The 72,089-nt window shown below is 39.3% G+C and overlaps 1 protein-coding gene across 1 annotated transcript; it reads left to right on the top strand.

Annotated features, from left to right (window-relative positions):
* Positions 1-22,977: 22,977 nt before the first annotated feature.
* On the top strand, positions 22,978-40,643 carry fgfr4 (fibroblast growth factor receptor 4). The gene is made up of 21 exons (XM_072374252.1): positions 22,978-23,640; positions 25,838-26,055; positions 28,264-28,451; positions 28,535-28,685; positions 28,846-28,896; positions 29,580-29,849; positions 30,012-30,101; positions 30,208-30,374; positions 30,492-30,615; positions 31,340-31,530; positions 31,742-31,880; positions 32,042-32,235; positions 32,384-32,529; positions 32,873-32,994; positions 33,102-33,212; positions 33,371-33,561; positions 35,939-36,061; positions 36,648-36,718; positions 36,883-37,020; positions 37,347-37,452; positions 37,924-40,643. The coding sequence occupies exons 2-21, from the start codon at positions 25,968-25,970 to the stop codon at positions 38,098-38,100; spliced, it is 2,838 nt and encodes a 945-aa protein (XP_072230353.1). The 5' UTR covers positions 22,978-23,640; positions 25,838-25,967; the 3' UTR covers positions 38,101-40,643.
* Positions 40,644-72,089: the final 31,446 nt, after the last annotated feature.

Below are 72,089 nucleotides of genomic sequence, written 5' to 3'. Positions count from 1 at the left end.
TATTTATGATGGCGGTGTGAAGTGAGGAGACGGGAGGAGACTTCTTTTGTCTGGAATGGCAGAGAAATGACGATCTTAAAACTCAGATTCTTGGCTTGCTGTGGAAGCATCGGGGTTCTGGACCTCCCTTCCCTAATAGCTACCAATACAATTGTCCTCTGAGCGCGGCTTTTTTTCCCGCTGCTGTGGAGCTGCTGTGCTTTCCAGCTGGGTGTTGCTTGAAATGTCAGCACTGTTTTCCCCTTTATATCACTGGATAACTAAACTATCACTTGTGTGAAACTTTTACAGAATCACTTTACTGGAAAAACAGGTCAAAAGAAGAGATACATTCACCAAATTTACATAACATGAGAGTCTACAGCCATGCCAGCTGCCTCATTCACTCTGTGTTGTGTGCTGGGACAAGAGCATCATTTCGTAAGGAATACTGTCCAGAGAGTTCCAGTCCATATTTACTAGGTTAGATTTAATTTTGTTTAGCTAAAAGTGGTCGTATCTAGTGGAAAAGAGAAGAGTTGGAGGAAAAAAAAGGAAAAAGAAGATGGATTTTATTGGGAATAACTGAATCCCACTGCTGAATGCAAGTTCTGTTATTTAACATGTCAGTAGGCTATAATGCTAAAATCAGACCCGCAGTTCATCTCTGGTTTGTCTGTTGATGGAAGCAGGAATACCAGTAGTTTTGGATAATTTGTTTACTTCTTTGTGAGTTTAGCTGCCTGAAATGTCACACCAGATGCTCATAGAAGACATGATGATGATGATTTAAATTATTGCAGATTGTTAAGAAGTGTTTTCTTGTGTTGATGATCTATAGAGTCCTGTTTTTGACGGTGCTATCACATTCAATGCTACATCAAAACATTTTGAAATGCTGTTTAAAAAAGAACATACAACACCTAACCATTTCAGCTTTTTCTTCTTTTTTGTCTTCATTATTTAATCAGAGTTTATTTCCTTCTCCTTTTTCTTACCTTTCTCCTTTTCCTCCCTTGTCTTTGTTACTTTCTTGAACAACAGTAACATGCTGTAATTCTGCTGCTATATCTTTTGACACTGATATGACAGTGATTATTGATGCACAGTCCTCTGATTTAGTAATCCAGGAGTACCTCTGGGAGTATTTATATTTGGTGTAACTGAGGGTCAGAATGGAGAGAATTTTTTCTGGATCATTTTTACCACACTTACTGCAGACTAGATATTTGCAGAAAAAGTCATGGGACTGCTTTAAGTGTTTTCTGAGATATTTCAGACTGAGCCACAGCAGTAAACTGGTAAACAAATCTGAAATCTTTCAACAATAAGCCAATTACAAATCTATCCCAAGTTACCTGTGTTTAGAGAATATACGTGCAGTTGTGGCATTGCAAAAGCTATTGTGCGACTTCTTTAATGCAGCAAGGCTGCTGATTTCCAGTCATCACCACAACTGACCAGCTTTATGTCCTCAGGTTCTGCTTATACAAAAAGAGAATGAGGTGAATCTGAGCGTGGTTCCTGGTGACCTAATGGGGGCTGATACTCTCCCAGGTGTTTCTTCTCTGTGCGTTGTTGTACGCTTGACTGATCAGCAGAATCTAAACATCCACACAAACGCAGCTCCAGGTTTATCACCACTAGTGTTTGTCTCCTAGATTAGGTAGAGGAGGGTATGTTTCCGCCTCTGTCACCAACTCTGTCTGTCTTGCTGTCACCAAGCAGGAATCCACCTTTGTGGTTCTTTGAAAGTATCTCACACACACACACTCACACACTTTTATCTTTGTTATTCACAGACATGACTTTCGTGCTCCTTATCCTAACCTCGACCAGCACAACCACATGCCTCATTTCAAGTCCTTGTCTAACTGGTACCTATTTTCAACTATTTTGTTGTATAGTCTTCAACCTCAAAAAGGCCTTTGAAGTAATGATGACCAGCCAAAATGCACAAATGTCCTTATTACAATGGTTTTGATGGAAAATGTGTCCACACAAACACAGAGAGACATAAACAATGCCCCTTATCATTATACCACACACCAACAGTCTCTTAGTGTGTGGCATGACAGCAGAAAGACAACACAAACTGAAGAAAACACACAGACACACACAGAGTTCAAACATATATACCCACTGAGATGTTGTTGAGGACGAGTATTATTTATGTCTGTGTCTGCAGCTTTTCAACAGTCCCTATGAATCTCAACTTTCTGTGTTTATTCAACTCTTGCAGCAATACACAAGAAGACAAGAAGATCTAAAAGTTAAACAGAAGTCTCCATGAGGTGGCTTTGCTGTTAATTTGGACCATGCAGCAGGACAACAATCCTAAACAACCAGACACAGCAAGTAGCTAATCTGAGGCTAAAACTTCACCTAACTTCAGACCAAAGCTGCATGATTTTAATAGGTTAAAGCTTTGGCTCATAACAACAGAATATATCTTTTTCCATCTATCTTTTCTCACAAAATAGATATGTTAATGTTTAATTTTGAGGGTCTCTATTGTTCACAACCATCTTTTCATAACCCAACATGCTTTCAGTTGGATTCAAATCTGGCCAGAAACCAGAAATCTTGAAAATCTCATGCTCGCACTTAAGTAACTACACTGTTCACATAAATATATATTCTATTAAATTAAATTGAATGTGATGTCAACAGTGTTATCTCGAGGGACTTCAAAAACACACTCCAATTGAAGCCAATTAGAATCCAATTCATTCAAATACAATTATAATCCAGGCAAATAATTAAATTCTACATTTAATTAATTCATACAGAGCCAATTAAAAAATTGCCTAGCTAAGGAAACCAACAGGTTAGACCGAAATCTCTCTTTGATGCAATCCCTCATTCTGAATTTGCGTAGGGCAACTATGGAAAGAAAAAACTCCTTTCTAACAGGAAGAAACCTCCGGCAGACCCAGACTCAGGAAGGGCGGTCATCTGCCTCGACTGGCTGGGGTTTGAGAGGACAGAAAAGAGGGGACAACAAGCAACATAACACCAGACCTGGAATACCTGCTGAGAAAGAGAAACAGAAGTTAATGACAACACTAATGTTATATGTACATGGAGAGTAAAGAGAGCAGAGTGAGGAGAGGTGCATCATGGGAGGTCCACCAGCAGTCTAGGCACATAGCAGCATAACTACATAAGATTAAGTTAAAAAAGACACATGCTACTAAAGTGAAACAGCAAATATGTTTAGTGAGAATTTAACAGCATGGTGATGCTGCTCTGATCAGCATTATGAGGAAACATTTTAATGAACATGTTTGGCATGTTAAATTTGTTTTCTGTTATAATTGCTAATAACTAAAACATAATGACTCTTTCAGTCCAGGATATACACTTCATTTAACAATACCATGTCAGTGTCATATTTTATTTTCCATTGGTGTAAAAACTAAATGTTAATGAATGAGCAAAATGTTGCTAAATCAATTTAAGTTTATTAATATAGCCAAAAAGTTATTCTTTATCATTTTTTCTTTGCTCCACACCAGGAACTTTTTCTAAACCTAAGCAAAATATTTCAGTATCTAAACCTGTATGTAAAGCAAGACAGGACGTTTTCAATTGAAAAAAATCAACCAAGACCTCACATTTATTCAGGAACAGAAATTCATTTTTCAGATGAAATACATAAGTGTACCTTCTAGTTTATAATACAACTACCAGAGAGAGAATGTGATACTTATTTGTGTTGAAAGTAGATCAAATAAAGACAACTGTAAATTAAAGTGTTTTAGCTTATGTTCATCTATTATCTACATTCATTAATCATTTTGCAGACTGACATCAAGCTGGAGCCTGTTCTAGCTTGCTGGAGGTGAGGTACACCTGGACAGCTAATCAGACACAATCACATTCAAAGCAATTTAGATTCCGCAGTTAACCCAAGAGAATGTTTTTTAGATGATGGAGCAGGATGAATATTCACTTTCAAAAAATCTAAATCCAAAACTGTCCATTCAACTATTCCTGGAAATCTAGCTGATTGGCAGATACACTTATAGCATAATCTTTTTGTAAATACTTATCAATTTACCAGCTCTTTGTTCAACAGCCACAGGCTCTTTTCATTTGCAGACTGAAGCAAACCCCATGATCCCATTTAGATCTAAACCCATATTCTAATCAGACTTGAACACAGAGAAAGACGTTAGTTTAAAGGGACAGTGATGCAGCATTCCTGAGGGATTGTGGGGCCATGTGGGAAAAGCAAACTGAGGTGTTAAGCTCAGCAGTGACTCCTCTTATTCCACGTCCTATCATCCTCCAGGGGGTTAATCTTAATCCAGCAGTTTCTTCATTCTTTCCCTGATAAGAAACAGCCATCTTCACAATGAACAGATAAACAAAGTGTTCATTAAAGCTGGACTGAAAGTGGATGGTTGGTGATGATTGGATAAGAATGAGGAAATCTGTGTGGACATACACTTGTGTTTCAACAGGAAACTGATATATGGTTATGAGCATCTGCTGTAAAGCAGCCTGTGGCTGATCGGGACTGAATATTTAAAAAATCTAAATCTTCTAATTCAACAACAGAGTTTCACCAATAGATATCACAGCAATATTTCTTGAGTAGCAGATAGTAGTCTGTACAGCTGGAACATCTACTCGAGCTCTGGACTTAAAATTGTCTTTTTCTTTGTTTCTTACAGGGTTATAAATAACCTCTATTGCCATGACATTTAGGTCATTTATATTTTATAGCTACACAATGTAGCTTACCAGCAAACTGTATGGCGAACTCATAAAATGTGATGTATTTTGAGATATTACATTTTCTAGAAGTTGACAAATTGAAAGTATGGTACACCATCACTTCTACATGAACAGGATATTCCCTGAAACTGATGACAAACAAGGAGAAAGTTAGGGACTTGCTGAGAGGTAGATGGCAACAACTAAGAACTTTCTTTGACAACAATACTGTTTTATTCCTATGATATAGCTGTTGGGTAGGGTAACAAGTGCAAGCCTTAGCTCAACCCAGCAAAACTTTGCAAAAACATTCAGCCTCTAAAAACTATGTAGAAAAAAAATCTGCATTATGTTTTGAAAAGCAAAACAGCTTTGTGGGCATATTTCCAAAAAGTGTGTTTGGTACTAAAACAAGAAAGCATTGCACCAAAAGAACACCATAGCCACAGTGGGGTAACATTTTTTCCCAGGATCTAAAGTTATATTCTATATAACTTTATAATGTCTTTGGTCGCCGTCGTCGGAAAGAAACAAACAACGCAATGGAGAATGCGCCGTTGTGTCTCGGGTTTGTGCCATAACCATGCTCATCATAAACGAAATGTAGAGGGACATAGTTTCATCTTGCTCTTCGTTCACCATCTTTCTCAAATGCCTTAGTTTTGTTGTTGTTGGTGGTGGTGGTGAAGATGTCAACTGGAAGTGGCTCTATTTGCAATAGTTAAGATGGGTTCAGTGCCACCTATCGTACTGGGGTATGACATGCTTTGTGCCAGTAATTCGATTCATTCACCGCCATATATCCAAGGATAATTACCCTTACTCAGATAAGGAGCATAACCCAACTATAGCTATAATCGAGTTAATCTTGTCATGTAGACCCACTGAAGTGTGGGGGTGGCAGAATCAAAGTTTTGGTGTGTTTAGTAACTTTTGTTGGAGATCGCAATTAGCTCCAAATACAAATCGATTTGTATGGTTATGGTTTCTTATCATGTTTCTGTGTCAGTTACTGTTCCAGTATACTATACATAAAAAAGTATTTAATTTATTAGTTGTACCCAATTTTTAAATTTTACAACATTTTTGGTAAAAATGCAAAGAATATCGAAAACAAGCTGGAATAACACAAGTATCAACAGAACACTGCTGTGATTATTCTGTTTATTTTAAGATGTTCCTTGAATTTCTGCCAAAGCAGCTCATTTCACTTCTAATGATGAACTGCTTCATCTCCAAGTTGTGGACAAGTGTGAGGCCACAGGGCCTGAAAGTATGAGCTTAAGTTTTAAATCCCTCATCGTCTAACATCTCCTTGTTCTTCAAATCCAGCCTATCTTTAAAAGAAACCTTCTCTGAGCCTGGCAACAATGTGGCTCATAAGACCCCCCTCAAGACAAAGAGAAAGAAAGATCTTCTCTCTTTCTTACTCCCAACTCCTTCTACTTCACTCAGTGTAAAGGCCTGATCCTCCAGTGTGAGAAGCTCTTAATCAGGGGCCAAACAATGAGGCCCTAGATCCCTGCTTTTTGACAGCGGGCCTGATCTAATAAGCAAAAGAAGGCTAAAATGTGGGGGTGGACTGATCCAGGGAATTACTGGAAGGGATCTGTATTGCCTAACGGTGGAGGAGGAAGGGAGGGAGTGGACAGAGAAAGGCAGAAAAGATGGATGGAGTAGTAACGGAGCTGCATAGATGCTGCATAGATGCTGCAAGGATGAATCATATTAAGCGATACAAAGAAAACATTTGATAAAGCAACAATAGTTTAATGTGCATAAAACTGAGAATTTTTGCTTGTTTGGAGCCTCACAATGAATATGCATCAGTCTGCAATTAGAAAAAATAACTATCTTCAAACTGGAGAAGAAACAATTAAGAAACTATTTGTTTCAACAAGCCTTGAGTTAATTCATTTCTTTTCCTACTGAACTGCTTCACAGTAAAATAGATAGAGATGTCCTGATCATATGCCGAAAAGGTTAATTTGGAGCAATGTGTCAGGTTCAACCTTTCACTTACAGAACATGCATATGGAGTTGATCGGTAGAGGCAGTTTAGGGGCAAATGTGATCGGATATCCACTCTACAATGCTTCAGTAACTTAATGTCAACCATATACTGACTTTGTTGTTACTCTTGTCATTATTTACATCCTGCAAATACTGAGCAGCTTGTTTCTGCAACCTGTCAGAAATTGGACTTGGACCACTGAAGTCTACCCACGTTAAAGTTTTTTGTCTTGCTACTTTAGAAGCCATGCCCACTTTCCCCCTAACCCTAACCATTTGAAATGGATGTGGGTGGAATTGGATGAAATAATCAAAGGTTGCAGCCAGGTCTGAGTTTGCCGATGTACCGTATAGTGGAATCCATTGGTAACAGGCATAGTATACATATGTGTACATACTAAACAATTAAGAGCAATTCACTGTTCCTACATGCATTTTGTCACCCTCACCAGTTCATGAGGATCCACTAGATCCCCATATTGTCTACCACATGCAGCCCAATTACTTGTGGACTAATAACGATAACATATCAGACGAAAGAAGACCAGAAGCAGAACAGAGCTGCGTGGACACTTTGCAGGAGAATCGCTATCATCCACCCCTCTAGAATGTACTGTAAAATATTTACATGCCCATGCATGGTAGGCATTGGTGAAGCTGACCCAAAAGGTATGAGTAGGACCAAGTGCGAACTATGCAGAGTTGCGTTTATGGATGCAGAAAACATGTACCCAGCCATACCGCAACAATGGAGCCAGATGGCTACGTAAGCTTGAGGTTAAAAAGTAAGTATGTTCTCTTCTTTAATCAGCAGTCTTTATCGGTGGCTTTGATCTATCATGATAATGTTATGGAACTGCATAAAGAGTGGCCCAAATTGCTCTACTTCGGCTACTTAAAACCAGCTGCACCATGACCATCTGGTAAAATTCCATTTACCCAATTACAAGAGAGCAATAACATATCACCACAGATCTCATAAAAGGCTCCTCAGGCTCGATTCTTGCAGATGTCTTGGATGAAAGACAGACAGTGACAGCGATACAGTAGATTGTCAGCCTGAGGCTTTTTCCATCTAATTGCACTTCAGTGAAAAGATAAAAGTAAGAATCCAGAGCTGTTGTCTCAATGACACATCAGCTTGAGCAATATAACTGAAATGATTGTTTTGGTGTATCATTTGCATCTGATCATTTAAAAAGATGTTCCACCACTTTTCTTTGACAGCACTTATCAGGTCTAAAAATAAACTACAGCAGATACTGAATAATGATCTGTATTGTCTGCACATGTTTGTATTGAGCCAAATTGTCTTTATTATGTGACACACCTTGCTTAAGTATAGCAGAAAGCAAAAGAAGGGGTTTTATGTAGATCATATAATGATATAAAGTGTGTTTATTTAGAATAACAAGAACGCACACAAAAAAACTGCACTACGTGAAAGATTAAAGCTCTCCCTGTATGTCCCTGTATGTATGATTAGCTACAGTCAAAATGATATCTCTTTGATAATTAACACAAACCCTGTTGATTATTTCTGTAGATAATTTTTTTTCATTGTTTAAATCAAAGAGACGTTAAAGGCAGTGATTTGATCTCGCTGTTTGCATTTAGCCTTATACTGCTCCAGCTTTAACGTTAATCTAGCAACTCTCATGCAGACCTGTGCCACATAGGACATGTTCCAATTCCCCAAAATATCAAAGTTCAACATACACTCATTTATGTTAACAAAAATCAGTTCCTGGTAGTTTGTAGGATTTATTTCTATCTCATCTGTGGCTGCCAAACCTGATGGTGAGCAGATTTGTTTTCACTCAGAAGACCCCTGTGGGAGGTACAGGGGAGAGGGGTAAGGAGGTATAAAAGAGTCAAAAAGGGGCATATGAACACCTGTCTGGCAGGAGGTCATTAAATTGTGTGTGAGGGTTGGAGAACCGGGGGGTAAAACGAGAAAGGTAAGGAGTGATATGAAGCCAATGAGGACACAAACAGAGGTTTTGTTGCTACCAAGGTCATATATGCAGCAATTCTAAAATGATAATTACAGCAATTATTTTTCTTTTTGAGACATAACATAAGATCACTGCATTCAAAGAACACTATTCCTGACAGGTTCCACACCTTTTTACTCACCCACTGATGTATAATATGCATGATACCAAAGAACCAACGCTGGGGTTTCATCAACAGGCCTCCAGTGCTCTTTTTGCTTCCCCACAGCCTTCTCCATCCTAACACTTTTCTTATACTAAATAATTAGGCACGTTTTGGCCCTGCTGTCAGCCTGAAGCCCCTCCTCCTTTATTCTTCCCCAACATTCCCCCTTTGCTTCAAGAAATATCTCTGCCTCAGTCACACGTTTTTATCATTTAATATGATGACAAGCCACAAAAACTTTTAGAGAGTGTGCACCAAAAAGGCTACAAAAATATACCCATGAAGTGGTATGATAATGATGATAAACTGGTTATTTCCAAGTATATTTTCTGCCTCGATGATTATCTTGTTCTGTATGACTGGAGTGAAATTTACGTCAGTAAACTAAGTGTGCCTATTATGTTGGTCTATTTTCATGTAATGTTGAAACGTGGAAAAATACAGATGAAATCCTTGAATAATGAGCCCGAGGCAGCAAATGAGGCTCTAAGTAAATGGAGGCCAACAAGGGACTACATGGTGTGTGAGGGTCATTCATTGGAGGGCTTGAGTGCGTGGCTGTTAATGTGAGGCAGGGGGTGTCCCGCTTCCTTCCCCAATGGAGAGGGCGGACCCATTAGCAAAAGCTACTGTGACACCTTTGATGTCTTCATAGCAGCAGGCCGCAGAGGCAGAGAAGCGAAGACCTGAGGGCTTTCAAAGAGGAGACCTGGTGGTGTGTCCAGAAGGGGTCTCCTTCCATTCATTACTTTAACTTTTGAAAAAGAGAAAATTTGGCAAACAAAGCTTCTTGCTCAAATGTTCTCTAAAAGTGGAGCGAATAGATTAGTTCTTAATCTAATGACCAGTCACTCAACTTTATTGGTTTAGATATTTTTGTAAAGCACCCCAGAGAAACAAAACAATTAATTTATTTCAACAGGAAACAGACAATAAAATACACAATCTATCCTTGTTAACTAGCAGATAATCTTCTTCCTTTCTGTGTATACCACAAGCACAGAAAAAGGGGAAGAGAAGAGGATGTATGATTCCTGGATAAGTGAGGTTAGGAGGAAGAGTATGACCACAGATCCATTTCCACACTCTCCTTGTGTTTATTGAACTGTAATCATGAATAATACCCCCCATATGTAACACGTTACCGGATTTCCTCCAGAATACAACAGCTGAGAGTCTGTGTTCACTCAAACTGTAGTGTTGAAGTTAACCAAACACGTGTCCGCACGTACATCCTGGGTATATCACACAGCATGTCTGAATGACAGTATCCCTTCTGTTGCCAGCCACATGTGTGGAACAACACACACGTGTATGTTAACTAGATAGAAATTACTTCTATCTCTTTGTAAAAACTCATCAGTGATAGAAAGTAAGCTGCTTACAGTGTTAACAAGTGTATAGTAGCAGTAGTTCAGTGTTCAGTGAACAGTTTAGTCTGCCATGTATTTGATTTGTGAAGACTGGAGGAGAAGGGAAACTGAGTGACTCAACTAATGTTTGAAATCATTCTGTCTCGTAATCAGTAAATTCTATAATTAGTATTGTGACACATTTGTTTCTTCTCTGCTCCAACCCCCCCGCACACACACACACACACACGCACATGTTTCAGTTTAAGCTGCATAAACAGTTTAATAGGAGAAGGGTGGTTGTTTTGGTATTTTGAAAAAGTAACCTTGTCCTGTCTCCTCTAAATTCCTAAATATACAACTATGACAAGACCATTATTGCCTAAACCTGAACTGTATAAACATTAAATGTTATTATGCTTAAGTTGCTTTGAGCGAGACTGTTCTCCTCCCAAAAGTGTTGCAACAGATAATTTGTTCATGCAGCCAGAAATGGTGGATTATTATCTTTAAAGAACATGCAACCTGTGGTGGTCATAAGAGCAACTTCCTTTGAAATGCAAAAATGGTAAGGCAAATTGATTAAACAGCACAATTCAACAAGTAGGTGGTTTAAAGGAAAACAGGGAGAGAGGAACAGTGCAGTGAAATTTACTAACTAAAATCCTTTAATTAATTCATAAAATGTGAGCAGGAAATTCCTAGGGTTTGACTGAAAAGAAACAAGCGTTGATGTAGACTTACAGTTTGTTCCTCAAATATGGTGCATAAAAACTGAAAGCAGCATCTCCATGTTTAGTTCTGACTCTAGGGACAGAAAGCAAGCCAGTTCCGGACTTCCTGAGACGTCTTGATGGTTCATAACATACCTTGAGCAGCAGCATTCTGAATCAGCTGCAGCTGTCTTATCGATCTTTTAGGGCAGACCATTAAATATACTATTGCAGTTGTGTGTGCAAGTTTACTGAAGATAAATGTATTGACCAGATTTTCTAAGTTCCTCTAACACAAAAGCGTCAGTTAAGGAAACTATAGTATGAAAAAAGTCTTTTAGCTGTAATAGTGATGTTTTTTTTAACCCTGACCAAGGAAATTTGACTGCAAACCTTAACCAAGTCAGGTAATTGTCTAAATCTAACTAGAAAGATACACAAGTGTTTCAGTAAAGTGTCCTCACAAGTGAAAATACAGTTGCCATATGTTGGTTTTGAACAATCATCCCAAGTTGAAGTTGCATGGTTTGTAGTACTCTGCATAACTGCCACATTCCTTCCTCCTTTAGGGAACATTGTGGAAAGGTGAAGGAAACACTTGAGAATGAATTTTGCTCCAATGAGGAAACACACATGAGTTATATTTCCCTCCTGCTGCCTGTAGGGATGGTAATTAAGAGGATACCCCTGTGGCTCATACGGAAAGGTCTGAACAAGCAGCCTATTTTTGATTGAAAGTCTTCTCGTTGGACCAGATATTGTGGAAGTAAAAAAGTCAAAACACCAAAATGTTATAACTTTGTAGATACACTTATAAATGGTTTCTGATTCTGTTGACAAAAGATGGACCAGTCTTAAAAATCAGCTGTACAAAATATTTGCTTTCTTGTATCCTTCCTCGATGCTGGTATGACTAGAAGAATTTGCTGCAAACAGAGTGCTTTCTGGGATCTGCATTAAGTAAATGTTGTCGGAGAATGATTGACTTAAATTTAAATAAAAATTTTGCCTGAATCTTTACAATGTCATTTATGTCTTTACAATTTGGCATTTAGATAAATATGAAGACCATCACATGCTGAATAACTCGCTGTTGGGAAGGTGGCCTGACAAAGGTGTCACCAGACACGTTTTACTATTAATCTGAGTAAATTGTCATTTAGGATTTAACAAGCTTTCAGGGTAGGATAATCAGAAGAAAAAAAATCAAAGAGACAGTTATCTTTTACTAATCCACAAGGTCAAACGATGACGTTTACTTCAAAATACAAGCTAATGTGAAGCTATCCAGGACTAAGGTGCTTTGTACATCTTGCACAGCAGTGTGCACATCCTCGTGTGTTACTGCAATGTGTTCAATTCCAGCAGCAGCTGTATGACAGTAACACTTATAGCGGGCTAATCAAGGTTATGTTACATGTTGCATTGTGCATTTCATAGATACTCAGGCTTTAACAATAAAGACAACAAGAAAGATGCGATTTGAGTAATGGAGTCTGTTACCCCTGGAGTGATTTATATCTAGCACCACAAGCATGTCTTCACATGTACAGAACACATTGCACAAATGCACTACTTTAAATCATTTAGTGAACTTAAGTCATTACTTGTCATCCATGAAATTTCTATAACCAGCAGTTTTCTATTTCCTTAACAGCTGTTACATAATGGGATGTTTTTTAATATAAAATATCTATTTGTCCTTTTTTTATCTTATATATCTGTATGCAAATATTTAAATGTGTCCACTATAAGCATGAAGATATCAAGATATGTTACGAAAAAATTCATACATATCTATGATGTTCGAAGATTTACCAGTCCCACAATGTGTATCCATAAGGGAGTAATCCGGCCTGAGACAGAAACCGTTAAGTAAGGCTGTTGATTGTGAAACCAAAACACACTTCAGGACAGTGTGTCTCAATCCCGGCCCTGGAGATCCCTACCCTATGTGTTTTAGATGCTTTCCTGCTGCAGCACACCTGATTCAAATAAATTGGTCGTTATCGGGCCTCTGCAGAGATTGACGACAAGCTCATCGGTTCATTTGAACCAGATGTGTCAGCGCAGGCAAACATCTAAAACATGCAGGACAGAGAATCTCAGGACCAGGATAGAAAATTATTCCAAATATAGGGAATAACAGAGTCTCTCATAATCTTCTATGAGTTTGTCGCTAGAATGACATTGTTAATATTAATAATGTATTAATGTGGCTTTTCATCGTTGATAGAGAAACCTGGCATTCATAACCAAAAAAACAAGCAAAAAGAAAGGAAATGCCCATTTCACGCAATCGTCATGTTATACAAGTTTGAAGTTGCCATGGCTTTCCTTTGCTAGTTCATACCGCGACACGCAACAAAGTCCCATCTTGAAAGGACTAATGTTTGGAGGAGGATCAGAGCAGCATCATTTTTGTCCAAAGAAAGGCACATCAGATGAAAAATAAAATGCTCTGGAGGGAAAGTGACTAAATTAAGCACATCCCTACACCAGGCAGGTAACATCATGAAGCTGCTTACCCTTCTACATATTCATTTGGTAAATCTCTGCCACCTCCACCCCAGCTAGTGTGTTTTTGCCACTTGGGGACATTCTCAGAAATATGAGGAATAGCCTGATATTCAGGCTGCTCTTACTTGTGTTGGTGCTTGTGGCTAGTCCTTTAACTTAGCCCTGCATAGAAAAATCCTACTGGACACTATAGAGTTCTGCTTTATGCAGTATGGAAAATAATTTACCTTTGTAGGAAAAAAAACAAAAACAAATCATCACTTCTCCGCCAACGTGCTTGAAAGTTGATATGACATGTTTGTGCTGATATGCTGTGTTTGGTTACCTGTTGACTCTTTCAAACAAGCCATAGTTGTTCAGTCTTTTTTCCAGTCAGTTGTACTGTCATGAACTTTAATATTTAATGTGCTAACTGAAGCCTGTAGAATCTGAGATGCAGCTTTTGGGATTTTTTTCAGTCTCTCTGAGTTTTGCTTAGTCTGACCTTGGGGTGAACCTGCTGGGATGTCCACTCCTGGGAAGACTGACAGCTGTAGTTAATGTTTTCTATTTGCAATCTTTCTCGCTTTAGAATGATGGACTCCAGATTGTTTGAAAATTATGTTATAACCCTTCCCAGATTTCTGGGAAGCAACAATTGCTTTTCTAAGATGATTTCTGATGTCTTTCCTCCTTGGCATTGTGTTAACTCACACCTGAATGCTCCAGACCAGCAAACTAACAAAATGTATGCTTTTAGGTGATTAAACTTACTGATGATTAGGTAATCAAGTGCATTTGATTAGCAGAAACTGGCTGTGTCAGTATGGGTGAACTAAGTTTTTCACATAGTGCTCCTACTTTTTGGATTAGTTGTTGTGAAAATAATAATGACATTGTGGAATATATCATGTTGTTGTTTTTCATCTGAGGTCGTCTTTACCTAATCTTAAGACCTGTTGGGAACTAGATGATTTTGCCGGGATTTGCAAAACCTTAAAAACGCAGGCTGTACTTCCTTTTGCTTGACTGAACATTAAAATGTTCCAGGTTTACTTGTTTCTATCAGTAACACTGCAACACATTATTCTGAAACAAAATAAAGTCATGTATGTGAAACATAGAGGACAGAGTAACAAGCTTAATCACTCTTTCACTGATTGGAAACTTTTTTCTATAAAAGAGAAGCACCTTTTGCAGTGTCCAAAAAATATGACAGCAAATCAGATCTATAGTACGTCCAACATTCTGACACTGCTTGGATTACACCAAGCATTTATCTATCTGACACATACCCGTTCTCCCACAAACACTTAGCCCACACATACTTTGGAGAGTAGTTCTCATCCATTTCCATACATGCTGCCGATCACTGCTTCTCCTCTTTCTTTTTACTGTATGTGAAGGGTCAGAGCAGCTGGAGATTTTTTCTAATAACAAACCACAAGATGTGAGACATGTCTGTGGAGAAAAACAGGGAAGAAACAGAGGGAAACCACCGCATCTGCTCGAGGTTATCAGTGCCGAGCCGGTTATTTCAGCCGTGGCATACATCCCACATACTTCAAAGGGAGACGTGTTCACACATACACACACACGGGCTCTCAGTCAGCCAAACAAATAATTAACAAAGTCAGTGAGATTAATTAAAGCAGCAGGGGTCAGGCAGGGTTCAGCCTTCTGTGTGTGAGGGGGTTGAACAGGAGTCCCCTGCTGGATGTGATTAAGAAACCAAAGAAGAAAGGGAGAGGAGGCGAGGGAAAACAGTCGCTGTCATTGATATCTATCTTCATGTAAACAGCTGGGTGTGTGTAGGTGTGTGATGGGGGGGGTGAGAAAACACCATGTTAATCAAGGTCTATTGAACTTCACAATAGGAGTTATGTGAAAAAGTTAATGATAATGTTACTGGACCATGAGAACTAAATGTGACTGGAAAACCAATTGAATTGATAAAAAATAACGCTTTTATTCACAAGCAAAAATCAAGATTTCTAAAACAAGAGGATTCAGACAAGATTAAAGTACTAGATTTGTACTGTGCTACTGTAAGTTATTTAAAACCCTATAGCCAGGTACAATTTCTGCCTCTACCCTTATTCTAGTCAAACAAAAGATCATTGTCCATCCCCATGTATCACACTAATCAGTGATTATTGCACAAATGATTGCTATTTTTCATTTGTGGCTTTATGGGTGTGCATTTAATGTTTGCAACTCCAAATAAGGGTATCCATTCTATAAAAAATAATAATAATCTTTTATTAGCCTCATTCATATCAACGTTCTATCTGCAGATACTGAGGAAAGGGATCATGTGAACTATTGAGGTTATAACTGAACAAAGCTCAAGGTTTATCAAGATAATATCAGGCTGATTGGTTTATATCATGTTATTGTTTGTAATATCAAAACTGGCCATGAGTCCCAAAGAAAATGTAAAAGGAAAACAGAATTATGTAACCCTATGTTTAATTGTTTACACATTTTGTATTCAGATATTTTTTTTATATTTTCAAAGCTGTTGTCGCTCCTCCTTTTGGCTGATATGTGGAAGCACATGTTAAAACCTCACCATGATGCCTCTACGTGAGAAGCCTTCTCTGCCTTCTCTGTGAGAAGAAGGCTTTCAACTGATTAATCCTTCCCCATTTCTGTCTTCTGAAACCTTTTTTCACACAAAATACATACCATTAATGGCGTCATCACTCTGTCAAAGTGAAGGCATTCAGATTGTTTTTACTTCTGAAGGTTTAATTGCACAGAAGTAACAGCTGTTAGCAGCTTAAGAAAAATCATTTTTCATCAGGAAAAAAGCTGTAGCACTACACAAAACTCTCACAGTTTGCTTAGTTTTGCAATTCATATCAACACAACATTGTGCTAACCAGATGTTGGTGAATGGGAGCAATTGAAAATATTGATATATGGTCACACAGATGGATTAGGAGTCAGCTCCAGTTCAAACAGTTTACTTCTTGTTCCTCTGGCTCATGAACTGATAAAAAAACAACTGTGTTGCAGGTAACATGTTACAAGGTCGAACCTGCTCAGATTGCAATTACACGGTGTTTCATAAAATCATCAGGGGTTTCATTCATATATGACACCAATATGTCCAGTTGTTACCACATTAATGAACAGCAGTGTATGTGTGAACGTGACCTGGAATGCAGCCTCTCTGGGACGCTTGTTTTAAACAAATACATATCACTGACCAGTCAACAGTTATGTTTGAACTTTTCTGTTGTTTTGTTGACTTTGTCACATTTCTTTTAACGTCTTGCTATGATCAAAATCAATAAAAAACAAACAAATAATGAAATATCCTAGTTTCAACATTCAGCATCTAGTCTCTGTGGTGTTTTCTGTTAACACGGTACCAGTACCACTCACACTAAGATGTCAGTTGTTTACCTGTCCCTCTTCTCGTCTTCTGTCCTCTTGAATAGATATTTTACTCAATTTTGACAACAGGGTTTCTCATTGTGGTGAAGCTTCCTCACTTTTAATCAGATTTGGATGAAAGCATTTAATGTTGTTTAAGTCTAAATGTTGGGTTATGATTATTATTTTTTTAACACTTTACACAATTTGACCACTTTCTTGAAAATGGGATTATTCTATATTTTAAAAAATGTGGAATCTCCACCAAAATCCAACAGAAAGTCCTGTTGATTTGAACAAAATTTGGTTGTACAGCATGTGTTTGAACTGTCAGGATCACTATGTCAGATATCGTATTTAAAAAGCAGCTCTCTTGCTGTGGGACGCTCCTCCCTGTTCTCTCTGTTCCTTTCTCTCTTATTCCCCTCTGCATCTCTGCTCTGTCTCTCTTTCAGCTCTGTGTTTTGGCAGCAGCGCTCCCTGCATCACAAAGCCCGTACTCTCAGCTTGTCCCATTGTGTTGCGAACATCGCAGGTAATGATTAACGCAAACATACAACAATGGGAGCTCCAGCACTCCACCAGTGTGGGAGCTGATGGCCTTAAGGTTGGGATGCGTAGACTCTGACCTGAACTGAAGCCTCCAGCCAAGAATTCTTTATGATTTTAGTCTGTTTTAAGTTAAAGAATATAAAAAATACCTCACAATGTTGCTTGCAAGTTGTGTTTTTTGGTAAATTGTTCTATTTCTAATCCGATTACAAAGCTTTTTTGAGAGTATTAGTTTTCAATATCAAAGTGAAAAATGACAACTTTTTATGCATCCATATGGGGCACAACAAGTCACTGAATCACTTCTACAGTCATCAGATCAAGTTAATACACTCTGAGAGCAACAGCAGTCTTATTAGTGTCATTGAGACAACAGAAACATTTCCACAAGTCCAGGAACCAGAATCTAGGGAAAATCTGAAGTTTCTCTGTGCTCTTGATATGGAACCTGGGTATGTCAAACCTCTCTGACACATTTGCAATTTAAACAACTGACACACTTCCAACAATCAGGAAAGTGGTGGAAATTTTGTAAATATAAATAAAACAAAGCATCTACACCATTTTTTTCTTCATTGCAAACACCCACTTTGTTTGGCCAAGCTTTCGGTCAGACAGGCCTTATAAGTGCCTTTAGGAGCCTAAAGTATGTCTCAGGCTTCAGTTTAGATTAAGAACCAAATCAAAAGGATGATGCACTCTTGATGACGTGATTGTTTTGGAGATGAGCCTCATTTAAACATTCAGAAATCTGAATGTAAAAGGGACTTGATGTTTCTGTGATGAGTCCCTGCTGGGAGCCAGACTAATGAGTGAACGACCACACCTCACACATTCCTTCTGACCTTTATTCCATCTCACTTTCCCTCTACACAAACACACTCACAGAGAGCCTCACCTCACCCAAATGATTATCATTCACCCCAACGTGGCCCCTCCTCCTCCCCAATCTGTTATCAGCTGTCAGGCACCAAGCAGCCCTGGTATTCTCCATTAACATCAGTATGCAGCAGACTATCAGTGCTATCTGGACCTGGGGGCACCGGGAGGGATCCGCTGTATCACTGATGTCATCAGATAAGGAGGTGAGGGGAGCCTCTGGTCCTGGTTGAGGAGGCATGGGGCTCTAAAGTTGAGATATGTCTCTTTCAATTCATGTTTATGACATAAGAGGAAAAATGAAAAGGTGAGAGAGCTTTGATGTTGTATTTTTAAGAACAATGCTATTCTTTTTTTCTGGGCGGAAAATAAAGCTGGATGCCTGGCAGTTAGCTTTTCCTGTGAGTAAGACTGTTTACATCGGCCCTGAGATGAAAAAAACTCTCACATCCATATCTCCTGTCATGTGTTTTGTTTTAATATCCCATTTGTTGTTTCTGTTGTTGATTTTACAAATGTGTTTTTTTTTCTATTTTGATGTGTTTCCAGGTCTGTTGCTGACTTTCTGGTTTGTCAGTGTTTTTGCTGTTTTTGTGTGTTTTCTAAAATGTTGAACTTTTTTTTCTGCCTCGTTCAGTTTCATACCATATTTTTCAGTTTCAGTGTTGCATACTGAATTTTTGATCACATTCAACAAAAAACCCACTTGCACCTTCATCATCTTGCTTTTGTCTTCAACAAGAATGGGAACAGTTGGAATTTTAGACTGTGTACACACATGTTGAGAACTGCTGACTTTCTATGTGTTTGCACCTATGGCTAAGATGCAAACACAATTTTGGGCACTGAAACTGAACTTTTTGGAAAATGCTTTACAGTATAAAAAAACTTTCATCAACTGACCTAGAAAACCAGTATTTTTAGGCTTGTCAGAGTTTGAACCATTATCTTCTTGGTCTGAAGTCAGAATGTGCACCGATCTCCCCTTTGTTTACATGGCAAAGGCAGACGTAGCCAAGATGGCTCTGGTACTAACCTTGCTAACAGGACTTTTTACAGGTTTGTTCCTAAATGTACAGTTACTTGCCGACTGTAATGAGGAATGGGAACTTTAGAACACGTTATGGAGTAAACTGCTACAGGAAACAACAGTTGGTCAACAGAGGATGACTGTTCCAAAGTCTGTGGCACAAGACAGCAAGCAAACACACAGTACTTTCTTGGTCTCAGTCGAATGACAGGAACAACTCATCCACCTGGACCAGAGCACATTACCAGTTTAGTACAAGGAGTTGAAATTTTGGAGTCCCAATTGTTTCACGCTTTAGCCAAAATAGAGACAAGTGAACTAGGGTGATGTGCAAGCGATATGGGGCTTCAGTAAGCAGTCTGGCTGCAGAGTTGCGAACCAACTGTATACGGTTTACAAAAACATGCTTACACGTGAATATGGAAAATGGATGTAGTCTAAGCGTGGCAACACAAAAATATGAATCTCTGTGAATTTGTAATTGCCACCATGATAGCAGGTGGCAGCCATGTTTGTTTTTGCAAATGAATACAGATGGAATAAATGGCATATGTAACATGTTTATCATGTTTCAGTTGGCAGTTAATAAGCTAATAAGCCAAAAGACTGGAGGATATCATGAGGAATGAGTTAATGTCTTTGTTTTAGTGGGAGTAGCTGCATTTAGAAATGCCAAAATACTTCAACTTAAGTGTCAATGAGAAAGTCTACTAAATTTAGTAGAATACAAGTAGCTTTGCACAATGGTAAAAATGAGCATAGTCTCCTCCATGTAAGATATCAATAACTGTGAGCTAGCTATGCTAAATTGTAGCAGCCCAGCCAAATGAATATACTATTGGTATTTGGCTCATCTTTTGATAATGAATGGATGTTACCCACCCTCCAAAACAAACACTCAGGTTGGGGGTGTGTCAAGGGGCCTAATTGCAGGAATTGTGTACAGTGTGTGTGTGAGGCGCCTGCAATCCCACCTGTGTCTCATTAGCACAACAACAAGGTGCAATAACATTAACACGGCTGTCCCCCTCCTAAAACAGGTAAGTAGTAATCTGACACTCTAAACACACACAAATAAACACACAAGATTTTTTACTGACCCTAGTTCAGACCAAATTGTTCAAATTTACGGCTCAACCTGAAAATTACTCATTTGTGGAATCTGGGTTTGCCTACAGTCAACAACACACAAACAAACAAAGTTGTGTTTCTCAACTAAAAAGAACAATATATTTATTTCTACTCATATCCTGGAGACTTACTGCCGACATACTCACTTCTTACCTAAACCTAAATGACCATTACTATAAATCATTCATTCATACTAAAATGTAATGATTTACATAATGAGAACTTGCTTTTAGTGCCACAAAAAATTATGTGGGACTCCCCCAGTGTGACTGTGTAAACTGATATGTGTTACTTGAGAAACACAAGTTCACCCACTCCCACTCCACCCACCCACCCACACCCACACACACACACACACACACACACGACACACACAAATTGAGGCTGGCCCAGCAGTCATAGCGCCGACTGGCATTAGCTCAGCTCTTATCTGCTTTATGACTTCCACTTGGACTCGTTTATTTGTGTACTTTGACTTTTGCTGTAAAGCTCCATCTGACCTGGAGTGGCACTGTGAGATGTCAAAGGTCAAATCTGGAATTTATTTCAGCACATAAATTTCAGCTCAACGAACTCATACTTGGACCACTTGAGGAGTTTGACTTGCAAATAAAAGCAAACGGAGTGTGCAGCCTCTGTCTCTGTTTTGGGGTCTATTTGGAACTTCTTTGTTTTTCAGTTTTTCTTTCTTTAATGAAGGCAAAGCTTTCTTTCAGGCACAGATTTAGTTCCACCTTTCTATAAGCATCTTGGTGGTTGTCTTGGCTAAAGCAGGTATCATGTAACCATAGTTGGACCTGAGACGGGACCTTTATAGCGGGTGATTGCCCTTTCTCTCCCTCGCACTTCCTGTCTCTCTTCACAATAAAAACTACCCAGCACAGGCATACCAATCATTCTAAAGGAATTGAGAGGCTAGATTTAATTTATTGGTGGAGTTTGACTGCTGTGAGCATTTATATTGACACAAGTTAGCTAGCTGACAAACATGCACATGAGTGTGCAACACCAGTTCTGATCAATAGTATATAGGCCAGATATATTCCTCCGAAATATTCCTGCACCTTTTAAAATGTTCTCCAATGTCATTCCAAAACCAAGAGGATTGATCAGCTGCTAGAGACGCCTCATACCTCTGGTTTCAGGCTTTCCGTGAAATTTTGCTTCAGTTTCCCAGCTGACAGTCCAAATTCCAATACATCACAAAGGCAAAGGTATTGGATGGGGTTGAGTTCAGGATTCCATGCAGACTGGTATTCCACAAACCATATCCCAGACAGATCAAGATCTTGCGAGTTATGCAATCAGAGGTCACCATACTAAACTGGTCAAATTATGTCAGAACTTGGTTTGTGCACACTTATAATATCTTAAAATGTTTACATTAAGTTGAAAGATTACATCTAGAATATTAATGCCTGATTTGAGCTGTACTGTACTGTGTGTGATAAAAAGCATGTAATATCTTATTTGTGTACTGCTTTGTTTAGTGGTACAACACTTATTACTCAAGCCAAATAAAAACTGTCAGTGGGATGGGACACACTGCCCTTTTGGGGACAAAAAGCAAATCTTTCTGAAGGAAATGCAAAAATACACATAGTCATCACTGGATTCTATATTGTGGGTTTTAACAGATTAACAGTTCATAGAATATTCAGTCCAAATAATAAAGGATTCAGCTTTTAGTGCTTAAGTGAGACAGCTATACAGGAACAAACATGAACAGGATCAGGTGTACCTTATATGGAGGCTGAATATGGACAAAAAGGAAAAGGTAATGGGTTAGTAAGTGTACTCATGGGATTCTGTTCTCCTGTTATCACTTTTCTGTCACTATCAGCAGTTTGCTTTTTTTTCTCCCTCCTTTTTCACGTTGATGCACCTTAGATTACGTTTACTGTCAAACTAAGACACCTGTTTGTTTTTTGTTGCAGCCAAATAACTTTCTTTCCTTATGGGATGCTGATTTCTTCTGATCAAGTCTGATATCGCCTATATGTCTTGAAGAAAATTGGACCAAAGTTTCCAAATGAGGGGAGGCATTCAGGCTTAGCGTTTTAAGCTGATAAAAAACAGGATTTATCTTGATGCTGTGCCTCAACTAATGGGATTACTCAGTCTTGTTCTTTCACTGATGCAATTAAAACGTGGAGGCAATCCGCGCGCGGGCAATTCACTTACAAAAGCGACTTAATTGAATGCGTCCTCTGAAGAGCAATTAACTCGCAGTAAATTATGTGACTTTATAATAAACTCCCTCGATGACGTGATTTATGTTGTTAATTTGGACCATTTCTGCAGGACAAGAAAGATACTTCAAGAAGTTTCGAAAAGTTTACTTTGATTGCGAGAATTTTCGTTGCTGCTTTCTTCTGCTCGCCGTGAAGAGAAGAGGGAGAGGCAGAGGGTCCTGTGTGCCAGCTCTGTGGAGAGATGGGGGTGTTTTGTGTGTGTGTGAGCGTGTGTATGGAGTGTAAGCGCGCGGGGGGGGGGTCTTCTCCTCCCCCTCCACTCTCCTCCTCCTGTTCCCCCGGCCGCTCTCAGACCATTGTTGTTGTGACTGCTGTCCGGGGAGCTGCAGAGTGCTGTATCAGGTCTGGTGCGCAGAGGACGCAGTCGCTCGCTCGTCTTTCTGAGGTGAACAGAAACGAACTGAACAGAGTGAGCTTGCAGAGCAAGTGAAGGAGAGTAGAAACTTGAAGCGCTGCGTAAAGACGCACGAACGGTAACCGAGGAGGGACTCTGAACCAGGGGGCACGTTTCTTTTTCACCCGTCTATCAGTCTCGCCATATCGGAACCTTTTCAATGTTTTCAGGGTGAATGAGAGCAGATTTTTTTAAAAACTATTACTGTTATCCTGTGGCATAAACTCATCTTGCCCGCTGTTTGGTTTGGCTCTCCGTGGATATTTGGGCAGCTGACTGCTGTGGACTTTGCCCCGGGGATCTTAGCACCTTCCCCCGGTCACCAGGAGCGCCAGGCAGGCAACGTTCACGTCGCCGGGGCTCATTTTTCTTTAATGGATTTATAACCTTTAGTTTGATTTCTATCGGATACACAAAAACCGAAAGCGGTCTACAGACTGATTTGGAGAGAAGGATACCAGAGATTCCAAATGAGGATTTCAGTAATCCCTCGTGTCGACCCGGCTAAGGAGTGATATTTCTCCACGGTGCCAGTCATCACTAGGAGGATAGACCGAGAGGAAAGGTGGGTGAAAACAGATTGGGACAGCTGACTCTTATAAAGCTGTTGCTTAATTAATTTCACAGCGGACATGCTGCTGTGATTGTTCGTTACGCTAAGACAAACCCACATATAAAGCCTCGTATCACGCCATTTCAGTGGCGTTATTTTATCTTCTAGTTATTTTTTTACCGGCTTCCGAGTAAACAGTACAGTGTGCAAGACACTAACAAACGTTCTACCTTGTCACAACTTGAGCATCACGTTTTGATAATTGTTGCTCATTCGTAGAGTCAACTAGAGAGTTTAACCTCGTTTGGTCATTTAGGACATAAAATGGGGTGTTTTGTAACGAACAGAGCCAAACAAGTCACTTGGCAGACATTGAACCCTTTCACATGAGCTGTTTGTCAGGAAACCGGCCGTTTCACTCAAAGCGGGGTTTGAACTTTTTTTCTTTTCTTTTTTTTTACACAGGGACCACAGATCACCTGGTAAAAAAAAAAGGTGAAAGCCGTGGGCTACATTATTCATATTCTCCTACTCAGATGTCAGCTGTTAAAATAAAACACACGAGTTACCAGATAAAAGAGTGACTTTGGTGAAAAGTGTACACAGAACGCTCTTCGCCTTCTGTTTTAAATCGATCCGCGCCTGTGTCAGTTGATATTCATCTAAACTGAGCGAGTGTTTTGACTGACTGCGGCGCGCACACGTGCAAACACTGTAAGCTGTATAGAAACCGTCTCCGCTCATTTTTGGAGAGGGGGGCGCAGCTCTTCAATTAATTTGGACTTGCATGGGCAGTTTGAAACTAACGGGACAGGTTTATTAAGCGTGAATTATGTGACAGGAAAATGCTTTGCCGCCAGTCCCTCCGTTTTTTAGAGCTGAGAAGGAGAATACAGCGGACGTGTTCTGGCTCCAGCTGAACGCAGCAGCAGGGCAGCGTGCCAGTGGAATTAGCAGCAGCAGGAGAAAAAAGTTTTCCAGTCCTTAATTGAGAAAGAATACGTTTCATTCAGCGGGCTAGTTCTTTAAACAGTATGTGTGCGCGCGCGTGCGCTTGTTGTGTGTGCGCCGCTTGCAGGCATGGAGCGCACGCACAAGGGTCTGGCGCCTGTGCTCAGTTGGCGCAGCGTGGAACAGAAAAAAAAAATCACTATTCCTTTAGCTCTCTTACAGACAGTCAGAGTTTATAGTCTGTCTACACAGTGAGTCTAAGGCTACATTTACTGTCCTCACGCGTTATTTTACTTCAACCACACTTCATTTACAAGAATATTACTTTTTATTCTAAGAACCAAACTGTTATAGATGCATTTTTTTAATTATTTTTACAACTGCATGAGACAATCAAACATGTCTTTAAGTTAAAAGGGTTAAATATCTTTATATTAAAGCTGAAATGAGTATTTTAATGGTTTAGTGGATCAAAACAAATACAAAGGAAATGAGCCATTTTCCCTGAAAATATGTCAAAAACAGATCCTTTTACGCAGCTCTAGCCTCATAAGTTAATTTTCTGCATTGATAAACCATTCTTTTTTACTTAATATTAGACTAATCAGGAAATTAGACTGAACAAAAAATGCAAAACAATTTGTATTTAACTGAAGGCTATCAAACACGCACCATGTATGACTGTTAGTGGCTTACATTTATAGAATTTAGTTGATTTTTGACTGAAATTTAAATCAAACTGCTTGCAATGCACATTACTACTGTTCTTTTCTTCAATCACCTGTTTCACTGTTTTGCTGCTGTCTGTTATGTACCCTGACCCTCTGAGCCTAAAGACTCATTGGCCACAAGTCGAACCTCACTGCTGCTCCTTCAGATTCTGTAGCTTCCTGGCAGGTTTCAAGTGTTTTCCTGGTAAGGGCCCATTATCCCAGGACAGACTGAGCGCCATCCATTGACAAACAACAGGCAGTAGCTGCCCTGATCCTTATTCATTACGCAGGAGAGTCTGGACAATGTAAGGCGGGTGGAGAGTGGGACAGTTAGCAGGACATCTGGCTAAGAATACAGCTGCTCACAGTCAAAACAGGCTCTCTTTGTAGCTTTTTGGCTGAACAATTGTTTGTGTTTTTGCCATCTGGTTTAAAAGTGTACAAAAAAGTTTGTGTCTTTTACGGCTCCCCGGTCAGATCTCCTGAAAGAATCAGGTTGCTGATGGACAGATAACCGTCTGGTTTGTGTTTGTTTGCCTTTGCAGAATCCAGATTTAGTGACTTTGTGGGTTCCTGAAGTTGCCAATGCCAGGGACCGGAGTGTGAGGCCCACTCCAGGCTTCCAACTGCTGCTATTGCCTTTTTACCATTTGACACACACGTCACATCTTGAAGATGGCAAGAGTCTTCTTGTTCTATGTTCTCCTGCTCTGCTTGGTGGACAGAGTCACAGTCAGAGCCATCGATGAGATAAGAGCTAAAGGTAAGGATTTAAAATATATACATTTTAAGGACACCTAACGCTACAAAGTATTATCACATCTCTGAAATCATAACTTACAGCAGTTTCCCTCTTTACCTTTTTCGGTTTGTGCCTCCATAAAAGTTGGATGAATGAATGCAGCTTGTGGAACTCCTCTTCTGTTTCCAGCATTTGCTCAGGAGCAAAGGCTGATCAGGAAAAGTGTTATGTTCAGTTTGTTTTCCTTTTATAGAAAGATCAAGTTTCTTACTAGCCACGAGCCCACAGGAAGTGAAGGTGACAGCAAAAATATGATGAGAGACAGTGGTCGAGGCTCCGAAGGAGCAAAGGAGTCGGAAGCTCTGAGTGTTTTTGCTGCCGTAAAGTACGCTACCTGATCCATCCAGGCCTTGGGGCTCAGATGTGTAAATCAGCCTGGCTGCGTGCCAGCAGTAGAGGATGGGGAGGGGTGGCCAGGGCTTTTTCATTGATGCCTTAAAAACAGACGCTCAAGCTATAAGCTGGGCACAGTGAGTTTACAGTTTCATTACAGTGTTACTGTTGAGCAAAGGCATTTTTCAGAAAATCTTCCAAAATAAAACCGTGGTCAGTGCTCAGTGTTGCCGCTCACGTGCCTTCAGTGCCATAAAGCTTATACATCACATTTAAGGACTTTATAGTAACATTTTTATGAGGATGTTTATAGATTGATGAAAGACTAAATGAACTGTTACCTTGAAGCATTCTAGAATAGAAGCTGTCTCTTCTGCTTCTCTGGAGCCCCACATTGTACTGCCAGGTCTTCACAACCAGCCGTGGCTTGCTGTCAAACGTCAGTGTTCAGAAGTGGTTTCTGAAAAACCATATAGGTGAAGAGAGCTGCTAAAAAGAGGGATCTGACCCTGAGTTTTTTCTACTTTCCTCAGATAATCTTATTCATCGGTCCAGCTTTTTCTCCTACAACGTTGCATATTGGATTAAAATTATCTTTACCGCGTTGCTTTTTTTTTTTCTCATTCTTCATAAATGTGAGACACAATTCGGGATGATTCTGAGGTGTTCATTATATGCATTAAAACTGACCTGATAGAGTGGGTGGCAGATATTGGTGAGCTGTCGGTTCCCGTGTCTGGGCATAAAGTTCTCTTCATTGTCCCAGCTCAGGGCTCTGCTGCCAGCCCAGCCGGCTGGCTGGCTGACTGGCTGGCTCGCACCAGCCGAGCGGTTTGTTTGTGTTGTGTTTTGTGTTTTGTATGCCCCCTCGCCTCTGGGTGACAATTCACACTCCTTTGCAAGTTCAACTCCAGGGCACTGTCCCAGTCTCTGCAAGTTCATTATCGTGGTCAGAGTGTGTGTGCTTTATCTCTGATGTACAGTTAAAATTGCTTCAACGTTTTCAGATTTGCTTCTTTAGATAAAAAATAGTGGCTTGTTGGGACTTCATGTTGGAATCAATCTTAACAGGGAAAGTGTGTCTACATTACAACTAGCTACCAACATGTTCTTTTTTCATTTGTTTTCTTTCATTTGAACAATCACCATGTCTGATTGTCCACTTACAAGGTTGTAAGTGTGTATTTGTTCCTGAAAGCATTACCTGCATGCACTCTGGGTGATTAGAAAAAAAGGCAGCTCTTCACTCCCACAAGGGAACAGATTGCTTTTTCACTAAGCGCTCGCAGGAAGCAATCAAACAGAAAATTGCCCTGGAAAATTGCTCGTTCTGAGTGACTGAGCAGTGAGCGAGGTCCACGGCCAGGGCGCACATATGCTTTAGCAAGTGAGTATGCAAGCACATAAATGGGCAAGTGACCCACTGAATGGATGGCACTGTGGCTGATGGTGACACCATAGTGGCTGGGTTATCAGGCCACTCTATCACCAGTTCCTGGGAGCATTAAATGTCACTGGTTGTTTTGGAACATGATGTGCTTCTGTTGCAGGACCTTTCAGTGGTAAACTGAAACCACCAGGTTGTGTTTTGACCACTTTTGTCCTGTTCAGTCAGGTGATTTGAGACCATGATGGTTTTTAGCTGTTAATTTGCAGTGCAGACTCATTTATAATGTGGACAGGTTGCAAAGTAACACCTAAATTCAGCAAGAAAGTAAAGAGTCAGTTAGCAGGTACCCCCTTCTTTAAACCTAATGAGACTCATAAGCAGTTGAAATACTTCCTAAAGATAAAGAATATATCTCCTCCAAATCAACTTCCCTTTTTGTTCTCCAGATCTTCGAGTGTCCAGGCCTTTAATCATACCAGGTTACCCAGAAAACACCACAGGGGTGGTTGGTGGTCAGGCGAAACTCATGTGTAAAGTTCACAGGCCAGCATCTACTAAGGTGCAGTGGTTGAAGACAGATATCAGCAGCCCAGGACGGAGCCAGGGAGGGCCACCTCAGATCAAAGCTCTGACGGTGAGAACAAACCTGTAGAAAACAAGCAATGGGGTATGATTTTTAGTATTCTGTGATGCTGAAGTAATCTCTCTTTCATGCAGCCCCTGCAGACCAATGGGTCCAAGGTGAACACTCTCCATCTGTCCAATATCACTTTGGAGGATGCAGGCGAGTACATCTGCATGGCTGAGAGCACCCACGCAGGACAGACAATTCAGGCCATGCAGTCAGCATGGCTGGAGGTCCTGCCAAGTAAGGCACATCTATTGTTACGCCAACATTTAGGGCGACAGAAATATCTTGCTAGCTTTGAGCAGTCCACTTCAGTTTAGAAACTATTAATCATATGACTCCTCATTCATTTTTTATCATTTTTATCACTTTTTCATACCGCAACTTTTCCCTTCCACAGGTCCAGTCATCTCAAAAACTGTGGCTCTTTCTGCTGCAGAAATCCCTTCAGGTAACTTTACTCTGAATCCCATTTTATGTCTCTATACTCTATACTAGTACCAGGCTAATGTTTGTTGGAGTCTAATCTATTTTAGTGTCTGTAATGTCAAAAGATAAGTTTGATTAGCTGGCAGTGGTGGCCATCTGTGTAGGCTGAAAACAAGTTGCCTATCCTCCTTTCGCTCACTTAAACATCCAGTGAACCTTCACCACCCCTCAGATTTACTCTCTGTCCACTGTCAGGTTGAAACATGTTTATTAGCTCGAGTCTCTCTTCTTCCTAGTTTCTTCTCTTTCCCTCTTTTCTGGAGTGAGCAAGGAAGGGAGGGAAATTGCATTGTTAGCTGTATCATTCTCAGTCCCACAGTAATCTGCGGAGGAACAAAAAGATGAAGAGGAGGGGGAGGGAAGGAGGGGTTGGGTGGAGGAGGGTCAGGTCATTAAGGCCTTTTGGTCTCCATGGTAATTTTATTTCATTGTGTGTATGTGAGGATGGGAGATAATGGGGTTGAGGAGTTGAAGGTCATAGTTGAGGGAATGATGAGACTTAGCTGAGAGGCCTGCTAATGGTGTGTGGTGGTGTACATAGAACAATAGTAATAAAAAAAAGAAAAGAAATGCGTGAAAGTTTGTGGGAAAAAAGTTCAGTAACATAAAGAAAGAAGATGCACTAACACTGTCTGGTTTTAACAGAAGTTCTTGAGGACCTCAGCGAAGACACCACAGAGCATCTCCTGTTGGAACCAGGCAATGTCCTGAAGCTGCGCTGTGACATGAGCACACGGCCCGGCATGGCAGTTAACTGGTACAAGGAGGGAGTCCGGCTTCTGCCCACACCCCGCATCCAGATGCGTGCTGCAGTTGTGGAGATCACAGACGTGACATATGAGGATTCAGGCATTTATGTTTGTGTTCTCCGGGGAACCAAAGATCCTGTGAGGAACTTCACTATCACTGTGGCAGGTAAGGATACTAACACACTACATACTGCGGCAGATATAGCAAGGCATGTGAGTGTCCAGTGTATTGTAAATTAAATGCATTTCTATCTGCTATGGAGGACAGTAGCAGCTTACTGTTGTGTTTCCCCTGGCTTCATATTGTCTTTCTGTGTCCTGTTCCTAGATTTGTTAGGGTCAGGAGACGATGACGAGGACAATGGGTTGGAGGACTCATCGGCTGAGATTGAAAATGACCAAGTTTACTTCTCTAGAGGTGTGTAATTTGTTTGCCCTCAAGCCAAGAAATTGCTACAACTCAAACCCCAGATTGCATTTGAGTATTCTGACTAAGAACTTTTGATTGGTGTTTATCTCTACAGGCCCCTATTGGACTCACATCCAGCGTATGGAGAAGAAACTGTATGCTGTCCCTGCAGGCAACACAGTGAAGTTCCGCTGCCCAGCCACCGGCAGCCCAATGCCAAGCATCCGCTGGCTCAAAAATGGACGTGAATTTAGAGGAGAACACCGCATCGGGGGAATCAAGGTGAGTGCAGTTAAAGTTTAATACTCAACTCTAGATAAAGTTGGAACAATTTAAGAGTTAGATTCTGCTTTTCATTGCTCACCTATTTATGTTATTTTGTCTTTTTTTTATGACTAGCTAAGACATCAGCACTGGAGCCTAGTGATGGAGAGCGTTGTACCCTCAGATAGAGGAAACTACACCTGTGTGGTAGAGAACAAATATGGCTCCATCTCTCACAGCTATGTTCTCGATGTTCTGGGTAAGACATTTATATTTCTTTGGATTTGTTGAATTTGATGTCAAAAATAGAAAAACAACATTATTGTCAAAATCAGCAAAGTAAGAAGTTATAGTTTTCTGGTCTCATAATCAGCAAGACAGACATAGTTTTAAAATGCTTTATATTCTAGCTGACCGTACTCACGGCACTAATAGTGAGAGCATTAGTCGGCACTTCTTGAAAAGGCCTCATGCCCTCAAAGAAAAGCCTCAGAGGGCGCCTGGCAGCGACCGTAACAGGCAGGCGTCCGCTCCAGTTTTCTACCTGATTTGTGACAAGAAATCCAGGAGGGCCGCGGTTTGTTTGTTCATTTGTTTGCTGGCTGTCCACTGCGGGTCAGTTTCCGTCCCCGTTGACGGGGGGAGAAGACTAACGAGACAACTAACGAGATCAGAGAGCGAGAATACCCACAGATCAAAGAGACCAGTGACAGAGAGGCACCCTAATGGAAACAAATTTAATCTCAAAATGACATTTCCTGTACCTTTGCCAGCACAGAAACACATTAAAGATGACTGTGACAATTGCTGGCTATTTTAAGATATTTGTTTACAAAGCAGTCATGTTTGTCGTTTGCTAAATGGCTAAATTTTTGGCTGTTTTTTTACACCTACTAACTAACTATTCCTGCCTTCATGGACTCTTGTTATGTGTCTAACATTCTGCTCTGTTCAATCCCTTCTCTTACTTCCTCCTGATGCAGAGCGTTCCCCTCACAGGCCCATCCTGCAAGCAGGTTTACCTGCTAACACCACAGCCGTGGTAGGCAGTGATGTTCAGTTCCATTGCAAGGTCTACAGTGATGCCCAGCCGCACATTCAGTGGCTCAAGCACATTGAGAGGAACGGCAGTCGCTACGGTCCTGATGGGACTCCCTATGTTCAGGTCCTCAAGGTTGGTCACATGTGTTGGACAGATGAATAGATTCAAGGAAACAATCAGATTTCTTCCTTGAATTGAAAGCTTTTTGTTAACAGCTCCTGTTCAGGTAGCTTGAGAAAACAGCTGTATATAATTCTGACTCTGTAAAGAGTGCAGTAAGTAAATAATCTATGCTGTAGTTTTTTTTCATTTATATCTTCCTTTGGCATTTGGTGTTTTGCAGACCGGCAGCCTGAACATGTCAGATGTTGAGGTGCTGTACCTGTCCAAAGTTACCATGGAGGATGCAGGGGAGTACACCTGCTTGGCTGGAAACTCAATTGGCTTTGCCCACCAGTCTGCCTGGCTCATTGTCCTTTCAGGTAAAATGGAACTGAGGTCTTAATGAATTTGTTTAAAAAGCATTCTTAAAGAGCCCATATTATGTTTATTACAGGTTTATGATTATATGTTGGGGTTTTTTCTACAGTATTACTTTGCCACTATCTGTTGATAAAATGTACCTACATACTTTTTCCTACAGAGGAAGAGGCAGCAGAGCCCATAGACACCATGGAGACCAAATACACTGATATCATTATCTATGCCTGCGGATTCCTGGCTTTGATCATGGCCATCATCATTGTGGTGTTATGCCGGATGCAGGTCCACCCAAGAAGGGAGCCGTTTGATGCCCTTCCTGTCCAGAAGCTTTCCAAGTTCCCTCTTCGAAGACAGGTACGGCTGCGAGTGGTTGACTGAGACATACAATACAGCTGTAGCACATATGGCAGCTCACTGTCAACATCATAGAACCACATCTGTAGGCATGTGTGCTACAGATGGCTGCTAATTAGATTCTCTTTTCTGTCATTTTTTCTGTTAGTACTCGGTGGAGTCTAATTCATCAGGGAAATCCAGCGCATCTCTGATGAGGGTAGCTCGCCTCTCATCCAGCTGTTCTCCAATGTTGGCTGGAGTCATGGAGTTTGAGTTGCCCTACGACCCAGACTGGGAGTTCCCAAGGGAAAAGTAAGTCACTTTCAATGTACAAGCATATCTTCACTCTTTTAGGTAAATCAGGTGATACTCTGAAATGACTTTTAGATTTGAAATGATTAAAAATGAAAAAGAATAGATTTGAAGTGTTGAGTCTCAAAAGTTCAAGAGTATTTAAGTTTTGTGTGGTTGTTGCGATCCAGACTCATTAAAGATTTTAGCTCTCGAATCACGCGAGGATCTAAAATTAAATAAGCCAGTAGCCCATATTTGGCTCACTCCAACCTATAGTTTAAAGAAACCCCAGGTTCAAATTATGGATTTGTACAGTTTTCATGTGGACATACTTATTTTCTCTCACTGTGTCTCTCTCTAGTTTAACACTGGGAAAACCTCTAGGAGAAGGCTGCTTTGGTCAGGTGGTCAGAGCTGAGGCCTATGGCATCAACAAGGACTGTCCTGACCAGTCCACCACAGTGGCAGTTAAGATGCTCAAAGGTAGGAAACAGATGATAGATGAAAATAACTCATGACATTAGTTTCAGTTTGCTGTTGGTAAGAAAAACATGTTTGTCTAAACAAAAGAAACACATTTTTTGCCTCAGATGATGCCACAGACAAAGATCTGGCAGACCTCATTTCAGAGATGGAGTTGATGAAGGTGATGGACAAGCACAAGAACATCATCAACCTGCTGGGAGTCTGCACTCAAGATGGTGAGCTTCTGGATAATACTGATTAAGACACATGCATCCCCTTTGCCTGCTTCCCGAGCTGTTTTGGTTTTGCCAAACCTAATGATCCCAAAGCTCGAGGCTAAAGTAACAAAAAAAATAGCCTCCATCATTCATCCTGTTTATGTTTCCCCCCGCAGGCCCTCTGTATGTGTTGGTGGAGTATGCCTCAAAAGGCAGTTTAAGGGAGTACTTGCGAGCCAGGCGACCTCCAGGCATGGATTACACCTTTGATGTGACCAAAGTGCCAGAGGAGCAGCTCACCTTCAAAGACCTGCTGTCCTGTGCCTACCAGGTGGCCCGAGGGATGGAGTACCTGGCCTCTAAAAGGGTGGGTTTGCTTGAAAGAATGGAAGCAACATCTGAACATCTGAGTGGCTGTAAATCTCTCCACAAGCAGTTCATGGATGCAATGAGGTGCATCGTCAATCTAAAGCAGAGGTTTTCGGTGTAATTACGTGGGAACTGATTTATGGTTGTACGAGTATCAAACTCTTGGTTTAATTAATTTTTGTGGTTTAACCATACATTTTGAACAAAAAAGGTATTCTTGAGTGGTGCTAAAATGTAAGAAGACAATTGATTAACAGGTAATTAGTTGAGGTCTCCAGTTTCTTGAGTTAGTTGGACCTGTGTTTTAAGAACATTTCTTACACGTATCTGTATCAACACATAGGAAATATATTCATGAAATACAAGCCAGATAGTAAACCATTTGTGGACATCTGGGCTGTGTAAGCTCTCAAGAGACTCTAAGTGGCCTTGAGTTGCTTCATAGAATTGAATTTGGGTACTTCAGACTAATTTGTCCATTTCAGAATCACGATGGCAGTACCAGCTGTTCTTTATTTCTTTGCTCTCTTGCTCTCCTCTTCCTCTTTTCCTATCCCCACCCCCGTGTTTCGATTCCTTTCATTTTCCCAGCATGTATTCCGTCTGTGTGTGTCTTATCAACACGTCTCTTTGTCTGTAAGCCGGTGTCTCAGACAGGCATTCCTGAGCAGCGAGCTGCCACAGCTTCAATCCTGTTTACTCTTCTCCATCCATCTGTCCGTCCCTTCAGTTGCAGGGCTTTGTCCTTTTTAGCGCTGCCATAAATCTGTTAGCAAACAGGCAGCAGAGCCATCATCTGGCATCAGGTTTCTGGCTCTACTGCCTCCTAAGAATGCTGGAGCCTGAAAGTAACCCTCCATTATGGGGAGACCCACAAACCAAGAATGGTTCATTTTGCACGTCCCCACAAATCCCACGTCTATTTCGAATGAAAACCAAAATAAACTTAATGACATGCATTCAATGTGGGCAAACAGAGCTTTCTTTTTTCCTCCCAATGGGTTGTTATTTCTTAAAACTCCAGGATTTCTATATAAAGACATTTTTATTTTTGTGGAATTCAGATGAGGCCCTGTTGATTATTTCATTTTTGAATTAACAATGAATCTTTTCTACCTCCTCTAACTCTTTTTTTCTTCTTCTTTTAATCCCTTCAAATAATTGCCCGTAACACACAGGAACATGTCAGAATTTATACAAGCTTTTTATTTTATTTCTAGAACTTGAACACAGTTATCTTTGTTCTACTGTCTGCTTTAGCCTGGATTGTGCAGGATTGTACTTATACTTCTACAAAATGCAGAGCAGAGTTATAGACAACATGTTAATAATGGTAAAGGAAGAAAATGGTCAACAGGAATACGTGCTTTGTACCTATACAGTACTGTGCATACCTCATTTTTTTATATTTTGCTTTGAAGGAGTCAGATTTGACTTAATTTTTTTAAGTTGTCTTCATCGCTAGTTCTCAAGGCTTTCTGAGTTTGTCTTTGGAGCTTTTGCACTCATTTTCAGAGGAATATGTGCTTTTGTTTGTTGAACCAATTTACACTGATCTATGAATCATTTAAATATTTTAAAAGGGCTCCTAACTTAAAGGATGAACCACAGTGTCTACAGATAACAGCCAACTTAGCAAAGAATCCATTTTAAATTGTATCTTTAGACTCTTTGTTACTAGCAGTCTGTTAGTGATGTCCTTATGAAATAGGGAAAAGACCTGACACAGGTCCTCCAGTTGATCCGTCTACTGCTCACTGAAGCCTCATCAGAAATGGTCTCCATGGAAGGGTGGCTGTCAAGAAGTCATTGTTAAGGAAGGGAAACAGGAAGAAAAGGCTGAGCTATGCCAAATGACACAAGAAGTGGACTGAAAATCAGTGGCAACAGGTCTTATGGAGGGATGAATCCTCCCCAGAGCCCGGACCTCAACATTATTGAAGCAGTTTGGGATCATCTTGACAGAGAACGGAACAAAAAGTAGCCAACATCCAAAGAAGAGCTTTGGGATGTCCTTCAAGGAGCCTGGAGAACTATTCCTGAAGAATACTTCATAAAATGACAAGAAAGCTCATCTAAGAGGGTTCGGGCTGTGTTGACGAATATAGTCTGTTTTGAAATTTAAATTTCATGCTTGTTAGAAACTCTATTTTGACAATTTATGCTTGCACCTGTTTGAATAAACTGCTGCACCTAGTTCCAGTTTTCTTGACAAGACATACAGAAATTAGGGGTGGCTCAAGACTTGTGTACTGTATTGTACTGTTTAAATAATAATAATGTGCATTTGAGCTTCATTCTAATCTTCTATTCAGCAGACTCAGCAGTTGGCCCGTGGCTCATGTTTGCTTTATGTGTCTTCTGTCTTTCTGTAGTGCATCCATCGGGATTTGGCAGCCAGGAATGTTCTGGTGACCGAGGACAATGTGATGAAGATTGCTGATTTTGGTTTGGCCAGAGGAGTCCACCAGATTGACTACTACAAGAAAACCACCAACGTGAGTGACAGTTCTTAGCATATTTTCAGGAATTCGTCCCTTCCAGTTGACAACTCTGTTTTTCAGTGCAACTGAATCACTGCTCTTTATTCAATTTACGCTGTTGCAATTAAAGTACATACATCTTATAGCTTATGTTATATGACATATTTTTGTCAATGATCATCCCCTGTAATATTATTGAAGTCTCCAACCCCTCAGAGATGAGCTATAATATTAGTATAATCAAGACATATCAATTGGTTAAAGATTAAAGTTAAAGTTGTTGTTTGTCCATGAGTTGTGCTTAAAAACCCATATCTGCACCTGTGCCAATTGGCTCCTGCCCGGCTTCTTTACAGCTTAAATACTCCTCAAGATAAATGTTTTCTTCTGATTGGCAGCAGGCTTAATAGATCTTAATAAGAAAAGAGGGGATGAAAAGGAAGGCGGGGGATGATCATGAGGGAGAAATCAGACGGCATGGCAAGGAAGAGTTTATTATGAGAATTTAGTATGAAAACTGGAATGATGAGATGGAAAGGAAAATGTTCAGAACTACGTGGCAGAATGACATGGCTTTAACATGTCTCTGTTTACTCTGCAGGGACGTCTGCCGGTGAAGTGGATGGCACCAGAGGCTTTGTTTGACAGAGTCTATACACACCAGAGTGACGTGTAAGTTCCAGCTTCTCATCCTTTATAATTCGTGTCTTACCACAACTTTAAAACCTTGTGTAACCTTGTGTACGAAGTTCCTTTTAGAGTAACACTCCAGCTTAGACAAAAGAAAAAAGTTGTGATCATTAACACTCTGTATTTCTCCTTTCTCCTCCGCTCAGGTGGTCGTTTGGTGTCCTTATGTGGGAGATTTTCACATTAGGCGGTTCACCATACCCTGGTATCCCTGTTGAAGAGCTCTTCAAGCTGCTGAAGGAAGGACACCGCATGGACAAACCATCCAACTGCACACATGAACTGTAAGCAGGAGCTCTTCACTTTTACTCTCAACTGTTTCCACTGTGCCTGACACAGACTAGCAGAGGTGGTTAATTTAGCTCAAATGGGGTGACCAGGCATCCATAGGGATGATGATACGAGGAATGCATAAGATGTATGAGATAGGTACAATTTTGTCATTTGTGAGCAAGATAGTGCAAAAGTTACTAAGCCTAATTTGTTTAAACTTGGTGGTAAGGTGGGATGTGTGAAGGAGGAAATTTTAGTGCAGTTCCGGATCACTTGACTTGACAATTTATACCATATATTGGTTAAATCCTTTTTGTTTTATTTTGTTTTTCTGTAGCTACATGATGATGCGTGAATGCTGGCATGCTGTTCCCACCCAGAGACCGACATTCAAACAGCTTGTGGAGGAGCTGGACAAAGCTCTGTTGTCCATCTCTGATGAGGTAGGCCTCAATATCACACCATCATACGTGCAAACACACGTGTTGAAGCCATGAAGATGTACGCACACAATTCCATACACGATCTGCTGCCCAGATGTCCTCAGTACACAGACTGCTAGAGTGAATGAGTAGTGAGTTGATTCCTGAGCTTATAAAAGCAACAAAAACAAAATTTAACTGCTGAGCATTTATCATGTCAATGCTGGCAGTTTGCTTGTATTATTTGTGTTTTAGTTGTAAAAACACATATTTATAGGCTTTAATACAAGACTAAAAATCTTAAAATCAAAACAAACCAAAACTATCCTCTGGCGTGGATGCCATTAGAAGAACTGCATGTCCAGCAGCACTTTGACCTTCTTTTTAAACAGGTTAAATTCAGTTTTTACCGCTGTGTACTTCTAAGGTTGTAAAGTTGTTGTAAATGATCTCACTGGCCTTTTTCTAATTTCCTCTTCCTCTTCCTCACAGTATTTGGACCTGTCGACACCTTTTGAACAGTACTCCCCTTCATGCGAGGACACATCCAGCTCCTGCTCCTCAGACAACGATTCAGTTTTTACCCACGATGCCTTGTCCACAGACCCCTGCCTTCTGGGCTACCAGGATGTGCACTCTCGGATAGACATGAAGACAGCTCTCCGATAGGCACCTAAACATATTCACACAAACACAGCAACAGTGTGATAAGACACTGCTTTGGGCTTTCGTGTAAGCTGACGCATCTGCTGGGTGCCAAATTGAAGGTCCACAGCTGCATTTATAAAGTTAAGTTAAAGATTTTATTCTTATTGGACCTCCATTATGGCACCAGTCAAAGCCTTAAAATATGAGTAGGCATTTGTACACACACATACATACAAATACAAACACTGACATGACACGTATGCACATGGAGCACTGAGGCCAGTGGGCCTCATAATGTGGAGGTTTGGAGAAAAACGTTTCAGCACGGGCAGAAGAACGAGTGGAGGAAAACAGGACAAACAAAACTTTAGACTATCAGCTCTGGCACTGTGCCCACGAACGGCTGTAACGTTGGAAAACTGCGGCACTAACACAACAGAAGAGGCCCTGGTACTCAAAACACTTTAAAGTGGTGATGGACAAGGATCTCCTACAACAAACTCGACCCAAAACCAGGGCTTGAAACCTCGGTCGTAAAGACATTTTAACAAAAACAAACAAAAAAAGATTTATTTTGTTATGGTAAAAAGTAAGAAATTGATTGTTGAGCATAAATCACTCTATATAAGATTATTTTACTTATGTGTTGCTTATTTAAAAAGAAAACAGTCTTAAATCTCAGGATTTCTCATGCTAAGAAGTTGCTTTAGTGGCAGCAAAGTGCCTGACCTGATGATTTCCTGTGAATATATTAGATTATTAAAATATTGTATGTACATATCAACAACAGAAAGACGATTGCCTTTTATAAATTATTTTGAATGACACAAAAATGAAGGTATTGGATGCAAAAGGAGGGAAGAACTTATAAAGTGCCAAACCAGCTGCAGTGGTCACATTGTCTTCAAGTTCAGGTTTCTTTCCAAAATATTCATTTGTATCTAATGGCCAGCAATAGTATCCCACAGGATTGGAGTCACTCCCAAATCCCAAACTAACGGCAGATGATGTTAATGACTGTCTTGCATAAACAACTTTTCTAAACATTCTCAAAAAATAACCCCCTATTTTGAGTAATTGATAGATTGAGAAACAGAAAAATTTCCATTAGCAATTCAAGTCGCAAATGCTTATGGTAAAAAAAAACATATGGACTGAGCCTTTAAACGTGGCTTAAACTTGAGAAATCTTGGAATGAAACCCTCCATTTGTCATTTTGCAGCAGTCTGTTTCAAGCTCCAGCCCAAAATAACAGTTTGAAGGCACCCAGTTATTGTTTCTTTTGTTGGATGAAGATGCAAAAGTTTTTTTGGATCTCTAATGCATTTCTGAAGTTATAAAATGAGTTTTGAAGGAGTCTCAAAGCCACAAATGCTACGAGACAGACTCATTTTCTTATGTAAACAAATACATAAACATCAAGACAACATTACATGCTCCTCCTCTTTAACAGCAGCTCTAGTCTTTCAGTCTTTGCCCATATGAACACTCAGTCAGAGACAGGCTGTCCAGGGTGGGACTCCTGAAAGGAGGACGGACAGTTTTGCATGAGGACTCTGTGGGGAGCTGGCCCAAGCCCACTGTCACTGCTGACAGGGAGGGAGGGGGGACTCTGAATGTGAAAGCCTGTGTGATTGATTTCAAATAGAAGAGGAGGGGGAGGGACTTTCCATTGTCTGGCTGTAACCCTTCACCCAGCTCAATCTGTTGGCGAGGGGTCCTCAGGTCCACAGCCTGGCCGGACAATGAAGGCTTTGCAGGCTTAATGGGTGTGACTACAGACCAGAGGGAGTTATGGGGGTAGTGGTGTGGGGTTAGCTTGGGCTTGTGTGCAAATGAAGAGGCTCTTATTATGGTAATGTCTCCTCTTCTCTCCCAAATGTGCCTATCTTTATCCCCATAGCCACCATCTTTTAAATTACAAATCTTAATTCAGATTGGCCACTCTGCCAATACTGCCAGAACCAGCTGTATACAATTCCCCTGTGGACTAATATACCAACGGAGTCCCTGTCTGCCTGCTGAATTAGACCAGACAAAACAATTGAGACACAAACAGAACAACCTTTGTCAGTTGTGCAGACACGGATCTCCAACAGAGGGATCAAACAGTGTGATCAGCATCTTTCTGTAGCTCTCTGACCACTTAGATGGCTGCTCTGTATGGTCACATTCATATTGTATCAGTGGTTTAAAACCTTGAAGAAAAATGGAAGGTTTCATTCCAAATTCATCAAGCTGTCACCCTCATTTGTTTGTAAAGGTTCGACTATTTTGTCAAAGAATGATTCATGTATCTGCTCTCCTTATTTTCTTTGCATTTTATGTTGTCAGTCATCTTGTTGTCACAGACTCGTTTTGGAATGATGCTCTTACATTCACATCCACAAACTGTCTAAATATGTTTGCATTTTTACATTCCAGTTATTGGCTCTACTTCCACATACCAACTGTAAACCATCACAGCGTTCTTAAACATTTCCTCAAGAGAATTATTTTAGAAATATCTAATTTATTTGTTTATTGTTTTGTTTTTATATGAAATAAAGTATAATTTAAAATAAGGCAGCTTTGCATCTCTGTTTCTGTCAGTCTGACTGGAAGCCAAAACTACGCTGGTGTTGAGCTGGTTTTAATTTGATCAGTCAGTATCGATTATTACAGATGTTATTTGAAACCACTGAAAACAGAAAGGCTGCTGTGTGTTGTGGGGTATCTCAGCAGGTGCAGGAGATCATCTCATCTAGTTCACCTGTGTTCCCATCTTATAACAGCTGACCCATAGACTTAATGCTTTCTTCTCCCTCCTGATGGGGTATTTTGCCCCTCACCAAAACCACAAAACTTCTTAGTATACATTCACTATATCAATACAGTTCTGACTTGATAGTTCACAATTACAACTGAAAAGTGTTTGTATCTGACCTGCATGTGAGCAACAGCCATCTGAGATGGCCCTGAAATTGTTTAAACAGGTTTAAAAGCGCATGCACTTGAGCAAAAGGTCGCATGGAAGCCAGTTATCAGATAAATTATTAATCTAGGACCACATACTGAAGTGCCACAAATTGGCTTTGAAAATTGGAATAAACTATTGGATTTCTGTGCCCACACAATCCTGAAAAAATTCTGATATGAACCACATCAACAGAAAAAAATGAGACATATCGTTTCAGCCTGGTGATGTGAATGAAGCCTTAGCTTGAGTTGAAAGGAATCAAAGCAAAAAGAAAAAAAAAAACAGAAAAGAAACGCAGATGCCCTTTTGTTGTTGGGACATTTGGATGAATTAAGCTATGTTTTAGTATTTGACTTAGATCTTAGTCTAGTGGAGGAAGAAGCCATACAGTGGCTTATTTCTCAGGAAATTTCTCAGAAAAAAAAAGACTTCCACCTAGCTGATTCTCTTCAACTATTCTCCTTTTAAAAAATCATGAGCAGCAATTCTGGATATTTGAAAAAATTACTTTGAGTATGCATGGATTTCTTTTTTGTTTTTCAAATTTGCCAATTAGAATAGTTTAACTTTCAGTGTTTTCTCCAGGCTCAAATAGAAAAAAAAGAATGAATCGGGAAAGATTTATTTTAAGTTTCAATGTCAAGAACAAACTGGATATTTTTTCAAATAAAGTTGAATGTTTGACATCAAATCAGCTTTAATGTGTAAGATATGAAGAAAAACAATCCATTTTTCATATCTGTTTTATCCAGTCCGATGTCGTGAGGTGGCTGGAGCCCATTCCAGCTGCTAACACACTAACATGAGTTGTCTGTACACGGCTTATTGTAATTAAGCTGTCATGGGGCTGGAATGAAAAACACACTTTTGATTACACCAACTCCTACAATCAACGTGACCGTCTTAAGTGTGATTGCACATTTATTTCTGTGTATTTTCTATTGGTTCTTGGTGGAAACTTGTGCATTATTTAGTTACAAACCTGCTGCATCTGTTGATTCTTCCTCAGACATCCTGGAAGTCTCCAGTTTACATTGGGAGTTTTATAATTACGATTGAAATTATGACAAAAATCATAAAAACAGAATGAAAATTCCAACAAAATCTCCACTTGAGTTTGTGCCACTAAATCCCTTTGTGCACACCAGAGAGCAAGAACTGCACCTTTGTCTTCTTGCAATATGGTAACTACTATGAAAAAATATTTTATCTCAGCTATTCAAAAAGAGAAGTGGGAGAGAGGAAAACAAGAAAGATGAAAGACAAGACGGTAAGACAGGAGCATGAAGAGATGGGGGTTAAAGGTCAAGAGGAGGGAGGAGAGGGTAGCAATGATCCCGGTTAGCTCTGCTTTTTGATGTGTGTATATGTGTTTGTGTGTGTCTGAGAGTGTATTATCTCCTGTGTTCACAGTGTGTGGTCTCTACATGTATGTTTTTGTGTCTTATCTCATGCACAATAAATCTTCATCACCCACTGAGTCTCTCTGAGCCTCCCTCTTGCTCCAACTGATAAAGTCTCGCCCTGTCTTCGTGTGTAATCATGAATCATAGCCCATTCTGTTTTCAAGTGTCATTTTTATCTTATTTTTGAGTACGAAAAATAAGATAAGTATTATTTTCTATTTTTTTCCATGTCCAGGTCCAGCATGTCTTTGGTGTCAGCTCATTCTCTATAGCAGGATTCAGACATTCTTGTTTCAGGTTTTAACAGTCTTGCTTCTGATTTAGTACAAGGAGAGGTACTGCAACTGAACTGTGGATCATTTTGTCATGTGACTGGTTGAGGGAGGACCCGAGCGCAGACAGCGAGCAGGATAAGAGCAGATTTAGAACTAAAGATAATTAAAGGCGACAAACCAAAAAAACATACCACGCTGGACAGGAAATCCAAAAGAGGGCATGCAAATTATCAAAATACATCTACACGAAGAGCTGATGGAACAAGAAACCAAGATGGAAAAAAACAAACTGGTAGAGAAACGTGGATCTTGAAATAAACAAAGAAACCCTGGTGGTGTATATATTCTGGGAAAGGTGATGTCTAACGTAACATAGCTGTGTTGAAACCAGCAACTGGTGTAAAAGAAGAATGGGAAGTAAAATGAAAACTGAATGCACAAGGAAATCAATCTCTATAAAACACAAAGTGAACATAAAGAAGAAAAACAAATCTAAAAAGACTGTAACATGGATGTCCATGTGATGAAAACACAAGTTTTAAAAAGAGCTTAACATAAATTTATATTTTCAAGCAGACAGCCAAATAATACTATGCAAATGTCTCAAAGTGAGTAGAGTGGCTGTTGGTTCCAGCTGTCATTTGTCATAAAAAAAGAGAGGCTGAGCATTGTTTATGCACATGCCTCACAAAATGGAGGAAAATTGAATGAAGACAGTTAACAGAGGCATTTTTCCCCTGTGGAATACACACAGCAGCAGCAGAAAACACATCAACACCTTTTGGGAAATACCAAGATAAAATATACATAGTAATTGCATAGTGCATCGTAATTTGAAATTAAATGTATTGTTATTCAACACAAAATTAAAAGTACATCCTTTGAAGGAAACAAAATCATCTATTTTATTGTTGGGAATAGTTTTGGGTATAAGTAAACTGATGCAGCTTCCAGGAATGTCCATAATATCTCTTTGTCTGATAGGTGTTGATGTTAAACTGATGGCTGGTAAGGTTTCCTCTGGTAGGCATGTTATGGTCTAGCATGTCACTGCACTGGTGGCAGTCTATTTATATCTTATTGAGACTTTTTGCAGAGTTTTTCTCTGGTTAATGCTGTTTGTCCTTCTGCCACTTTTTAACAGCTCTTTTGCTGAACAATAATGCCAACAGGAGATTATTGACATGTGGGTGCAGTAGACTGAGCTATCTATCTGAGATTATCTATGTTAGCTTCCAAAGCTGTATGATGTCATCAGCTTAGTTGTCACCAGCCTGAAAAATTTGACACTAATGTAAAAGAGTCATCCTTACCTTGATCTGTCAGTTCAGACCACTGTCCATCAATCAAATTCTGATAGAACTAGGTCTCTGCAAAGATGTAGTTGCAAGAGCTGGCCCTTTAACCACTTGATTAGCCTTGTGTTGACAAACCAAAGTGAATTAAAGCTACACTATGTTTACCTGTGGGGATTCTATCTGTATCTGGGGCCTCCTCTATATGCGACACCTAAAAAAACAACACCTAACTTGTTTAGTCTGAATTGTTGGTCTTCATTTTAATTACAATTATGTGAATCCTCTGATGCACCATATTCCAGAGCAAACTGTCATACGTCAATCTGACCAAGACAGGTAGTCTTTATCAAGACAAATATTTTCAGTTTTTTGTTTGATTTCATTGCTTGAATCTAAAAAACATGTTGCGAGTTGATAGTATCATCGACATATCTTCTGCAAACGCACAGACCCCTTATCATCATAGTACAGTCTGTACAAATGATTGTGGTTACTTAACACCAGATAGCTTGTTTGTGTGTGTGTGTGTGTGTGTGTGTGTGTGTGTGTGTGAGAGAGAGAGAGGTCGTGTTAGCTCTTCTGATTAGCCAATGTAAAACCTACATTTACATTTAACCAAAGCATCACAGTCTGCTGACCTTGTTTGTCTGGTTACAAAACAACCCACAGAGGGTTATATACCCAGCAGCCTTGGTTTTGACCAGCTGCTGGATGACCCCTGAACACTCTTCAAATGTCAGTTTCTGTTCAAAATGGGAATAAAAAATATATATTGCACCAGTTAATGTGTATGTTAATGTCCCTTGCAGTACAGACAAGGGGAAGATATTGAGCCTGCATCCGATTCTATAAAAACTGACTTTCCAGACCGTTTTTAAACATAATTCCCTTTAAAAGCAATACCATCTTTCTTAGCATGGGTACATTATATGTGTGGGCAACTGATGACTTAGTTATAATCAATTGGTATACATTTCCATAACATAGTTTCAGGTACCACTGTTTTTGTTTCTGCTTAATGTGTGTGAGCCCAGGACTACATTCAGTGGGTAGTATCTGCTGACTTGTTTCCAGCTCGATTTGTCTGATTTGTCAGCAAGGGTCCAACTCGCATTGTGGGAGTCTGACAGCTAATCCAGCACTTAGTCAGATAAATGAACTATTGCTGCTGCTGATGGGAAACCCCCAGGCACCAGTTTTATTGACTTTCATGATAATGGTAGGTGCTGCTGAGCAAGTATTTTGGCTCTTTGTTCCACACAAAGTCCTTTTTCCCATCCCATAATGAGCATCTTTATCTTTTACATGTAGAGATGAATAGCTAAACAAGAGGAAGTGTAAGAAAGGCACATCTGGAATGCTTAAGAAAAATAATCTTAATTCAACTTGTTTAAACTACTGTGACCTTCTGAAAAAAATCAGACCTTACAGCTGATATTGTCCTCACAGGGAGTGTAATGTCACCAAATTAGAGGACAATTTCAGAGATTAGAATAAAAAGGCAACCTAACAAGAAACCTATCTTAAGTTCAATTAAACAAGCTTTATGACTGCATGATCCATGATTCCCCTAGACTGGAAGCACTGCTCCAAAGCCCAGAAAAAGGACTATTTTGTTTGTTTTATATTGTTGTGGGAGTCTGTTTAAACTGTGGTACATGTGTGTGTTCATGTGTCCATTGTGACCGACAACCTTATCAATCCTGCAACAGCAATCATGAAATATTCTAAAATTTCACTAAATTCCCGCCTGCATCTGTTGAATAAATAGAAGTTATTATAACTTGGCAATTTTCAATAATCAGAGGATCATTTTTGTTATGAAGGGACTAAGATTACCCACTTTGATCCTCAAGGAAAGAAAAATGTCTCTTAGAGTCCAAATAAACTGCACTACTGACAGTATTTGTCTTGTCTTTCTCAACTCATGTCCTCATAACACCACAGGAATTCCAACGGCACAGACTCTCATTTTAAGCAGCCTAAATATTTAAGGTTTTCAGTGCCAAAACCTTTATCACTTCAACTCCAAACTTCCCTTCAGTTCTTTTTTATCTGAGAAAACTGAAACAATCACAGAGGAATAAAGGCTTAGTTTGGCAGGAGGAAATAAAAGAAGAGTAAAAAGGTGTCAAGATATTCATAAAAAAAAGATGTTACTTTATTGTGTAAGCCAACATTATTCTACTTAGTTCTTAACTGAACTTCTATACTACCTGATTATCCACTTTTAAAATAAATGTGACAGATTTCATTCATTTAGTTGGAAATTTACATTTACATTAACACTGTTGACTGAACTTAATGTACAAGACAAAATTCCATCTTTGACTTAACATCTTTGACAAAATGGCACTATAGTCAAGCCAAGCTCTTTGGATGCTTTGGACAAGCTATGCTAATTCAGATGATCCTATGTCAACAGTTGGGGAAAACTATGCTCATATTTCACAGGACATTATGCTAAACCCCCCAAAAAGTCAGAAGGGACTTTGTTTTTAATAGGACCAATGGACAACCATACAAGAACATCCCTGTTACAAACATTCTTTTCAGATTGCTGCCTCATGTCACAACCTTGCTATTTTTAGCATGTAGGTTGTAGTTTTTAGAAAATGAAAAGAAGAAAAAAACCACTGGAGGTGGAGCGATGAAGAATGTTGCTTAAAATGAGTGGCCATTTAGCAGTCTTATCACAATTCCTTCTTTTTTTCATACAATAGTTGGATGCAGGTTCAAAATAACGCCAGAAGCAGTCACTGCTAGAGTTAAATTATGCTATCAAGATAAAACAGTCAAGCAAATAAATAAATCCACTCCAAAAAGCAAAAGACAAAGACTAATTTTAAAGTACTCTAATAATATTCACTCTAACTAATGTGAAAGCATGATTTTCAGTTTCTTTAAGACATTAAAACCGCAGCAAAACTTTTTCCACACTATACCAATTTTGTACCTGCAATCAGACACTCCTTGACACATTTTGAATATCATGCAGTATGTTCCTATAAAGAAAGCTCCCAGAGTGATGTTTGAGTCAAGCTACAGTTACAGTTCAACTAGGCCATTTAACCTGTCCAAGTACACATGCACAGGAACAAAATGAAGCTATTAACTAAAACATGTCAGTAGGATCATCATACATGTAGCCAAATTCAGATTCAGATTTTTATTTGTCACATGTGGATGTACACCTATAGTGAAATGAAATTGCAACGAGCTCCTGTGTACAACTGTGCAGTATAGAATAAAATAAAATATGAAATAAAAGTAAAAAAAGGAAGATAAAAATAGACTTCTGGCAGTAAGAATATACATAAAACAAAACATACATAATATTATATGTAATATACATGAATAGTGGCAAATAGTACAACGTAACAACAGTATTATTATTGGCACTATGTGTGTCTGTATGTCTGTATGGAGGACACTGCACACATGTTGTCTTTAAATGATGATTTGTCTGATGTTGCAGAAAAAAAATGGATTTAATCGGAGCAGTGACAATCTGGAAATACTTTAACACCACATAGTCTCAATGATCTGATTTTCAATGAACACTTCTTTAGCTGTCTGAGAAAAGAAACAGAAAATATGCGAATGAGAGCAGTTTAAATGGGGAATTCAGTCAGTGGGTCTCCATGATGAGATCAACTCGATTATAGCTATAGTTGGATTATGCTCCTTATCTGAGCAAGGGTAATTATCTTTGGATATATGGCAGTGAATGAATCGAATCACTGGCACAAAGCATGTCATACCCCAGTACGATAGGTGGCGCTGTACCCATTTCAACTATCGCTAATAGAGCCACTTCTGGTTGTCGCCTTCACCACCAACAACAACAAAACTAAGGTTTTCAAGAAAGATGGCGAACGAAGAGCAAGATGAAGCTACGTCCCTCTACATTTCGTTTGTGATGAGCTGGTTATGGCACAAACGCAATGCACAACGGTGCATTCTCCATCGCGTTGTTTATTTCTTTCCGATGGCGGCGACAACAACAGTAATATCGTCTCCTTCAACTTCCAGATGACAATCGCGGGGAAAAAATCTCGAGCATGCGCAGAACGCTTGATCCAATCCACTGTCGTCTACATGCAAGTTCAGTGTACATTTGGATCACGTTATCTCTAATTCAGTCTCGAGTAACCCAATCCAATCCATTTTTTTGTCAGATTAAGGTGTCTACATGAACTGCATAACTCAATCTTATTGTAGTTTAGCCATTAATCTGATTCGATGGCACTCGTGTAACCACACTGACTTATGCTTTATTGTTTTTAAAAAAGATTGACAAAAGTGGAACCTTGGAACATATATAGAGTGCAATGGCCCATTTGAGTCTAGTTGAACATACACTTGTAGGGCTAAATCAAGCAACAACTACATTATCTTTTGTCGGTCCAGTCTGGAGAAGCTTGATTTTTGTGCAATTTTGTTCAGAAGCAAGAATAAAACTTTGCATTGATGGATAAATCCCAAACAGTACATTATGGCTGACAGATGTTAGATATTCTTGGCAAAGCGTGTGCCTGCCTTGTTTAGTGTAGCCATCTTAGGTTTATTTCTTGCTGTTTTGTGTTTTTATGTTGTAGTTTCAAATCATTCTTGTAAATTGTGGGGTTTTTTTAGACAGTAATAGATAGTTAGAACTCTTTATGGTCTGTGTCTTCCCTTCAGTGTCTTAATTCTCCTCTTTATATGGGACAAAACTTGGACTGTTATTGGACTTTTTTGCATTAACAATCTGATCAAGCAGTAACACACTGGGGAGGTTGACTGCAGGCATAAGCAACTCTCCTGTTTATCACTGTTTAAAGTTTAACTGCTTTGCTGCAGCATACTGAACCCTGGACTATACATACACACAGAGTACAAGGTTATCAAGCTGTGTGTGTATGTGTATGGGTCCAGTGTAATATTTGTTGGTCTCCTTTATCTACTGACCTCCGGAAGTATTCATGATACTGTCTGCACACACACACTGTGTGATAAGGCCAGGAAGAGAGTGTGGACACAGGATGTTGAGTTAACACTGGGACAACATGAGAGCAGCTTATCACACAGAGAGGCAGCCATAATACAACAAGCAGCCACGTGGATCCATAGTGGTGACAGTGCTGACATAGTCTGCGGGAAAGAGGACACAGGTTGCATTAAAAAGACTCATCCTCTGCTTACTGACTGAATATCAGTGCATAAACTGTGTTAGATTTGCATTGCATCCACCAATATGCTGTTGTTCCTTCTGAATTTGGATAGCAAGAGTATAAAATGTTTTGCCTCTTTCAGTTACAACATAAATCCATGAGGAAAAAAAAAGAAAACAACACATAAAAACAACTTGGTTTGATTTGGTGAAAGAAGACCTTTGTTGTCCAGGTACTTCGATAATAACACTGTCACAGGTTTGGATTTAAATGGTGGGGTTTAGTGTAATGTTGGCCAATAGTCAGTCAGGTAAGCCTTTGGCTGAGGTATTCTTTGGTATGCTAACTTAACTTCTGGCCAGTGTTTCAATGCTCCTGGTGAAGTCAGCATATGTGAAAGTAATGTGTATTAGAGATCCAGGCCAAAAACACATACGACATGAAAACTAAAAAAATCTGTCAAACAGCTAAATTCTCACTTAGTATTAACACAGCAGACATAAAAGCTCCTCTGAGGTGAAAAGCTGTCGTCATTTAAAATCACTGTATCATGACTGTTTACATACCTACCAGACTTTTGATAGCAAATATGTGAACAATCAAGTGCAGTTGCCACTTCATTATCAAGGGTGAAACACCAATCTGTGGGAATACACTGAAGAAACCATTTTTTCTAGCATAAAACGTTTATCGAACTGGATTTTCAAGAAACTTTTCAATTAAAAAAAACACCATTTTGTCTTTAAATTATTAATCAAGAGATAACAAGAACTCTTAAGAACACTTTAATTACGTTAGTTGCTCAGTGCTGTGATCTTTATTTTGATGTTAGTATTGATGGTGTCAACTGTGGCCACCAAATCATAAACTGCTGTAAACAACAATGTTAGCTTTAAATGCAATCACTCATTCGCAGCAATTGTGTGTACAGTGAAATATGTAGAAAACAGCTGATGATAAGCAGTTAGAATTTCAAGGGGTCAATGACTCTTCCCACTTGCTGTCCAAAACTGAGCCTTAAAAGGACAATCATTTATCTGAATGTAGTTAAACTAAAGAGTGAACTTTGACAACTCTTATGGAGAAAATGATTGATCAAAGTAGACCTGATAAACAGTTTATTTTTACCCAAACACATCTTAAATATTGTTAATTATTGAAATGAACAGGTCCCCCACAAAACACGACACTCACGTAGACACTGTTTCTGATTTGCGACTGCATGCAAACTTGCCAGGGATAGTAAATCTGGGCCTAGGACTTCAAAACTCCTAACCACAAGAGAGACACACCACAAAGTATGATCACAACAGTCTGACAACACTGAAAATCCTGTAGTGTGAACTTAGCTTCAAAAGACATGCAGTTACTTGGCAGCATAGTTTAAGTGGCTGTATTGCACCATTGTAACCTTTACTCCTTATTTTCTTCCGTCATCATCACTTATCATAGTGATGATGTTAGAGTGCAATCAGGTGCTCACACTGATGGAGTTGTGTTGTTATGGAAGTTGAGTCCTGACAGCTGTATAAATATTTATGAATATAACTGTGAAAGTTCACATCTGGATCATATGTCATTTTTGATTGTTTATATAAACAATACAGGAGATAAAGAAACATAAACAGTAAAAGAGATTAAAAAAACAACAACAGTGAACTACAGACCAGCTTACATAAATCAGGCCCTCAGAAATGATGCAAATATGCTTTAACTGTGTGCTGTTTAAGCCCTGTCACAATGTAGGTTTGAAGTCAAAATGAGTTTTCCATTGAGCAAAAAGTTTGATCAAACCACTCATTTTACAAGCCTGTCATACTGTTTCAATCAGCATTGGTCGTATTCTGCTGCTATGACATTTTTAACAACCTCATTTGAATCCAAACTAATACTGTTTTTGTTCAGTTTATCAGTTGGCATTGAAGTTCTCGTAGATGGCTGTTGTGAGAAAGGTCTATCTAACTGACAGGAACTAATCACATTAATGACTCTTCAGACTACATTGTTAGAAGCCCTTTTTGTGTGCATAATACTTAGTTTTTCCCTCCAAGGTCCAAGTTGTGGTAACTGACTTTAATGAAAAGATACCATAGACCTCCAACCTCTAAAGCAGCCCCTAAAGCTACTGACCAGCCAATCGAGTAACTGATGGTTGGTACTCAATTAGATCAGCTGGAGGGACATTGTATGCAGTTTAGTATTAAGGAGACTGATGACACTAGCTTTTCAGTTACATAAGCTGCTTTACCATTGGCCCCATTAGTAATTGGCTATGGCAAAGTTATAACCTCTGCCTTCATCTCCGTAATGTTAAGGTCTTTTTACGTATGTCTTTCAAGTCTCGAATGATGGGTCTTTGTTATGCATCAGTGCTTTGTGTGAAAGTATAGAGGCGGGATGAGAAGTCGAAGTTGATCTGCTGATACACCTCTAAGCAAATAAGGGAGGCAGTAACAGAGACCAAATGGGCTAAATGTGTAGAGGCAAGTTGGTATTGTGAAAAGCGCTGCTGTAACCAACGGAGCGTCATTCAGCTGATTCCATGGCTCTGTTTTAATGCACGTAAGCACATGTCGATGAGGAGCTGGCATGTGTGAAATACCATGGAGGAAGAGTGCCTGGTTAACAAGGAGATCTTTTCGTTTTAGGTCATTCAAGGGGGGGGGGGGGGGGGGGGGCAAAGTGAGGAAAGGTGTGCCAGACGAGGCCCCCCAGCAGTCTAGGCCTATAGCAGCTTAACTATTGGATGCTTGAGGATCACCTGAGCCATCCCTAACTATAAGCTTCATCAAAAAGGAAAGTTTTAAGCCTAATCTTAAAAGTTGAAAGGGTGTTTGCTTCCCGGACATTTACTGGCAGCTTATCCCACAAGAGAGGAGCCTGATAACTGAAGGCTCTGCCTCCCATTCTACTTTTAGAAACTCTGGGAACCACAAGTAAACCTGCAGTTTGCGAGCGAAGTGCTCTGTTAGATATGAGATCTTTAAAATATGATGGAGCTCGGTCATTAAGAGCTTTATATGTGAGGAGAGGAATCTTGAATTCTATTCTGAATTTAACAGGGAGCCAATGAAGAGAAGCTAAAACTGGAGAAACATGATCTCTCCTGTTAGTTCTCATCAGAACTCTGGCTGCAGCATTTTGGATCAGCAGGAGGCTTTTCAGAGTATATGTAGGACAGCCCAATAATAAAGAATTACAGTAGTCCAATCTTGAAGTAACAAATACATGGAGCAGTTTTTCTGCATCACCCTGAGACAGGATGTTCCTGATTTTAACAATATTACGAAGGTGAAAGAAGGCAGTCCTAGAAACCAGTTTTATATGTGAGTCAAATGATAATTTCTGGTAAAAAATAACTCCAAGGTTCCTCCCTGTAGAACTAGAAGTCAAGGAAATGCCATCTAGAGTAATTATGTAACCAGACAATTTCTCTGTCCAAAGATAATGACTTCAGTTTTATCTGAATTTAGAAGCAGACAGTTCTGAGTCATCCAGGTCTTTATGTCTTTAAGACAGGCTTGTAGTCTGACCAACCTAATGGGTTCATCTGGTTTAATAGATAGGTACAGCTGAGAATCATCAGCATAGCAATGGAAATTTATGCCATGCTGTCTAATAGTGTTACGTAATGGAAGCATGTATAAAGTAAAAAGAATCGCTCCAAGCACAGAACCCTGAGGAACTCCATGACTTACTCTTGTGAAACTTAAATCTTTCAGATAAATATGAGCACTCAAAATGATCCAACAGGACAAGCACAGACACAAGTCCACTGTCAGAGGCTAAGAGGAGATCATCTGTATTTTTCACTAGTGCTGTTTATGTGCTATAAGGCACTCTGGATCCTGACTGAAACTCTTCAAACAGATTATTTCTATGTAAATGATCATAATGTTGAGCTGCAACTATTTTTTCAAGAACTTTAGACAAAAGAGGGAGATTGTATATAGGTTGATCATTAGCTTACACTTATGGATCAGGTAGTAGGTTTTTTAAGTAAAGGTTTAATTACAGCAACCTTAAAAGTCTGAGGTACATATCCTGTCAATAAAGGCAGATTGATCATATCCAATATGGAAGTGTCAATTAAGGGGGAAAAACAGTCTGGCTGGCATTGGGTCTAAAATACAAGTTCTAGCTTTACGAAGGGCTTTGTTATACGTTATTAAACTATCTTTCCAGACTAATTGAGACTCTTCTAAATTAGTGGAAAGCCACTGTCTCTCCAGCTTTCTTGCAGTCTGCTTTAAAGCACGCAGCTGTGGATTATACCAAGGAGCCAACCTCTTCTAACTGATTACTTTCCTTTCAGAGGGGCAACATTGTCCAGTGTTGTATGCATTGAAACTATAGTGCTGTCAACAAGAGAGTCAAGTATTGCTGGAGTAAAATTTAGGTAGCCATCCTCTGTAATATTTGCACATGGCAGTGAAGAAAAGTGATGTGTGTGTGAAATGATTTCAATGGGACAGTCTGCTGCAGGCTGGATTAGGTAACATCAAGAGAGACCAGGGTCAGCCTGCCATACTACATTTAGTGTCTATGGTTACTTACAGCCTAGAGCTTGCATGTTATTGTTTCTCATTTCGATTACATGCTTGAATTGAAGAATACATCCTTGTATAAGTTTAATCAAAGCTTAATTTTTTATTAATTACTTATTTATTCTTTCTATAAATGTCAATTACGTGCACAGTAAATTAAGCACAAAGAGTTCTGTTATTTGTTAAACCAAATACTCCCAACAGGTTTGGTAATCCTGTAAATATCATGCAGTGAAGCACATAAAAAGCTCATATTGTGATATTGTTAGAGGTTGGCCCCAGCATCCTGAGCAACACATGCAGACAGGAGGGGCCCCATATAACTCTGGTTTCCTCTCCACCCGTCTCTGCTGCTGCCGACTGGCCCTCGTTATTTATTGCTCTGTAATTTCTACAGACTAATTGATTTGGCTCGGCTTTCAGGCTGCAGGGAGACAGGAAGCCAAGCATCCAAGAGGTTACGATAAAGAAAAGTGTGTGAGTATGTGTGTGTCTAAGAAAGAGAGAGAAAGTGTTTGTGGGAAGGTAAAGGATGGTGTACGTGAGAATAAAGTAAAGGAAGACAGAATAAATTCAGACTTGTTACTTAAATTTTCTGTAGTTCATAAATAAATAAAGTTAAAAGACTGTGCTTTATTGATTTATTTTTTTGCCTGTCAGATCTCTAAATTCTTGAATACCTGCAAGTCTGAAACTGTACATACCGACATTTTGAGTGTTCTGTTGAGTACTGATAAGATTTTTTCACTGAACACCTATATTTACTTATGAGCCTTTAGTCCAAGTTATAAAAGCATCCTCTTTGTAAGAAAAAGGCAAATCTGCTCACAATACTTTCTCAATATGTTCAATCTTTCTTGGTATTTACTAGATAATGCCTTAAATAGTGCAATTTTAAGGTTTTAATTATATTTCAAGGACACAAGACATGAATGCACATACAATAGAAGTTTTCGTAAAAATCTGTTTAACCACAATGGATATAACTCGAAGCTGAACCGGGCCTGTGTGCATATAATGTGCAAGACTCCAGAGAGACAGATTGTGAAAGGTGACAACCTAATCTATTAGCGGTTTGTTATTTACTAGTTTTTGTCTACATTGACAAAAACTTTAAAAACTGTACAAGGACATAACATGACACAAAAATGCTGGGTGGGACCTGATCAGGCCAGTGGATCTGATCAATCAAACCAGGCTGGGTTTTTTTTGGGTAAGTCAGCTTCTCCAGCTTGTGTTTTTAGATTAGCTTTATAAATATACAGAGTTGAACAACACAGCCATTTCAGTCTAACTTAAAATTGGCTGCACTTGCATGATTAACATCCTGGTGCTGTTAGCATAAGCTGAAGAGCACCCTTCCTCTAATTGCTTGGCGAGCAGTTTAGTCCCCAGCTTCTGCACATAGAAGCAAAGCCAGGGCATGCTGCAACTACCCTTAGGCTTTAGCTATTTGGCATGGCTGGACCTAAAATGTGTAAAAAAACAAACAAAACATCAGCAGTATGCTAGTTACAAAAAGAAAGCGCTCTGAAACAAAGTTCTACCATTATATATTTCTGTAAGTTGTGTCAGAAAACTTGACATTAAAAAACTTTCATCACACCAAGCTATACAGCCCCAAATTACCTTAAGTTTAAGTAGTAGTAGTTTAAGTAATGAATATCCACACAAACGTTTAAAATGATGCCTGAAAATAGCTGAAAACATGTCTATATCAAACATTTCATTGGATAATATTTGAAGTCAAAGTAATTAGTTTTATAGCTGAAGATAAAATATTAAATCCCTCTTTTATACATTATACATTTTTAACATATCAAATAGAAATAAACAACTGCAATAGGGAACTTATAATAAATGTCACAGCCCTAATGTGATTCTGGCTGCAGTGCAACGCTTCCGTTTTTTGATCAGGGTTACACTTGAGGGGGCGTACTATACGACTAATATATGACTTAAGAAGGCTAACTTCAAACAGCTCAGCTAGCTTGTCTAATTGTACTGCACCAGATAATCTGTTGTAAAATACATAACACATGCATCCAGACTATAAGTAGAAATGACTATATGAAAAACTAATTTAAAAACAAGTGTTATATTCATCATAGATAGTTGTGCAAATCTAACTTAAGTCACACTTCAAGGCTCTCTTCAGTTTTAATGCTTGAGTTTTTAATGAACAGCTGTACAGAAATAACACAGTAAAGTGTAAGCGATTATCTTCTAAATCGTGTTTGTTAACAATCTGGTAAAATTGCTGTACAACTGCATGCTTCTATCTGGAAATGTATTTTCTATCATTAAATGAAAACAATATCCATCTGTGTTTTTGAAAGAAAATACATTAAAAACAACCCAAAAGCACACAGCAGGAATGTAAATGAAGCATGAATTAAATGTAATTAGCTGTAAATGGGGTAAAACATTCAATACACAAGAGTGGTTCTCTTAGCCAAACCAAGCAGCATTTAGTTGTGACATTAGGTCAACATTAGATTTCTACAATTTATAGCTCCATCTTAAGTGGTTTCAGGTCAGAAGTTCAATTGAATTATCCTCAGACAACTCTTAGTAAAGGTCAGTTGCTTTCTGAGATCAGCCTGCTTAGTGTAAAAAAGCATCATTGAACTGCTGTGCACCCGAGACCGAGCTGAGTGACTCTCAGTTTGTGAGGTGAAAGCAACAGAAGGCTTTCAGACGATGCAGTCATACCCTGCAGCCTAAACTGTCCCCCTGGACTTTGTTTTGGACAGAGACTCAGTGGATGGCAGATGGAAGATTACTGAGGTGAGGAACATCTACTGCAACCCTGTCACATGAAAATGGTATTATTCCATAACTCATCTATTGTTTTATATTCTTTTTCTTAATGAGAACAAATAAGGTAACATCTATATTCACTACATCAAATGCTCACCTCCACATTCTGCATATTGGTCCATCTGCTATATTCAGTTTCCTAAAGCTTCACTATCTAATCAAGTTTAAAACAAGCTTGTGGTTAAACAACATCTTTTATTGGCCAAAATCAAAAGCCACAAGTAAATCAATTTACAGAATTTACTGATCGCGTATTGTAAGAGCTGTTGAAAAATATGCTTCAGATATATGGGTCAGAAAACCGTTGGGTGTTGCAGTAAAGCAACATGATCTGTCTCAGAAAGTCTAGAGCTATACCAAAAGATTAGTCTTAACCTTCTCTTTATGGGCTGCTTTTTATGAACATTAACATGGTTTATTCAGTTGCAATAAAAATAAGTAAATAAATAAATCACAGTATAATGCATTTATTTAAAAAAAGGGGAGCAAGAACAAAAGGCGCGGCAGTGCCGGATCTCAAAAATACTTAAACTGTGAATTAACAAGACTATGGAAAAACAAGGCTAGGGAAGAAAAGACAAAACAAGACTATGACATGGAATAAATAAACAAGACTATGAGGCAAAACCAGACTTAACTTTCGTGAACAAGACATGAAGGTTGGTGAAAGTGAGGATTCTGCAATGAATGAGAGAAAATCAGGAGACTAAATGCTGTGGAGGGAGGGTTGATTACTGAATGAGTGCAGCTGATGATAATGAACGCAGGTGACATGAGTGAAGCTGATGGCAGGGGAGAAACATATCAAGAACTGAATCTAAAAACATGACAAAGAACCTGAAAACATGAAAAGACCTGAAACAAGATTTAACAAAACATAAACTGTGACAGAATCTTGCTGAGAACTAGCCAAGAGGTCACTTGGCTATGAGCATGGAAGCTTGACAAAGAATTTTTTCTGGCTAGCAAGTCAGATCTCTAGAATCCCAGCAAGCTACGCTAGATTGTAGTCAAATAAGCATCTTCTAGCTGAAGGATCTTCACAGCTTTGATGATGCCGGCTTCTTTGAGCGCTGGATATATATAGGATATATAGGATTCTAGCTGCTGGGTCTTCTTTGTCAAATTTTATGTTTCAAATATTTTCAATTGATTGCAGGGTCTAGATCAGTGAGCACCTGGACTCCTCTACTATGAAGCAATGCTGTTGTAATAGATGCAGTAAGAGGTTTAACACTGTCTTGCTGAAATATGCAAGACCCTCCCAGAAATAAAATGTCATCTGGATGGGAGCACATGTTCCTCTAAAAGCTGTATATACTTTTGAGTAATGATGGTGCCTTTCCACTTGTCAAAGTTTTCGGTTCCATAGGCACTAACACCCCCCATAGACAACCACAATTTTCCATTTTGGCCCAATCTGTTTTGAATTGGCTTTGGCCTAGAGAAAACAGCAGCATTTATGTATCATTTTCAAATGTGGCTTCTTCTTCGCAAGATAGAGCTTATACCTACATTTTTGGATGAAACGGTGAACTGTGTTCACTGACAGAGATCTCTGAAATTCTGCACTGTAGTTAATGGAATTATTTACAGAATTCACAATTTCATATTGGGGAAAGTCGTTCTGAAATTTTTCCTCAATTTGTAGACACAGTTTGTTGCTGGCTGTTGAATTCTGTCCATCTTTACTTGTGAGAGACTATGCCTCTCTGAGAGGCTCTGTTTCGTATATAACCTAATTAGTTGCAACATGTTTTTTCATCTGTGTCTGTTTTTGTACCACTTACTTTTCCAGCCTTCTGTTGCTTCTGTTCAATCCCAACTTTTTTGAGACCTGCTGCTGCCATCACATTCAAGATGAGCTAATATTTGTAGATTCCTATGCAATGTGAGAACCACACTTAATGGGAATTGCGCTCCAAAATAAATTCCATCATCAGTTTGCCTTTTTTTGTTTTCTTCCACATCTCTTATGGCTGACTAAACCATTGCTAAATAAACTAACCAACTAAATAAATAAACCAAAAAAGAATAGTTTTGTGGTCTCCCATCTTACAGCCATGGACCATATGATGGCAGAGAAGGTGTGAAAGATAAACAGATAGCAGATGTCATCCAGACAAGGGCTCTGGCTCTGCCTCCCCCTCAAGAGGACTTATTACCTTTAACAGTGGCTGTCTGACAGAAGGCCTGGATCACACAGAAGAAATGCTTATCTCACAAAACTGCAGGAGATTTTTGTGTTTGGACCAGAGTCCTTAAAATGGGAACCAATATCGTCTCTGTTTGACCTTCCTAATGGTTAATTTGTGGACTTTCATACTGCTGCCACTATTTGTTGCTTAAGTTAACTTGTAATCAACTTGGCTTTGAGATTATTATTTAAAAAATGGACTAAAAGTAATATTTTGTTAGCTGGTAACTTTAATGAGAAAAATGTTTTATAACCTATCCAGTCATCTAAGTAAGTTTCAAGCTTACTTCTAACCAATTAGGAAGCTTGTTTAATTTCCATTCCCTTGTAATCTTAATATTAGTAGTTATAGGAGGTTTAATTTAGATGCTCAAACAAATGCAATCTGTAAAACTAAAAGAAAAAAAAGAAGAAGCCCATAAAAAAAACTGCAGCCTCAGTCTGCTGTACCATTGCGACGCCCCCACTCAGCTGTTTTTAGGAACTCTGCTTCTTGTCTGTTAGTGCTGCAACAACCACATCACAGGTCGATCCACACATGGCTCAGAGGTTTCAGATGCACGACCATGTGTGAGCTGCAGTAATTGGCGGTGGGTGGTAATTGCTCAGGCGTCACCAAACGGGTGTGTTTGTACGTATAAAGAATGTGTGTGTGTACTGTGTCTCCACCATGTCTCGAGGTCTCTAGTCCCTGCAAGCTGCTGACAGGACCCCATTAGACACTTCATCACTGTCAAAGCAGCAGCATAAACAAACCATCCAGCACTCACTCTTTCCTTCACTCTTTTCATCAAAAGTGGACATTACATAAAAAAATGCTCTGCATTTATCATCGGAAAGAAGACTACATTTAGATAGATGTTGTCAACAAAGACACGAGCACATGCAATAGGATGGGCAGAGGGTAAATAACAGTCGTATTTTTTCAAAATGTGGTACAGTATTCAGTACAGTATTCATTCTTGTTCTCTCATTCTCATTACAGGTTAGATTATAACTAGCACTTTGGGATTTAAGCTGTATTTGATGTCCAAGATGATGACTATTTTAACTTTGACTGATTGGAATCACATCTCAATACTATATGTAAAAAAACGAGTAAGACTTATTAATTTTTATGTTAGGCTACAGGTCAGCAGAGCAGGTATGTCTAAGTTAAGGGAAAAAAAACAATATTGACTGAATTTCAAAGGGGTTAAAACAACACGTCTAAACAGTTTTTCTTTCTCAAAGGCTTGTTACTATAGCAGTCACACGGGGTAAATGGAGGAAGTTTGCTTTCTCATGTGTGGTTAACACTGTGAAAAAGTCCATTTTAAAACACAATTTTTTCCAAAACCAAACAGCAAGCAAAACAAATACAGTTATGAAAAACGGTTGCGCAAGGGACAGGAAACAGTCTTTTGGGTGCACTGTGTCGATGCAGCTCAAATGCATTTTTTGTCTGTTAATGCTCATTCTCTATTAGGGTTGTCAAAAAAAAAGCTCAGATAATAAAAATTTTTTATCAATTAAGATACTAAATAGGTAGTAATTTGTTGTTCGTCACCTCCACAACTCTGCAACACCTCTGCAGACAGACACAGCCTCTCCCACTAGCAGCTGAATACTCTTGAGTCCACACAACCCACTTAACATTGTTTTCATTGTTCTAAGAGCTCCAGACTGCAGCCACTCAGTTACATTTTGGAGATAGCGTGACAAGTCACACCAGTGAGACTTCCAAGTTGTGTTTTTATTCTGTATTCTGTATTCATCATATATCTTGTGAAACACCAGAAGTATTGTGAATTTGTGTGTGTGTGTGTGTGTGTGTGTGTGTGTGTGTGTGTGTGTTATGTGAGTGAGAGACAAGAGAATGTGACCCTGTCTCATAACCATCATAACAACACAGGTGGGGATTATTAAGACTATACTGGTTGTCATTTCCCTGTCTGCTCAGTAAGAGTCACTTGGTCCTTTGAGCTTTGAATTCCAGACTGAAATGACAATAAAATTCCTTGAATGAAGGAAGAGCCCCATTCACTTTTTGAATAAACAAAAATAAAAACATGAGCCTAAGTGACTCATAATTTGTATGCAGCACTTTGTAAGTCACACTCACGTGACAACTTCAAATGCAACTCAACACAACAATATGCATTCCATCTTAACATCCATCCATTTTCTATACCGTCAATCCGTTAATCGGGTAGCGGGTGGGCTGGAGCCTATCCCAGCAGTCATCGGGCGAAACCATCTTACCATCATTAATGATAAAAAGTTTTGGAAAGGAACAGATAGTTTAGCGGTCAAGTTTTATTTTCAGGAAGGAATTCATATCAAGAGATTCATGCATTTATTTGGCCTCCCTGTTTAAAAAACAAACAGACAAAAAAAAAGTTTTTTAGCAACAAGTGATTTTTTTTGTTGTAACATACTACTTTAATCTTCCCAGAAATTAGTTTTTTTTGTCATTTGTTTGTTTATGAGCAAATTATGAATTCATCAGGGTTTTAAAAAAGACCTGCAGGAAATTGATCTGTTCGGATCAGATAGATTCTGGCCCTATTCAAGAATACAGATAACAGAATGCTATTTACTACTTTAAAGCTATCTAGCTAGCTGATTCCTCATTTAACTTGAAAAATTTAACATTTTTGTTGTAGACCCATTTTCACAAGCCTGTTTCTGCCGGACAATGCCAACCTTGCTAAGTCAAACTGACCAAAATCTAGTATCTACCTCCATAAGTATATGATCGGTATGCAACATTTTTAATAAGCCTTTTTAGACTTTTCAGTCATTTGAAGGAAAATTGTAAATCTGAGCCACTCTCTGTAAAAGGGGTTACAAGTTGATAAAACCTTCCTCATGGCTCCAGTACTTGTGATTTCTACATTATATTCCAGGTTCTGCTGAAATGGAATGACCCCATTTCTTTTTCATAAAACAAAGTTTTGGATGATTAAACATTTGACCTCACACTCGCGGGAAAACACATTTATAACTAAACAAGTTGAGTATGTAAATGATTATATGCAATTTCATGAAAATCTATCCAGTAACTGTTAAAAGATTTTTACGCCAGACCACAAATATAAATTTCTCCTGGGTGCAAGAAAAGAAAGACAAAGGATTATTAACGTCAGTAGGTTTCATGCTCTGGACAATATCCATGTTTGACATTTTGTAGGTGAGGAAACCTTGTGCAGGATAAGTCAAAAATGTGACCTGCTGGTGTTAATTATACATCTCCGGTACATCTCCATCCAACCTCTCAGTTGGTTTAAGAACTGTTATAAACTCCTGATTCTTGGTCCAGTTGTTTTCAGTGTCAGCTGGAGTCCATCACATTTCATACTTTTAGCCAAAAGTGATAACAAGGAATTGCACTTGGCAATACTGTAAACCATCAGCCAGCATTGATACAACCACAGGAGGCTCTGTCTACAGTGGCTGAGTAATTTGTGGCGGGTAGATGTTTCAGCTTTCAGGAAATCCAAAACCACTTTAGGACAATTTTGCGATTGAACTGAATCACTTGTCAGTCAGCTCACGCAAAGTTTAAACCATTTTAATATGTTTCTGCAACTATGCAGTGCATACTTCCATCCCTCACAAGCATGTTTGAGGCCTAGAGGAAACTAAATATTACTGTGAGGTATTTCCTTTCACCTCTTTTAATAAATTCAATAAATGTCATTCAGAACTTCAGCCATAATGTGCCAAAATAGTTTCTGGAATTCAAGGCAGGAAATACAACAGCATTTCAGTAATAAGTGGCTTCTAATCTAAAAATTATACAATGCTCTTAGTTTACCTTTCTGCAGACTTGCCTCATTTGTTAAATTACACCTTTGCTTTGTTTTTTGTTTAATAATCAGCACAGTCTTGGAAATTTCTTGTCTGAATACACGTTCTTTGTCATGCATCCTTTTTACAAATTTGAAATGTGGATGCGGCTAATAATAAGAGGTATTGGACTCCTTTCCTATTGATAACAGGAGCACATTTACTGTGCTACAGTACACCGATGGTCACTGAGGGCAGATCACCAACTCATAGAGACAGAATTACTTCCAGAAAGAAATATTTCTCTCAGGAGCCAACCCTGTATATCTGAAGCACTGCTGAAGGAAAGGCTTCACATTATATCAAACAATTTTGTGGCAGGCCACAATTTCTGATAAGCATGACTTTCTGAGAAAAATGTCCTTTTTAGATTGAACTGCAGGATTTAGATCAACATGGATTGAGAATGAGCAGCCAGATGCTGCATGATAAAATGGATCTGGGTTGGTCATGCTTTTTTCGTGTGAGATAGTACGATTGGTAAGTGTTTTAAGAAAAATAAAACATAAAGCATGGCCACTACCACCCCGAGGTGCAGCACCTGTAATGAAAATTAGCACATCGATCCATGTGATACATCTACATCACTGCAATCTGAGCTGGACTTCTGCTGAATCATGTGCCAGCGACTAATGCTGAATGTACCCTTTTCTCTCTTTTTCTTTCTCTTTTTTTTTTGTTGTTGTTGTTTCTCTTCTTTGTCCAGTGTGAGCAGGGCTATGGAGACTTCTCTCCTCCAGGATTAATAAAAGATTTTCACGCTCAGTCTACAAGAGCCATAAACCTTCACCCTGATATGATGGATATGGTTTGAGTCAGGCAAGTATACAGGGTTATTTTTGTTGTGGTTACAGTCAATTAAATACAAGCTCAGATCTGTGACCAAACACAAACTCTGGCTGGATGAGAGTTTAATGTGTTTACAGATTATTGTAAATCAGTTTCAGTTTGGGTAAAACTGAAACTGATTTACGCAATGCTATAAATCTTCTCATATGGATATGTGGATTCACTTATGTATATTAAGGATAATGGCTAAAAGTTGAGGAGTTCCAACAGTCAGTGTTGATTTGAACCGTGCCTTGCACCTTCTCCTCCCTGTTCCAGGTAAACTGACTGTGACCGTTATCGGGCTAATTATCAGATCTGCTCTTCCTCTTCGCCTCACTTCTCCTGCAGGAAAACAGGAAGGCAGGATTAGAGCGACGCACTGCGCTGAGATCCGGAGAGGCCGGATGAGTCCCCGGGTGGAATGCACAGTCCACACACACACACGCACACACACGTGTACACACATGGAAACAGAGAAAGCCTAAATACACAGTCTACACAGTCACAGTTAAACACACTTTCTCTCAGTATAGGCTATGCCACACATACACACAAGCACATCCTTGTTAAGTCCATTAAGTGATCATGAGCAAACAAATAGCACAAACAGCTCGAGGAAAACTTGCAGGATTGTGAATCTAATTAAAAAATCACCGGGTGAGGAGGAGTAAGATTTTGCCAAGAAACAATAAGGACATAAGACTGCAGCCAAGAATGCCACAGCAATGTTTACGACCTGCATTAGGGTTCAGACCCTGTCATTACAAGGAAGAGGTGCTCATTATAGCTGTTTATGGGAGGAAACAAATAGTCTCCCGTGACTCACATTTTAGTAGAAATGTAATAGATGCAAAACAAAGTGTAAAAAACTTGTGGCTGTACTTGGCCGAGAAAACACGCAAAGTTATCTTGGACAGATATCTGTGACCTTGAGAGGCGGTAATTGAGCGGAAAGGGGATGTAAAACATCCGCTGGTGGGGTTTAGTGTGACTGTGTATACAATCACACACACTCACACACATACACACAGCAGCAGTAGTGGCAGAAGTGTAAGTCCCAGGCTGGCCTCTGTCTGGCATTATCTCATAGCCTGAGCACTCCCGCTCCCTCTTAGGCTGCACACAGAAGCATTACGCGCATCTGCCTCACATTAATCGGCAAAATTTGGAAAACTGCCCATCAGAAGACATTATTGAGGGTGGCAAGGGTGAGATGGAAACCTCACAGTTTTTTCTTCTTTTGTACACCAGACACAAGAAAAGTAGATTTAAAGCTGTTTGTTTTAATTATTGTTATTTGGCAAAATAGCTTTCTGTGTTTATTCATTTGCTCAAATTCAAATTGCAATCACACACTAATAAATATAACTGCAAAAATTAGGCTACCGGGACTGCACTTCCATGATAATAGCTGCCTACTTTGCTGGGGGGCCCGTATGATGCTTGTTACCAGGGATATCATTTAGCATAACAACCACCACATCCATAGGCAGCTCATGAGAAATTCACATGACCTCATCTCAGTGCAGGTGGTTTCTGTGCCATTTCTTTACACTGACTGCATGGTGGAAATGATCAGCAGGAAGCTGCAGATTATAGCTGGTTAATGATGACGGAGCAATAAACAGTGGCAAATTTTCTGTGAAGAGGAACCTGAAAAACACAAACCATATGGTATTCCTTTCTCCAATTCCCCTTTCATTAAAACAGTGCAAACTGGGATTCTTTACAGACCTGTTGATGGTGATCTGAAGCACGTAAAATTAACTGAAGTTAATATCAAGCACTTCATTTTCTCAACCCTTTCAACTTGTTTTCTACTTTTTTTTACCTGTTTTACCATCTCATGATAAATCAGCTCTAAAAGACTACAGAACTAACTGCCAGCAAGCAAAATGTGTTTATTATAAACTCTTAAATGTACCTGAAATCATTCTGATTAGACTCCAACATAACTGTTGAAATGGATTCTGAATAAAGGTACTTGACAAGTTGTGCTTTAAAATTCCATAAACCATTCAATCAGAATGAAACAGAATGAAATTAAAAAAGTGGGCCTGCATGATAATCTTGTTAAAGGAACTATAACAAGGAAAGAGGAAAACTTTGGTTCCTCAACTCATTTATTTAAAGTAGATGGAGCCATACTGTATTTTGCAAACAATCTTTGCATTTCTGTTACTTCTTCTATGAAGCACCGAACTCAGCATCATATAAGCCCACTTAGCCTTCTGTCTTTAAACAGACCTTAGCAGCTCATTTCGCTCTCTAATTTCACTCTCCCTTCCTCTGCCAAAGACAAGAGAGTGTGGATAAAAGTCCATAGCAAAGCTTGGTGGAAAATAGCTGTCCTCTTCGAATTTACACAAAAAGGAATAGAAGAAAAAAATCATTATGATGATAATATTTTGTAGAATTATGGAAAGGTGTTTATGCAGCTAGGAGACTATCCTCCTCCCAAAAACAACCCTATGAGGGCATTTGTTCACACAGGGTAGAAATAACCTTGGGGGACATTTTAAGTCTGCAGATAAGCCAGAAAACAGGAATAAGCATACAGATATTTAAGTGTAAACAGCTGTCCATTAAGATGGAGGTGGTGTAGCTCAAAGGATATGTTTTAGCCCTAATCATTATTTTTTTACCCTAGGTTCAAGCATGCACAGAAATAACAACTTCAAGAAAAAGGATTTCCGTGAGCCATTTTTTAAATTATTTTATTGATTTACAAATTGGATTTATATGATTATTAGTGGTCCATATTAATGGACTGTGGTCCACAGCTAATGTGTAGTCATATTAGCTGTGGACAATTTACCTTGATGGTTTTTACCCTGGTTCATACATTCTTACAGCTCAGTATCAAACCACCAACCTTCAGATTGGCAGATAATCACTCTAACTTCTGAGCTACAGCCACCCCACTGATGGTTGTCCTTGGCCACACTTCCTAGACTTTTATAATGCTGATATAAGGGTTGTCTATGCCAGACAATGACATTTCAATGCATTCTCTATTTATTTGTACATAAACTGTTATGTCCACATAATGATATTTGTATTTGATCACTAGTGATACCCATCAAAAGTCTTTGGCAGAGGTCTATCATTTTTTTCCCCACTTTAGATGTTAATCTATGAATTATGACAGCTGGGCTCTCTCTCCTCTGGCTTCACTTCTGCTATCTCAACAGAACAAGCCAGTGTCTTTGCTTAACCACTAAATGTTCTTCGTGGTCAGATCTCACCATCCCCTCCCATCTCTCAGATATTTCTGAAATGATTAAACATTCTCGCCTCTGACATTCACTCTCAAAGAGTTTGTATGTAAGCTCTTATGGTTTCCCCGGAGTCGTGACTCAATCTGACTCATTTATAGGATTTGGAGCATTATTTTGTTGCTAACTATTCAAATAACACTGTCTGACTCAAGAGAGAGACGCTACATAGTTTGTTTGCTGGTTTGTTGGTATGACAGACGTTTATTATTGCTGACCAGAGTTGCATGGAAAAATTAAGAGAATGTCACACTTCAAACAAAGGGGTGTGGTACATTAATGAGCTAAACTCAGATTCCTCACAGGGGACGCAGTACAAGGAAAATCATTGCAATGCCTCGTGCATGCAGTTATTTTTCTTTATGATCCTGTTTCTGAGGAGTTCATTCAACACTTTGCTGTTGTTTATGTCGTTAAACATTCCCAAAGTAGTGTAGCGGAGCAAGATAGATATATATATTGTTCATTTTTGTATTTGAGTCTGAATCTCATTTACTCCCCATCAACAGTTGTTGCTTATTTCCTGAAAACTCAAAAGCACACTTAAATTGCCTTATTAAGGCTGAGTGTGGAATATATGTAATGTGTGAATTTTGATGTTTGCATGTCATCCCAGAATCGCAATGAACATAAGCATCTGCAATAAAGGAAGAAGAGAAAGACAGTGAGAAACAATAGAGAAAACAAGAAAGAAAGTCAGAGTGAATGATGGATTAACAGAAACCAAGAGAGAGTTGAGAGCAGCATGAGTTTACGACCCACCGTTTAAAGGCACACTCCTTAACTTTTCCCCATGGTGTTCCCTGGCAGGGGAATCCTGATTATCCCAGCTGTTTAACATGACTTTCTCTCCAGTAACCCTCGAACACTTCACCATTCTGTTATCACACAGTGGGTCTACATGATGAGATTAACTCGATTATAGCTATAGTTGGGTTATACTCCTTATCTGAGCAAGGGTAATTATTCTTGGATATATGGCGGTGAATTAATCGAATCACTGGCACAAAGCATGTCATACCCCAGTACGATAGGTAGCGCTGGACCCATTTCAACTATCACTAATAGAGCCACTTCTGGTTAACGTCTTCACCACCAACAACAACAAAACTAAGGCATTCGAGAAAGATGGTGAACGAAGAGCAAGATGAAGCTACGTCCCTCTACATTTGTGATGAGCATGGTTATGGCACAAACGCGATGCACAACGGTGCATTCTCCATCGCGTTGTTTATTTCTTTCCGACAGTAAAATCGTCTCCTTCAACTCCCGGATGATGATCGCGGGAAAAAAATCTCGAGCATGCGCAGAACGCTTGATCCGATCCACTGTCGTCTACATGCACATTCAGTGGGCATTTGGATCGAGTTATCTTGGAGTCTCAATTCAATCGCAAGTAACCCGATCCGATTCGATTTCTTGTCAGATTAAGCTTTTTACATGAACTGAATAACTCAATCCTATTGTAATTTAGCCATTAATCCGATCCGATGGCACACATGTAACCGCACTGACAGTTAACCAGGAATAAATGGTTTATTTGAGTCATTGAAATCAAATATACTTAGTTTAAGATTTTGTGTATTGTATGTATCACCCATAAACTTAGGTTGGTAGTTTGTATAAAAATATATTTTTAAATATTTGCTGAAACTGTTTGCACATCCTGACACTAGTACACAAGACAGCAGCTCAGTCTATCCAGTAAACGTATAAAAGGTGCTAGGATCTAATCATGTCAAAATCAGGAACATCCTGTCTCAGAGTGATGCAGAAAAACTTGTCCATGCATTTGATACTTAAAGATTGGACTACTGTAATTCTTTATTATTGGGCTGTCCCACAAATTCTCTGAAAAGTCTCCAGCTGATCAAAAATGCTGCAGCCAAAGTTCTGATGAGAACTAACAGGAGAGATTGTAGTTTCTCCAGTTTTAGCTTCTCTTCAATGGCTCCCTGTTAAATTTAAAATTTAAAATTCTTCTCCTCACATATAAAGCTCTTAATGACCAATCTCCATCATATCTTAAATATATCAGAGCCTTCAGTTATCAGGCCCCTCTCTTGTGGAACCAGCTGCCAGTATACGTCCAGGAACCAGACACCCTCTCTAACTTTAAGATTAGGCTTAAAACTTTCCTTTTTGATAAAGCTTATAGCTAGGGATGGCTCAGATCCTGAAACATCTCATAGTTAAACTGCTATAGGTCTAGACTGCTGGGGGACCTCCTATGTCACTCCTTTCCTCAATTTACTCTCATTTTTCCCTCATATGACATTATGTACTCTTGGAATTATTGTTGTCATTAACTTGTGTTTCTCTGTCTCAAAAGGTATCCTTTGAATGGTGTTATGGTGTTTGTTGTCCCTTCTTTTCTGTCCTCCTAAACCCAAGCTGGTCGAGGCGGATGGCCACCCTTCCTGAGTCTGGTTCTGCCAGAGGTTTCTTCTTGTTAAAAGGGAGTTGTTTCTCTCCACAGTCACCTCATGCATGCTCAGGATGGGAGATTGGTCTGAAGAGAAATTTCGGTGCAATCTGTTGGTTTTCTTAGCCAGGAAATAATTTTTTTGAATTGGCTTTGTATGTGTAAAATGGACAATTTTTTTTTAAATTTAACCAATTGGATTTGATTGGATTACGATTACAATGAATTGGACTCTAATTGGCTTGAATTTGACAGTATCACTGAAGTGCCTTGAGATGAAAGTAGTTGTGATTTGGCGCTATATAAATAAAACTGAATTGAATTGTATCTGGTAGTTGCCTACCTTTCTTTTGTGTCCTTTCTCCTTCCCCCTGTTTTTCCTTCTCTCTCTATCAGTCTCTGTTGTCTCCTTGGGATAATAGTCTCTTGGTGGTGATTGCTCATTCAACTCACATGTGGCTCATTACCTGTCAGCTGTTTAAATATCCCGGTCTGCTCCTCACTCATCATCAGTTTGCCATTGCAGTATTCAGTTGGTCAAACCTGAACAACTTACAGCTAGCCTCTCTGCCCTTGAATTCTGCACTTGGAGACTAAGCAACTCATCCCTGCAGGAATCACTGAGAAACAATCACTACCCCAGTCACCCTGCCAGGAAAATCTTAGAGAGCCTCATGCCTACCTGAAAAGCCCACATCACCTGTGGAGATTTGTATAAACAAACTGATGTGACAGAGATGTCAGCTCCACTTTCTCTATTGATTGAATTTATTTATTGAATTTATATCAGTATCCCAGCTTTCTTTTAATAAGCATCATTATTTAGTCTCAGAAACTGAAAAAAGGGTCTCATTTTAATCCAGTTTTTTTTTTTAAAAGGGGATGTGTAAAAAAGCACTTTCACAAATGCAATGCAATCCTGAACATATATCAATCTAAGGATCTGAATGTTCAAACATAAAAGTCTGACAAATGGATTGTTTTCGGAGTAAACATGTTTTGATGTACTTTCTAATTTGTGATTTGCCTGTTCGAAAAAATTTTAAGGGCATTAATTTAACAGATACGTGCACATACATACATATGAAGCGGACCAGAATAAGGAGCAAAACAGCAGTAGAGACTCTCACTCTTAAGTGAAGGGAAATGAGAGCAGACAGATCATATAAAATGTATGCATCTAGTTCATCATGTGTTACTAAATGCTAACATTAGATGAACCCTGTTACTGATCACCAAGCCTGAAAATTTTGCATCACCCTGCAAGTTGTTGGTTTGATGAAACTCAGACAATTTGAGTCTGTTATTTGGAAATTGTCAGTGGTTATATTTAAATACACAACAATATTCTGATGCCTATTTAACTGGCAGCCTAACTTTCCAGTTTTCACTGATTTTGCAAGATGTTGAGCCGTTGTAAAGCAACTGAAAGGTTGTCCAGATGAAGGCCAAAGAGATAACCCTATCAGCCATAACAAGAGAAGTTGGTCGTTCCAAATCTGTGATTTCTAGAATATTGCATCTTTACAATGTCACAAAGTCATTCAAGTCCCCTGAGAGGCCTGGTTGTCCACGAAAGACAAATGCTATAGAGAACAGGATGATGCAGAGAATCTCAGTGGGTACTTGGTTCACCACTGCAGCCAGTTCAGTATTGAGCAGGGTAAGGATCTGTCTTGTCACATAGTTTCTCAATGTTTAAGAGCATTTGAACTGAAAGCCTAGTCTGCAGTGACCAAACCTCTCAGCAAAAAGATTAGACTAACCTTTGCTCAGGAGCATGTTGTGTGGATAGAGGAGAACTGGTCTAAACTTCACTTTAGTGATGAAAGCAAGTTTAGTTTATTGGGGTCTGACAGGAAACATGTCCGTTGTCAAACTGGGGAAAGACTGAACCCAAAGTGTGTAAAGAAGTCAGTGAAGTGTCATGGTTTGTTTTTTATTTTAACATAGCCTACAAAAGCCCAATGCATATCAAATAAACTGAAATTATTTAATTTATTTCAAATAGAGGACTTTATATTTTCTGATGAAGTAACATCCCTAAGGCTTACATCTGTAACTGATTAGTTACTATAAATATGTTATATTGAGCAAATTTTAGAAAATCAAAAAGGAGCTTTGTGAAGGCTTTTTGGAATATTTTGCCTCAGCCTTCAGGTTTTTCTGCAGTAACACAAACACAAATAGATCCACACTTACACACATGAATACACAAAAGCATCTTTCACAGCAGACTCGTCCAGTGGTGTAAACTGATTCCCACCCAGATACAGTCAGCCTTTCAGGAATCTGACAGGAGTGTGAAAGTCGCACTGTGAGCTTTAGCATCGGATGAAAAAGATTACTCATGGAGAAAGAACCAGCCCTAAAACGTAAAAAACTGTGTGCCTTTGAAAAAATACCAAGCATTTGCCTCTTAGATAAAAGAAGTTGATACTGCTCTGGTAGTTTAATTTTCGTAAGACTGAAACTGAAAACTACTCGATGAATTAATCAGTGCTGAGGTGAGTTGCAGTCCTCTGACACAATAATAGAACTGTATAGTTGAATAAAACATGAATAAGAACCTTCTGCAACAGATGTCCTTCAAGTGGTGAATCACATGCATTCGGAGTTCATAAGAGCAGGGTTGGTTTTTTTTTTTCAATCATCAAACAGCTTTATGAGTGCACACATGCATCTTTTATTTCTGAATCTCTGCATTGCGAATTGGAATGAAATAAGCCTGACTCAACTTGTTTTTGAAGGTTTAATTGTGCTTTGACTGCTTTATTACCTCCTGAGCTCCAGGTACTTGGCTCCCCTTAATTCTCTCAAGTGGTGTGTTGACAGTGAAAACAAGCCTGGGGAACAAATGACAGGAGGGATCCAAGGATCTGATAGCACAGCCTCAAACTCCCTACTTGGCTCAGCCTACAATGGAGGTTTGAGGGGAAAGATGGACGGCCATACAAAGGTTTGGAGATTTGCCAATATGC

This window comes from Leuresthes tenuis, unplaced genomic scaffold (genome assembly GCF_036924035.1).
Source record: "Leuresthes tenuis unplaced genomic scaffold, fLeuTen1.0.hap1 SCAF_21, whole genome shotgun sequence".
In the NCBI taxonomy this organism is placed as follows: domain Eukaryota; kingdom Metazoa; phylum Chordata; class Actinopteri; order Atheriniformes; family Atherinopsidae; genus Leuresthes; species Leuresthes tenuis.
This window is presented reverse-complemented; position numbering and strand designations above follow the sequence as displayed.

What these genes read in the sequence shown, in the direction of transcription:
- fgfr4 (XM_072374252.1), top strand. Translation starts at nt 25,968, where the DNA reads ATGGCAAGAGTCTTCTTGTTCTATGTTCTCCTGCTCTGCTTGGTGGAC. An exon ending in TATACACACCAGAGTGACGT is followed by an intron (nt 36,719 to 36,882) that starts GTAAGTTCCAGC and finishes TCCTCCGCTCAG; the next exon opens with GTGGTCGTTTGGTGTCCTTA. An exon ending in TCCAACTGCACACATGAACT is followed by an intron (nt 37,021 to 37,346) that starts GTAAGCAGGAGC and finishes GTTTTTCTGTAG; the next exon opens with CTACATGATGATGCGTGAAT.